Source organism: Lactuca sativa, chromosome 9, assembly GCF_002870075.4.
Source record: "Lactuca sativa cultivar Salinas chromosome 9, Lsat_Salinas_v11, whole genome shotgun sequence".
Classification (NCBI taxonomy): Eukaryota; Viridiplantae; Streptophyta; class Magnoliopsida; order Asterales; family Asteraceae; genus Lactuca; species Lactuca sativa.
In genome coordinates, this window is record NC_056631.2 from 24538669 (window position 1) to 24610757 (window position 72089).

Below are 72089 nucleotides of genomic sequence, written 5' to 3' on the forward strand. Positions count from 1 at the left end.
TAGACTCTGGATCCACACAAAATCCTTGATGCTAGCCTCTTGATCTACAAGTTTCCTTCACAAAAGTCACTTCTCAAAGCTCCAAAACACTCTCCAAGTTCTCACTCACAGAAATTAGGGTTTCTGGATCTCAACGGGTGATAGAGGATAGTGGGAGGCGCTAATGGTCCAATATATAGGGTGCAAAAACCCTGAAACTTAGGGTTTCCACTGCCAGCTCCTACTTGTTGAGTCCCCCATGTCGACTCAACGAGTCATTCATTTATTGACGTGTCTTGGCCCGCTGCTACTCGACGAGTCATAGAGTCAACTCGTCGAGTGGACCTTAAACATGAAATCTAAATGGAAAATTAGTGTCTAAGTCCATAACTATTTTGGTGTGTACTTGACCCGATGGTGCATGGTCCTTTTGGGTTGCCTTCACCAAAGCAACTTGATAGGATGAATTATGGAGAGAAAGGATTAAATATGATTTATTAATATATTATGAGAATAATATATTAAAGGAGAAATCATATTGTTTAATTAATATTAGTGAATAATTAATTGGTAATTAGTTTTGTGACTAAAAGAGATTAATTAAACTTAAGGGACTGGAATTGTAATTATAAGATAATTGCAATTTGGGCCATGGATTGCCTTGAATCAAGGGGTGGACGTATTCTATGGGGAAACCCATAAGGAAATCGTCCATGGGCTTGATTAAAGCAGTCTATGGGTTGCTTAGGGCTTAAGCAACCAAATTAGGGTTTCCTTGTTAGATAACCCTAATAGCCTCACTATATATAGAACCCTTAAGGCTCAAAAACGTGGGGAACATCTCTTCTAGGGTTAGAACACGTTTTGGGCAGCCTCCATCCTCTCTCCTCTTCATCCTCTTGCTTATGGTGTTTGTGAGCCATTAGAGGAGTGACACTTGTGACTCTAAGCCTTCCAAAGTCAATTCAAGGAGGAATTGGGATTGTTATTGCTACATAACAATCAAGGTAATATCTTAAACCTAATTATATGTTAATATTGATTTCCATATGCTAGAATTAGGGTTTATAGTCTTGGATTCAAAGCATGTACAATAGAGAAACCTAGATCCAAGCATTAGGGTTTGTATGAGCACATAGGATGTCTTATGACTAAAACCCATCAGTGGTATCAGAGCCTAGCTTGGTTTCAATTGTATTGATGCATTGTATAACTGGAAAATTCGTTTTTTGGGTTTCTGGAGGCTGGACTCGCCGAGTCCATGGCTGAACTCGCCGAGTCCATGCAGACTCGACGAGTCCAAGCCTGACTCGACGAGTCAACTCGTCAGATGGAGGGTATTTCGCGATTTCTTGCTGTTTTTGCTTATGGATAGTTACCTTATCATATTAGATCAATATAAATCCGATTTTTTGATATATATGACTATATTTTTGATCTAATTGAAGATATTTATCAATTAATAAGATAATTGTTTCCTTATGTGATAATTGATTAATTATTTTGACTAAACTGATAAATTGTTTTGCAAGAAATCATTAAGTAAATCAAATATGGATAATTATTTGATTAAATGTTAATTTGAATTATTTGTTATTTGATGCTTGTTGTTATGAAAAGTTTCATATTTTTCCCTTTAGGTTTTATAGTTTAAATTTGAACCCAAAAGTTTTGTTGTTTTGAAATTTAAATAGTTAAAACCCTAATGTTTTGAAAAAGGTTTCAAAAACTTGCCCTCAAGTTTTGGAATTTAAATTTTGATTAATAGTTTAATTTTGATGTATATTTAAATTCTAAACCCCAATGTGTTGAAATGTTTCAAAACATGCCCTCAAGTTTTGGAATTTAAAAGTTGATTAAAAGTTTAATTAGGAATGTTAAATTCTAAAACTCTAGTATAGTTTTGAAAAAGTTCAAATCTCACCTTTATGGTTTTATTAATTAATTAAGGTGTATAATTAAAAGAAGTTAATAAATCCATAAAGTTTTGGTTTACAATTTAATCGAATTAAAGGTATAATTGTTAAATTTGACCACCTAATATTTTAAAAGTATAAAATACACCCTATGGCAAGTAAACATAAAGAAGGAAAGTCGGTGTGTGCACACGTCTTAGGGATGAAGTCACACATTGATAGGTTAAGAATGTTGGGATCCGTTGTCTGTGAGGAAATGGCTGTTGATTGGGTTCTTCAGTCACTTCCTAACTCATATAGTGAGTTAGTAAGAGAGTACTATATGATGAACCGCGACGTGACCCTTATAGATCTCACCTATATGCTTATTGCTGCTGAATCAGCAATGGTTTGGCGCAATGGAAAAGCAAATTTGATTGGTGAATCTGCCTTCAAGACCTCTATGGATATAGACAATGGCAATGAAAGACATGCTATGATCGAAAAGTTTGATTATAAGAGAAAGGCAATGTCTAAAGTAGTTCCATGTCATGTTCCAAAAGAGTCAATTTGCTTTTATTGCCAAGAGAAAGGGCATTGGAGACGAAGCTGCCCCATTTAACTAAGAGATCTAAGAGATGGGAGAGTCGAAACGTATGACTCTAATATAGGTAAAATCCACTAACTAACTCTTTTAAGCTTCTGTTCTAGATTCTTAATACATAATGTGATAAGATTACAATTGATGTTTTGTAGAATCGAAGAAAAGAAAGGGAGCTTAAAGGAAGAAGTGAGCAGAATCTAACCATGAAGGAATGGATTTCGATCGCATTTCTCGAAGATTAGATTCTTAAGCTACTACTTAGAGTTAGAGTTAGATTTCTAAGAAAAATGTATTACCATAAGTTTTTCAATGAGTTGCATTGTAAGGGCAAATTTTTCCGCAATAAAATAAATTTTGATTTTAAATTTTATTTATTTATCCTTGCAATGGCGTGTATGAAAAATTGATGTTAAAATGTTTCTATTATTAGCAATAATAGATTTGGTTCTTATTATGTTATTTATGGAAGGTCGAGAGTTTACCAAATAGGGAGAGTTTCTCATCACCCAAGTTTCAATTGGACAGAAATTTGGAATCATGCAACTTGGTTGCACGATGAATGAGAAATTTCATATTTGGAAATTAGACTAATTCATTGACAAAGTGTCAAGTAAAGGACTTGGAAATCGAATACACAAAGTTGCGTGAGTAACAGAGATATTCGTCATGATTTACTAAAGGTTTAGTAAATATGATTATACTTACAAGATTAAGTGTAATTCTGAATTGATTAAAGGGTTTAAATCAATAGCAGAACGAATAAGAAGAATCAAGTAGGCAGAAAGATAAAAGTTTCTCCATTCTAAGAAGAAGGGATAGTAGCTTTTATGCTTTATGATAGGTCTTAGTGATTAAGAACCATATCTCAATTGATCCTCTAAGTGAGTCTTAGTACAATTGTATGTCTAAGAAGAGGAATCAAGGATTGAAGAAATGGTTAAATCAAGAAGTCAATCATACTTCGTCCCAATAACAAGTCTTAAAGTTAAGATTGTGACATTGAGTGAAAAGTATTAAGAAGGTTTGTAACATTCATCAAATGTGGAAAGTTGTGATGTCTTGGATAAGACAAAGACCAACTAGGACCAATTTATGAAGAGTTTTGATAAAAGCTACACTAACTCTTGAATATTTGTTTGTCAAGAAATGTTTTGACAAGAGAATTGTATATGTCAAGGAGTCAGTGGGAGTCTTAATAGTCTTTAAAGGTTTCAAGAACAAATCAAATAAACCTTATCGATCATCACTAGCACACGAGTTGAGGTTTACAAACTATCGTGTTGACATTATTTTAATTCTGTGCCAATCCAATCGAGTTAATTATGCATGTGAGTTCTATAAGTTCTCATTTTGAATGCATAAAAGGCAAAGCACCTTAATCAATGAAAGGTACATTGATAGGAAAGGGTGAGCTGCTTAACTACTTGGAAGACATGGTGGGCAGCTGTGCTACCATAAGACAAGAAATCAAGATTAAGAAAGTTCGATCCATATGAATTTGAATTTGTCGTAAACTTTGGTTTTGACAAATTCACATGGATAAGAATATATACACCGTTTAAAATCTAAGTGTCATAAGATTTCCTCCTTCATGAAATGATTGTGAGGAAATGCTTTCACTAAGAAGGATTTTAAGAAGATAGTAATTGTAAATTGCATTCTCGAATTCGATTATGGTTACGGTATCCCTTTCCATGATTTGAATTGTGAGGTTTGGCAATTAGTCTTAATTGTTTAGACACACATATGAACTATCTAAGGCAAAGGTGTATAAGTTCAAGAAGCCTTGATAAAATATTATCAAAGCATTAAGTATTAGAAACATGGACTTAAGAAATTCAATAAGCATTGTTTTTCTGAAAGTTAAGATGTTTATGAATACATGTCGAAGCTAGTGGGAGCATAAATGTTATGTTTTATAATAATCATCATGATAGTGGGAGCATAAAAGTTATGATTGTATGATTATTAAGGAAAGTATTGCAAGGTTAGCAATATTAATTATAGAAAACAAGAGTCACACTTTGCAAAGTCGCAATAGTTGAAGAGTTGTTTTGCTATAATTAAGGGAGAGAATATTATGCTTCATTTCAAATCTAAAGGTTTAGGTTGAGAAATGTTAATAAATTTAGTCTAGGGTACATAGTGTGTTCTTAAAATTTCGATTATGATTACGGCATTCCTCTTCACAATTCGAATTTTGAGAACATAGCAAATAAAACATTATGCGTCGTGTCCCATACGCTTCGGGTAAAGGATCGATTGCAAATGCTTTAATGTTTGACCATTCTAAGATTTTCCAAATGTCTAGCGTATTTAAAGGGAAAAGGGACTAGAATCAGTTTTGACTAAAATAATTAAACAACTATCAAAGGACAATCCAAAGTTCGACGAGGATTGGTTGCTTGTGAGTAGTTGGAAGCATGGTATTGAATGGACCATATCGACATTATTATGAATAGAAAAAATTCTATTAAGAATAAGTGGTCATATGGAAAATATGGAAATGTTTCCATATTGGATGGACCATATCGACATTATCATGAATAGAAAAGATTCTATTAAGAATGAGTTGTCATATGGAAAATATGGAAGTGTGTCCATGTTGGGAATTGAATACTGAAAATCTATGACTAGATTAGGAACTTTTATGCAAAAGGATGTTAAATGGAATGTACTTTGAGTGAGAGACATCATATCTAAGGAATTGTCTTGTAACAATCTCCGATAGAGGACTTTGTAACATCATTGGCAAAAGTCTTTGTGACTTTGGTGCAGTGACATTACGAAAGGATATTGCATAAAATGTTAGAATCTAGCATATTCTATAAGTGGCAAGAATTTGATATTCTTAAACTTATGAAAAAGGATTTGGAGTTGTGAAATGAGAATGATTGGAAATGTGTTCAATGTGATCTATTTCACAAAGTAAGAACCATAGGTAAACATTGTGTGCATGCTAGGAGCATGGGACAAATGTAGTAATTCAAGTAAGAAGTTGATTACCCGAAACGACAAATAATGAGTAATCGATATGGTGATAAATAAAAGATGTTTTATTTATAATCAAAGGTTTGAGGCCATATGGGATTAGTATTATTCTTGTGTTTCACATTTGCACGTTTTGACTTCCAGAATAATTGAGTTTATTAAGAATAATCGAATTATTCGAACGGGCCACAGTCGTTCATATGTTGGAAGTAGGTATGAATGAAGACTGTCATGAATTGGTGTGTGGATTGTCTAGAGGAGTATTAGACATAAGCAAATGTTTGCTGCAACGTTCATGAGTGCTTATGAATATGAATTTGAGCATTGGATTAAACCCACGCTCACTTGGATCACTCCATGGATTGTATCACGAGTGATTAGTGAGACGATAACATCTTATATTCTTGAAACCGAGATGTGTGAGTTCTATCTTGCAAATCGGTTGCACATTGATAATATGTAAACGCACTAGTAACTTGGTGTTATAAAACATATTGTTGTGTGTGATTCGGTGAGTGAGTGCAAGCAAGCATTGTATCGAAGTTTATCCGTTCCTTTTATCCAAGGTAGGATAAAAGCAATATCTTTGGGCCCTTCCATGATTTAGTGATGACAAACGTAAATGCTCGGCCGGGCTAGGGCTAATTTGATTTGTTTAATTAGTCAGTCGTCATAAATCGGAAATCGAGATATAGTACAAAGAGAATGATTTGAAATCATATCTCATACGATATTTAGAATGGAGGAATATATGATCCCTTATCTAAGGACACGCGTATCTGATATGATCAGAGTTAACAGCGGCTTTGGAAAGCTACGATTGCAGATCAGGATCTGAAGTCATATGCAAAATAGTTATTAGACTTATCCAAGTGGGAGACTGTTGGATTAGTGTCTAAGTCCATAACTATTTTGGTGTGTACTTGACCCGATGGTGCATGGTCCTTTTGGGTTGCCTTCACCAAAGCAACTTGATAGGATGAATTATGGAGAGAAAGGATTAAATATGATTTATTAATATATTATGAGAATAATATATTAAAGGAGAAATCATATTGTTTAATTAATATTAGTGAATAATTAATTGGTAATTAGTTTTGTGACTAAAAGAGATTAAGTAAACTTAAGGGACTGGAATTGTAATTATAAGATAATTGCAATTTGGGCCATGGATTGCCTTGAATCAAGGGGTGGACGAATTCTATGGGGAAACCCATAAGGAAATCGTCCATGGGCTTGATTAAAGCAGTCTATGGGTTGCTTAGGGCTTAAGCAACCAAATTAGGGTTTCCTTGTTAGATAACCCTAATAGCCTCACTATATATAGAACCCTTAAGGCTCAAAAACGTGGGGAACATCTCTTCTAGGGTTAGAACACGTTTTGGGCAGCCTCCATCCTCTCTCCTCTTCATCCTCTTGCTTATGGTGTTTGTGAGCCATTAGAGGAGTGACACTTGTGACTCTAAGCCTTCCAAAGTCAATTCAAGGAGGAATTGGGATTGTTATTGCTACATAACAATCAAGGTAATATCTTAAACCTAATTATATGTTAATATTGATTTCCATACGCTAGAATTAGGGTTTATAGTCTTGGATTCAAAGCATGTACAATAGAGAAACCTAGATCCAAGCATTAGGGTTTGTATGAGCACATAGGATGTCTTATGACCAAAACCCATCAGATATGTCTCAAGCTTTTGTGATCCATGTAATGGTACAACGGACCCCATATAGTCTCCATATCTTGAGATCGAACACCACCGCTCCCAGCTCTAAATCATGCGTAGGGTATCTCGCCTCATGGGACTTCAACTGTTGCGATGCATAAGCTATCACTCTTCCCCTCTACATGAGGACCGCTCCTAGTCCCGAGATGGACGCGTCATAGAACACCATAAAACCCTTAACTCCCTCTGGAAGAGTCAAGACTGGAGCCTCGCATAGACGATGTCTGAGGGTCTCAAACGCCCTTTGCTGCTTAGGGCCCCACCGGAAATCCACCCCCTTCCTCATCAGACGAGTGAGGGGTACTGCAATTGATGTTTAATTTTTAATGCACTAGTTTTTTATTTATAATTCCTAATTTATCGCATCTAAACCACACCTTACAAGCAGTGAACCTGATCGAGTATAATATAGCTTTGATAAGCAAGGGTGTTGAACACAAGGGGAACGGTGGTAAATTAATTCAGAATATTTGATTATAGGTTACAAAATACACGAAAGGAAATATGAAGTAGTTTAATAAATCTCAAACGAACAATTAATTGACAATTCTCGATAAACTAACAGGAGAACAAATCCCTTCAGGTACTTTGGTTTAGATAAATTACACCTTAAAAGCATAGACAATTGCATACACAAGTTCATTTATTCATGTTCACCGATTCCTAAAATGATTAGATTCGCGTTCACTATTACTAATCCTTTAGCAAACAAGTCAATTCAAATAGTGATTAGTTGATTAAACTAACATGTTTCCTAATGTTCAGTTCGTATCAAGTAAGACTTGTAATAATAGTTAATCAAATTTGGTCGTTCAATTAACCTCTTGTTGATGGTCATCACACAAGACTCACACATTAACTTACTTATTTCCAAGTTAATCCTAGTTTCACATTCGCTATTCCTAGACTTATAATATTGATGGTCATCAAAGTCATAAGATACAAGTAATCAAGCAGATGTTTATACAACATAATTTACTTGACAATTAACAGCAAATAATTATCATTAACACATAAGGATCTTTTAACAAGCTTGGCAAGATAAATTAAACATAAAAAAACAATTCAATATATCAATTAATCCAATAATCAAGGTTTCATTCAATCATAAACACAAAGTAAAAGCTTTTTACACCTAAATTAGAAACTAAACACATAATAGTATCACAATGGAAAGCTAAACATGGTCACGTTAACAACCCATATGATTACCGACATGTATCCGCTCTCCAATCCTTCTGCTCTCCGCTCCCGTTAGGTTAACGGCCTTCCGACCGCCTTCTAGACCCTCAAAACGGCTTAACAGAAGTTAATTATCGAGTAAATTAGGTTAGAAGTCGAATCCCCTCCTCTGGTTAGCTGATAATCGCTTTTTATAACCCTTGGAACCGACTTACGTACGCTGGGCATAAGTCAGATTACGCTGGGCGTACTGAGAATTATGTTGCGATGAGAGAATACGGATGCAAGCCGTTACGCTGGGCGTAACCATATACTATGCTGGGCGTAAGTCGTCTTTGGCCATTACGCTAAGCGTACTTAGCAATTACGCTGGGCGTAATTGCCTCCTCATCATTTTTCTTTCTTTTAGCTTTTAAGCCCTAATTCCGCTCCAGTCTTTTCTTTTGCGCTCTATCGACAACTAATAGCTGCAAATCATAATTCAAAGCATTGTAAGTACTTTTTAGTTCTAAAGAGAATAATAAAGGCTAAAATATTAAGATATAATGTGTGGGTATATATATATATATATATATATATATATATATATACACACACACACATATCAGCAATCTTGGAGAAATCCTATATGAATCTCCGGTAGTACCCTGCCAATCCCAGAAAGCTCCTAATGTCCGAGGGAGATTTCGGAACCTCCCACTGCATGACTGCCTCAATCTTGGCCGGGTCAACCAAAATCCCATCTTAGTTAACGAGGTGCCTAAGGAACTAGACATCTCGTAACCAAAACTTGCACTTCGAGAACTTGGCATATAGCCATTCTCATCTCAGAACTCCCAACAACTCCCTGAGATGCTCCTCGTGCTGCTCTCGAGTCTTTGAATACACCAAGATATCATCTATAAATACGATGACCGAGCGATCCAGCATCGGTCTACAAACCCGATTCATCTGGTCCATGAACACCACTGGCGCGTTGGTGAGCCCAAACGACATCACCATGAACTCGTAATGACCATAACGAGTCCGAAACGCGGTCTTCTTCACGTACTCCTCTCTGACCCAAACCTAATGATACCCCGACCTCAAATTTATCTTAGAGAACCAAGATGCCCCCTGCAACTGATCAAAGAGATCATCTATCCCCGGGAGTGGATAACGGTTCTTCACCATCAACTTGTTTAACTCCCTATAATCAATGCACATCCGGTGCGAGCTGTCCTTTTTTCTAATGAAGAGGATCGGTGCTCCCCATGGGGAACTGCTAGGTCGAATGAACTGCTTGTCTAGCAGTTCCTGCAGCTGTGACGACAACTCCTGAATCTCTGGTGGTGCCAACCGGTACGGTGCCTTGGCGATAGGAGTCGCACCTGGCACTAGGTCAATCCTGAACTCGACCTGCCTCTCTAGAGGTACTCCAGGTAACTCCTCGGGGAACACATCTGCGAATTCCCTGACCACTGGAAGATCTGACACTGAAGCCTGCTCCCTGGCCCGCGTATCCACCACGTATGCTAGATAACCTGCACATCCATGTTGAAGGTGTTGCTGAGCCCAAGCAGCCGAACAAAACTCGGATCCTAACCTAGTGCCCTCACCATAAACAATCGATTCTCCCCCACTTGGGGTTCCAACTACCACTCGATGGCCCTCACAGTCAATCATAGCACCGAACCGACTGAGCCATTCCATGCCTACAATCACACACACCTCCCCCATGGGGATCGGAATCAAATCTATCGGAAAGGACACCCCGACGATATCCAACTCACACCCTCGATAAACCGAAGAAGCAGAAACCCCGTGTTTGTTGGCGATAGAGACTCGCAATGGACACTCTAACTCGCCCACTGGCACTCTAAACTCCCTACTAAATGTATGAGAAACAAAAGACCGACTCACCCCCAAATCAAATAAAACCAAAGCAGGCAAGGAGTTCACTAGAAACGTACCGAATCACAGGTACAACAGATAAGCATAAGACAAATATAATAAATGAGATAAAGGATAGAATCATACCAGAAACCACATCTGGTGCTGCCCTGGCCTCCTCGGCTGTAAGCTGGAAAGCACGAACCTGGGCCTTCAGAGGCTCTACCCTAACTGGCCTCCCATCGGTAATCCTCAACGTAGCCGACGCTGGGGCCGGCGCCGGCCTGACTGCGAGCTGCAGACAGTTGGTCTTCACATGACCAACCTGATGACAATGATAACATATCCTCATATTCGATGCAGGGGAGGACTGGCAGCAATCCCTCACATAGTGCCCCTCTCTACCACACTTTTAACACCAACTACTCGCTCGACAGGCTCCCGAATGACCCTTGCCGCACTTTCCACAAGTGCAGCCCTGCTGGACTCCAACCCTAGAATCAACGGTCTTAGACCTTTTTGGCGTCAGCTGCGCCTGTATCGGGGCCCGACCCTGCTCCCTCAGCTGTAACTCAATCTCAAGCTCCCACCGCCTGGCGACCTCCTGTAACTCCAGAAGCGTATCACAATGCTGAGTTGCCACAAACTGTCGAATATCCGTCTTAACCATGCTCAGATTGTAACATCCCGAAATATCAAGAGTAGAGTTGAAGGGCTAAAAGAGTAAATTGGAAGGGGAACTCGGCGAGTCCATGGGTGGACTCGGCGAGTAGAGTCGAGACTTGGTTGCGTGTTAAGTGGCCGACTCGGCGAGTCAGTAGGATGGACTCGGCGAGTAGGCGCTGATTGGAGAAAACCCTAAATCCGGAGGATGAGCCCTATATAAAGAACATAACATCCTTATCCCCAGCCTCTCTACTCTCTGATAAGTCCAGAAACCCTAGTTATTGTGTGTGAGAGGATCAAAGTGCATTTGGAGGCTTGGAGAGTTGGTGGTTGAAGAATCTTGAAGGAGAAGAGGCTTTGATCAAAGGGCTTTGCAAGGATTCAGGTTAATCTCTCTTGGGAGCTTCCTTTTGAGGTATCATTTCATTGTTTGAGCTGTTATTGTCTAGATTCTTCATTTTGGGGGTGTTAGGGATCATATCTTTTGGTGTTTTGGAGTTTAGAGGTTAGATCTGAGGTTGCTACCTTAGATCTAGAATGGAGAAGGGTTGGAATGCATGAGAGTCCCTGTTTGTGAGTGATTGATGGAGCTATCTTGTCCCAAACCCAAACCCTAGAGTGAAAAAGGCCTAGATCTCTTTGGATTCACGTAAAGTTTGCCACTTTACGTGATGGATGGACTTAGGAAGGGTAGATCTATGGTTTGGACCATCTGCATGGCTTGGAAAGCCTCTGTATGGATTCAGACCCGGTGGTACTCGGCAAGTCACATGGGTGGACTCGACGAGTTGCTTGAAGATAGGCTGGAACTCGACGAGTTGGAAGAACAACTCGGTGAGTTGGATGAAGATGGCCTGGAACTCGACGAGTTGGAAGAACAACTCGGCGAGTAGGTTGAACATAGCCTTAGACTCGACGAGTCTGTTCTTGGACTCGGCGAGTCTTGTCGAAGAGTCCAAATCTTTTCTGGTTGAGCCGTGAATCGGTGGGTCAAGGGGATGACTCGGTGAGTTGTACGTGAGTGGACTCAGAGTTGTTGAACTCGGCGAGTCTCGGGGTGACTCGGCGAGTTGAGTCGCGGATTGGGGAAGTTCTGAGCTTGGGGACTCGGCGAGTCATCGGGTTGACTCGGCGAGTAGAGTCAGTCAGGGGTTGACTTTGACTTTGTCCAAGGGTTGACCAGTGGTTTCCAGGGGCATTTTGGTAATTGTTGGTTATTGTTTTGAGTTCAGTGCCTTGGTGGTTGTCCAGTGGTGGAGATCGTGTCAGTGATCGGAGCAGCTTGGGTTATCTGTTCAGTCGGCAGTTTCGAGGTGAGTTATCCTCACTATATCAACAGGGTCTAAGGCACCAAGGCCGGCCCTTTATCGGATTGAGATCCGGGTATTTGTTGTTATGTTATTGCTTTGATATGTTACATCCTGGTAGCTAGGATGGTATGTGTTAGAGACCTGATTGAGATTGGTATTCTGAGATGTAGGGTGATGCTATGCTAGTGACCGGTTAGGTCGGTATCCTGGTTAGGATGATGATATGTTATGTGATCTGTTTGATCGTCTTGTTGACTGTGAATAGTTATATGTTTGTATGTTTATGTGCACATGGTTGTTTGGACCGGATATGGGTTGAGGCGGGCCCTGCTTTGTGCTCTAGGCCAAGATACCCAGGGCGGATCGGTTGTCCCGAAGGCCCAGCGAGCGGTCCGGATAGGCTGTAGGCCCCAAGAGGGCGGACCAGACGTGCCGAGGCTCGGAGAGTGGACCGGGCCGAATGAAGGCCCGGTGCGGGCGGACCAGTCATACTGTAGACTCAGAGAGTGGACCAGGTGGATTGAAGGCCCGGTGAGGGCGAACCAATCACACTGCAGACTCGAGGTTTATGGCTAGACTCAAAGGGTGGACCAGGTGGACTGTTGGCCGGTGCGGCGGACCAGTCACACAGTAGACCCGAAGTGCATGGTTGTTCTATGATCGAATATGTTATAGCATGCTATGCGTGTATGGTATATGCGGTTGGTATTTTGGGGATATCTCACTAAGCTTTCGGGCTTACAGTTGTGGTTTATGTTTTTCAGGTTCTTCAGGAGACCGTGGCAAGGCGAAGGCGTGATCGTACCAATCCTCGTGTTTATGTTGTGATGAGATTCTGGGAATAAGTAAAATAAATTGTATTGAAGACCTTTTTGTAATAACTTTAATGGAATCGGGTTGTTTTTGAAAATTTTAAATTGGTTGAAATTTGTGGTCGTTATAAGTTGGTATCAGAGCCTTGGTTTGAGTGAATTGGAGGAACACTCGTGTGAATCCAGTCTCAAATCGAGGAGAGTTTTCAAAAGAGAATTTAAAATGGTTTTCAAAATGAGTATAGGAGGACGCGGAGGTACGATCAGCCGGAGCTAGTAAGTAACCCCAAAATACCATACATGATATTTGTTTTTGAGCTTTGATAGAACAGCATGCTAGTGTTAGGCTAGGGATCTTCAGGATTTCATGATAATGCTGCCTGATTGTGATGCCTGTAGCCTAGGGTTCCTTGTGGGAGATTTCCAGTGTTCCTCTAGTGGTGAGGGTTGAGCGCTTGTTTGTATGATTTCACTAGGGTGTTGTGGCGGTACTTCATACAAATATGGGTAGGTGTGGAAGGTAGTATGGGCCCGTACTACTGAAAGCACAGGACCCATATGCGTATCAGGGAAACCATGACCTCTAGGGTTGGGTTGAGGGAGTTGGTTCCCGGGATAGTGGGAAGTATCTGAGTCTTTGTGGTGATTTTTAGTATGGAGATTCCGAGGCATGCTGGGAGTGGATCCGGGTCAGGATCGGGAGCAGGAGAGGGAGTTCCGGGCGGGTCAGTACCGCCCGAGGTTATTGGTCAGATGAGCACGTGCGAGTTAGATGCGAGGATTCGTGAGATCCTGCGTGATGAGATTGCTGCGTTGTTCCGGGCTGAGTTGCCGGAGTTGTTTGGGTCGATCAAGACCGCCATGGTTGAGTATTTTGATGAGCGCTATGCAGTTCTCACAGAGACGGCTTCCGTGGCGGCTACAGCGGCTGTAGCAGCGGCAGGGGGAGGATCTGGTCGGGGCTTTCAGTATTGGGACTTCGATAATACGAAGCCTCCCACCTTTGATGGAGTTCAGGACCCGATTGTTGCTATGAGATGGTTATCGGACGTGGAGGGATGTTTCTTCACGTGTTCATGCCCTGCTGATCAAAGGGTGAGGTGTGCTCTGAACCTGTTGAGGCTCGAGGCGAAGGATTGGTGGAGATTGACCACGGGGTCATATTCAGATGCGCAGAGGGCTGCGGCTTCATGGGATCAGTTCAGAGAGATGTTCAGCACTCGTTATGTTCCGCAAGTTGAGAGGGAGAGATTGGCTCAGGAGTTCCTTAAGCTGAAGCAGGATTCGGAATCGGTGACTGAGATCACCAGGATATTCACTGAGAGGGCGATGTTCTGCCCAGAGTTCGCTTCGGAGCAGGCCCAGATGTCTCGATATCTGAGCATGCTCAAGAGGGACATCAGACAGTTTGTGTCTACGCAGAGGTGTGAGACCCTGTTGGAATTGCAGGAGGCCGCTAGGCGGCGTGAGTTAGAGATTGAGTTGCAGTTGCGTGAGCTGAGGCAGGCTCCGGTGCAGTCGCAGCCGGCACCGAAACGGTCCAAGACCGTTGACGCTAGAGTGGGGGATCTGAGCAGCCACACTTGTGGGAGGTGTGGTAGGGGTCACACCGGAGTTTGTAGGTCCGGTGGTGCATGCCGCAAGTGCGGAAAGGAGGGGCACTATGCGAGGGATTGTCGGCAGTCAGCGCCGGTTCGGGATTTGAGGATTTGTTATCATTGTCATCAGGCTGGACATTTGAGGGTCAACTGTCCACAGCTTGCTGCAGGACTGGTGCAGGCTCCAGCACCGGCCACTTTGAGGATCACAGGTGGAGGTCAGGGTGGAGCGGAGCCCCCAAGGGCCCAGGGTCGTGCTTTCTAGCTTTCAGCAGAGGAGGTCAGAGCAGTGCCGGATGCAGCTGCGGGTATGTTTCTTCCTTGATATCTTGTTATCTTGTGATTATTGTGGTGTATCGTTTATGTGCTGGTATCTTTGTGTGGTTTTCGATGCGGTATTCGTCATTTTTGAGGGTTGTGGTTTGGTTATGGGTTATTGTATTGGGAATTTCGTTGGTTATCATCCACGAGGGTTATTAGTGGAAACCTGGCATTGGTTTGAAGGCCGGGTAGCATCTGCTTTCTGAGGAGTGATTAGATGCAGGTTGAATTTCTTTCGAGCGGGTTAATCAGTGTTGATGTGGGATCTTGTTAAGGTTGTTTATGCTTGTGTGAATCAGTCCACGTGTAAGTGTTGGTTTTGTGCAGAGTTGTTCTGGGAGGTCGGTGATGGCGACCGGTGGTTGTTAGTCAGTGCTACAAGTGGGGGAGAATTGGAAAATTCTCCGGGAGATCGATGAGTATTTGAGGGTGCTTAGCTGTTGGGATTCAGCAGTGTTTCGTTAGTCCAGAGTGTAGGCTGGTAGGAGCAAGTGTCGGGCATGCGGGGCGGGATACAGACCTAGGGCATTTGATTATGGAGGGCCTGGGGATCGGGCCGAGATCGAGTATGTATTATGGAGATAGAGTTCAGAACCCCTAGAGGGCTAGAACAGTATGCATGGGAGGATTTTCCTATAGAGATAGCTCGGAATGATGGATGTTAGTTGAGCGGTCCGGATAGACTGAAGGCCGGTAGGCGTACCAGTCAGGCCGAAGGCTCGGAGAACGGTCCAGCCAAACGGAAGGCACTGAGAGCGGTCCAGATTGGCTGAAGATTCTGAGAGTGGTCAAGATTGGCTGAAGGCCTGGTGAGGCGATCCAGTCATGCTGAAGACTCTACATGTATTGTTGGATCGGTTCGAGGATATGGATTGTGTATGTTGCAGTGTGATTGCATTAGAAGGTCTGGCCTCGGGTAGTGATCTTGATTAGTTGAGATAGTGCATGGGCTTGAGAGTCCCTGCGATTAGAGTCAGAGTATGTGTGTTGGAGGGATAGCGGTTACGCTATAAACGGGTGGTGTTGTGTTGGGCGAGCACCATGGCACTTGTCGGAGTGACAAGGCGGCCAAGTGGATTCCTTGGTAAAGGAAAAGAGAGAGGTGTGTAACTCCGAGAGGGAGTGCAAGTTCACGGAAGTGAAAGCGGCAGAGCAGAGTTATGATTAGAGTGATCCGAGTATGGTCATTGAGCAGCGTGTTTGCGGCAGTGGAATGGAAACACATCCGGTTTGGGATGTTTGCTGAGGTCGCGGAAGGAATTCCGCGGGTGCAGAGCCAAGAGGCTCGGAAGGGATGCAGGGAGGGAGTCTTGGGCTCTCAGTGTGATTCTGATTAGGGAATTGTGTACGTAGTAGTGGTTCATCCTAGGGGATGTTTGGAGATATCATCAGTGTATCGGGTTTTCCCAACCTGAGGGTGCTAGAGCTAGTTCAGCATGTGTATGTGATTGCAAGAGGAGAACTCATGGGAGTTGCCCTGAAGAATGTGTCTTTCTGTCAGCAGAATGATTAGAGTTGGGCTCGGATCGGGAATCTGGTGGTGCAGGGTTATTTTCTAGCTCATATGGGTCGAGTGATGGTTATGATTTGGAGCAATGTTACATCGTGAGTAATACTCAGTTGTTAAGTGGAGTTATCAGAGAATAAAGCCGGTGGCCGGCTCGGGACGGTGGTTAGGACACCGTAAGGAAGGAGAAATCGAGTTTCTGGTTCTATGGTTGTGTTTTGAGGAACCTGGTTGGGTTAATGCCAGGTGGTGCATGGCAGAAGTATTTCTAGGAGTTGAGTTGTTGCAGGCTTCGAGGGCGAAGCCTAATGTAAGGGGGGAGAACTGTAACATCCCGAAATATCAAGAGTAGAGTTGAAGGGCTAAAAGAGTAAATTGGAAGGGGAACTCGGCGAGTCCATGGGTGGACTCGGCGAGTAGAGTCGCGACTTGGTCGCGTGTTAAGTGGCCGACTCGGCGAGTCAGTAGGATAGACTCGGTGAGTAGGCGCTGATTGGAGAAAACCCTAAATCCGGAGGATGAGCCCTATATAAAGAACATAACATCCTTATCCCCAGCCTCTCTACTCTCTGATAAGTCCAGAAACCCTAGTTATTGTGTGTGAGAGGATCAAAGTGCATTTGGAGGCTTGGAGAGTTGGTGGTTGAAGAATCTTGAAGGAGAAGAGGCTTTGATCAAAGGGCTTTGCAAGGATTCGGGTTAATCTCTCTTGGGAGCTTCCTTTTGAGGTATCATTTCATTGTTTGAGCTGTTATTGTCTAGATTCTTCATTTTGGGGGTGTTAGGGATCATATCTTTTGGTGTTTTGGAGTTTAGAGGTTAGATCTGAGGTTGCTACCTCAGATCTAGAATGGAGAAGGGTTGGAATGCATGAGAGTCCCTGTTTGTGAGTGATTGATGGAGCTATCTTGTCCCAAACCCAAACCCTAGAGTGAAAAAGGCCTAGATCTCTTTGGATTCACGTAAAGTTTGCCACTTTACGTGATGGATGGCCTTAGGAAGGGTAGATCTATGGTTTGGACCATCTGCATGGCTTGGAAAGCCTCTGTATGGATTCAGACCCGGTGGTACTCGGCAAGTCACATGGGTGGACTCGACGAGTTGCTTGAAGATAGGCTGGAACTCGACGAGTTGGAAGAACAACTCGGCGAGTTGGATGAAGATGGCCTGGAACTCGACGAGTTGGAAGAACAACTCGGCGAGTAGGTTGAACATAGCCTTAGACTCGACGAGTCTGTTCTTGGACTCGGCGAGTCTTGTCGAAGAGTCCAAATCTTTTCTGGTTGAGCCGTGAATCGGTGGGTCAAGGGGATGACTCGGTGAGTTGTACGTGAGTGGACTCAGAGTTGTTGAACTCGGCGAGTCTCGGGGTGACTCGGCGAGTTGAGTCGCGGATTGGGGAAGTTCTGAGCTTGGGGACTCGGCGAGTCATCGGGTTGACTCGGCGAGTAGAGTCAGTCAGGGGTTGACTTTGACTTTGTCCAAGGGTTGACCAGTGGTTTCCAGGGGCATTTTGGTAATTGTTGGTTATTGTTTTGAGTTCAGTGCCTTGGTGGTTGTCCAGTGGTGGAGATCGTGTCAGTGATCGGAGCAGCTTGGGTTATCTGTTCAGTCGGCAGTTTCGAGGTGAGTTATCCTCACTATATCAACAGGGTCTAAGGCACCAAGGCCGGCCCTTTATCGGATTGAGATCCGGGTATTTGTTGTTATGTTATTGCTTTGATATGTTACATCCTGGTAGCTAGGATGGTATGTGTTAGAGACCTGATTGAGATTGGTATTCTGAGATGTAGGGTGATGCTATGCTAGTGACCGGTTAGGTCGGTATCCTGGTTAGGATGATGATATGTTATGTGATCTGTTTGATCGTCTTGTTGACTGTGAATAGTTATATGTTTGTATGTTTATGTGCACATGGTTGTTTGGACCGGATATGGGTTGAGGCGGGCCCTGCTTTGTGCTCTAGGCCAAGATACCCAGGGCGGATCGGTTGTCCCGAAGGCCCAGCGAGCGGTCCGGATAGGCTGTAGGCCCCAAGAGGGCGGACCAGACGTGCCGAGGCTCGGAGAGTGGACCGGGCCGAATGAAGGCCCGGTGCGGGCGGACCAGTCATACTGTAGACTCAGAGAGTGGACCAGGTGGATTGAAGGCCCGGTGAGGGCGAACCAATCACACTGCAGACTCGAGGTTTATGGCTAGACTCAAAGGGTGGACCAGGTGGACTGTTGGCTGGTGCGGCGGACCAGTCACACAGTAGACCCGAAGTGCATGGTTGTTCTATGATTGAATATGTTATAGCATGCTATGCGTGTATGGTATATGCGGTTGGTATTTTGGGGATATCTCACTAAGCTTTCGGGCTTACAGTTGTGGTTTATGTTTTTCAGGTTCTTCAGGAGACCGTGGCAAGGTGAAGGCGTGATCGTACCGCTCCTCGTGTTTATGTTGTGATGAGATTCTGGGAATACTTAAAATAAATTGTATTGAAACCCTTTTTGTAATAACTTTAATGGAATCGGGTTGTTTTTGAAAATTTTAAATTGGTTGAAATTTTTGGTCGTTACAAGATAACGAGTCATATGAGCTTGCTCAGAAGCAAACTCCGGGAAGAACATCATCCTCTCAGTGAACTTACGAGTGACCTCCGTCACCAACTCCAGATCCTGTCTCAAATCCAAAAACTCCTGAGCTAATCGTTCCCGCTCGACTTGAGGAATGTAGCGAGCGTGGAACATGTCCCTGAACTACTCCTAAGTAACAGCAGCCCTCAGCTCGTCCGAATATGACCCAATCATTAACCTCCACCAGTCCTTTGCCTCGGACCTCAGCAAGTTCAGGGCACATCTGACCTTCTGGTCAGCAGGACATAAGCATGTGAAGAAACACCCTTCCACGTTAGACAGCCACCTCATGACTTTGACGGGGTCCTGAATCCCATCAAAAGTAGGGGGCTTCGTGTTGTCGAAGTCCTGATACTGAAAAGCCTGACCGGCTCCCAACCCTGCCGCTGATACCGCTGCTGAAGCTGCTGCGGCAGCCGCCTCAGTGAGGGCTTCATAACGATCATCAAAATACTCCACCATAGTGGTCTTAATAGACCCGAAAATCTCCGGAAACTCGGTCAGAAACAAAGTAGCAACCTCATCATGCAGGATCTCCCGGATCCTGTCATCCATCTCGCTTGGCCCTATCTGGCTGATGGTCTCGGGCACTGTCGGCACCCCCTGTCCGCCGGCTCCCTCTCCCGATCCTGATCCCGAACCGGATCCAGTCACCAAACGCTTGGTTATCACCATTTTGAAACATAACACCGGGTATCAGATAATCCATATGAAGGACTGGGAGCCAACTCCCAATTAGCCCTAGGGGTTGTGACTTCCTTGCTACGCGTATGTGTCATGTGCTTTCAGTAGTACGGGCCCATACTACCTTCCACACCTACCCATATTTGTCTCAAGTGTCACCACAACACCCTAACAATATACATAACATATCGAGCGCTCAATCCTCACTCCTAGAGGAATGCTAAATATCTCATAACTGACCTCCCGGCCTCACACAAACCACCCATCCATGAAACTTCCACCAACCCTGTAGCACTAGTGTATGCTAGCCATACATAACGCTAAACCCTATAGACTTTCGAATATCCAATCCTACCCTAAGCTCCTAATAAAACAAGAACAGAACATAAGGCCAAATCAAATATTCTCAGGCTATAAGATCTTGGTTATGTATAACTGTGATGCATACACTAAGCAACTACAGTAATGATGTCAATTTTGTATAATGGAAACCCTAGGTTGGCAGGCATCGTGTTATCAGGCAATTCTATCATGAAATTCCTGAGGATCCCTAGCCTAGTACTAACATGTTGTTCTAACATATCTCATAATCAAATAACTCGTATGGTATTTTGGGGTCTAATTACTAGCTCCATCTGATTGTACACCCTGCATCCTCCTTTACTTATTTTGAAAACCTTTCAAAAAAAAATCATTTTAAAAATCCTTTCCTTTATTTGACAGTGGATTTACACGCATGTTCCTCCAATTCACTCAAACCAAGGCTCTGATACCAACTTGTAACACCCAAAAATTCAAGCCAAATTTAAACTTTTCCAAAACACTTAAACCATTTAATATTACATAGTTTGTTTTCAAATTACTAATTATCAGAGTATCCCAGTATCAAATCATAAAAATCATAATAGCAGGAGGAGCGGTACGATCATGCCTTCGCCTTCCCGCGATCACCAGAGGTACCTGAAACAACAACTAAAACAGTAAGCCTGAAAGCTTAGTGAGCTACCCCAAAATACCAACCTCATAACCTTCCTGAACTCGAGAAGTCGTGAAATCCATGATTGGCTCGTCGAGTTCCATTTTAACTCGTCGAGTTCATACGTGTCCAAGAATCAGGAGAAACCCTAGCCGACTCGCCGAGTCTTCGAACGACTCATCGAGTTCAAGGCAATCTTCAAAGGACTCGCCGAGTTTGTTCATCAACTCGACGAGTTCATGACCATCTTCATATGAGTTGCCGAGTTGGCTATGCAACTCGCTGAGTCCTTGCAGACCTTTATCCATGCAGACTCTTTTTAAGCCTTGCCAAGGCTGCAGATTACAGATCCAAGCTTCTAAGGCATGTTTCTCACGTAAAGTTGCAAACTTTACACGCATGTAAGGCCCTAAAGGCTCTAAATGACCAATCTAAGCTTCTAATGGAACATTACACCTTAGGAGAGTCTCATCCTTTCAAGAGCTGGAACCTTTAAGGACTTAGGACTCAAATAAGGTTCAGATATGAAGTTTCAACTTCAGATCTAGCTCCCATACCAAAATCCCTTTATGAATAACTAAAGGAAGCCCTAGTTTTCACATATGAATGATTCTAGAAGAAAAGAGGTTAAGGTAACAACTTATTACCTTCAAGATGTTCCCCAAACTGAAGTAGACTCTGGATCCACACAAAATCCTTGATGCTAGCCTCTTGATCTACAAGTTTCCTTCACAAAAGTCACTTCTCAAAGCTCCAAAACACTCTCCAAGTTCTCACTCACAGAAATTAGGGTTTCTGGATCTCAACGGGTGATAGAGGATAGTGGGAGGCGCTAATGGTCCAATATATAGGGTGCAAAAACCCTGAAACTTAGGGTTTCCACTGCCAGCTCCTACTTGTTGAGTCCCCCATGTCGACTCAACGAGTCATTCATTTATTGACGTGTCTTGGCCCGCTGCTACTCGACGAGTCATAGCGTCAACTCGTCGAGTGGACCTTAAACATGAAATCTAAATGGAAAATTAATCATACCTGACGGTTGGGATGTTACAATATATATATATATATATATATATATATATATATATATATATATATATATATATATATATATATATATATATGGTTAAGTTATAAAAAGATCACTAAATTTTTTAGGATCAATATGATTAGTTTTTCAACGTCTATATTAGAGCTAATCTTATATCGAAAATAATAAATAAAAATACATAAATTCACCATCTTTAAACATCTTTCCGTATTGATACTCGAAACTCAAAAACTTGTAACATGTGCATCACATGCACATTATTTAGAAATCGTTTTTTTAGAGCTTATTTTATATCGAAAACAATAACTAAAAATAAATAAATTCATCATTTTTAACATCTACCTGTACATATATTCGTATTTTTATTTTTTGCATGTAAAATGTGCACAATATGCACATAAGTAGAAAACCGTTTGTCTTGATTTTTCTTTTTTCAAAAATTCACATTCTATAACAGTGTTCTAATTTATTAAAATGTTATTCATGTGTACATTAATGTGAATATATGCACATTTTAATTTTGCATATATGTGCATATGATGCACACTTTATGTATATATATTTTTTATTATCAATATGGAAAGAGGTTCATAAATGAAGAATTTACATTTTTTTAGTTATTTTTTCGATATAAGATAAGTTCTAAAAACCAAGGTTGAAAAATCATACAAATTTGAGTTTGTGTATATATGAACATATCTTAACTTTTTCGAGAATTTTCTTAAATATCATAATTGTGTAAGATGTTAATATAGATGGTGGTTCGTTGAATTATTTTTAGAAAAATGAGTTTTTTTTTTACAAAAAATGTGCATATAGTGCATATTAATAGGAGATTTATTTTCTAATATCTATTAAGAAAGAGGTTGAAAAATGATGAATTTACATATCTTTAGATATTTTTTTTCGATATAAGATAAACTTTAAAATGATGGTTGAAAAAAATAATCCTATTAATTCTAAAATAGTTAGTTATCTCATTAGAATTTAATTCTTTCTCTCTCTCTCTCTCTCTCCCTCTCTCTCTCTCTCTCTATATATATATATATATATATATATATATATATATATATATATATATATATATATATATATGTTGTAAAAATTGTTTGACGGTCGATTAGTGTTAAGAGATTAATCGGTTTTGGCAGGGATTAATCTGGAACTATAGATCATTACTAAACTAAAAAAAATAATATATTTTAACAAAAATAAGTACTTCAAAAATTAGAAAATAAGAGAATTTGTAATTTGAAATTTTGAAAATACTAAAATATGAACATTTTGGTATAATATTTGAAATTTAGAAAATTTGAAAATTTTGGAGTAGAAAAAAAATAATTTTTTGAATTTTTTTGAATTTCTTTTGAATTTTTGTTTTTACTTTTATTGACTTTTGCTGACCGATTAATTCCTTCAAGACCGATTAATTCATAATTTCTGTCAAATATTCTAATCCTAGTCGGTTGGAGAACACCAAACGATTAATCCCGAGTTCTGCAAACAATATATATATATATATATATATATATATATATATATATATATATATATATATATATATATATATATATATATATATATATATATATATATATATAGACACACGGTTATGTTCAAATGAAATAAAAAAATATAGGTGACTTGAAAATACATTCTTAGCCACTCATTTCGGTTGTCAAAGGAAAATATTCTAAAATGCAAAATAAATGGAAAGTTTTGAATTTTTTTTAATGCTATTTTGTTATTTTTTATTTCAAAAAAATATCAAAATTTAACAATATGTGTAAATATTCTAACAAAATACTACTCATACGTTTATGTATTTGTATGTATGTCTACTATTCTACTAGAATATTATATTATAATTTTTTTTAGAATCTTTCAAACTTTTATAATAGAATATTACACGTACAATTACTTATAAAAATTGCATGAGCAAAATTCTGGTAGAATATTTTTCTGTGATGCTGATATATATATATATATATATATATATATATATATATATATATATATATATATATATAGAAAAGTAATGTGGCATCGTGTTTCGAGATAACCTAAAATTGGAGGCTCGGGGTGGAAGATAGCCTTGTGAAGGTCACGGGTCTCAAGGACGAAGGTTGGACCTCGAGGATTAAGGTTCTTGGGTTTGGTGTTAAGACTTTGAGCTTTGAGGGGCATTCGACTTAAATAGAATTCTGGGGTTGTTGGCATAAAGGCAAGACGACGTGGTGGATTAGTGGCAACAGTATGGTGCATGGTTAATGAAGAATGTGTTCATTTGTCACCACGACGTGGAAAGATGAGTGTCGCGACATGATGAACACTGCATCCCAAGACCATAAAATTTTGGGTTTTGTGCATATTTAAAAGCTTAAAATCATGGATTAGGGTATCTTCTTCAGCCTCCAACCCTACAACATGAATCCCTAGCCTCCATGTATTATTGAGAGCTTGTTTTCTTGATTTTGGACTTGTTCTTTAGAATTTGGTGAAACTGGAGGAAGGAGGGAGTTCATATTGGTGCAAGGAAGCAAGAAGCAAGCTTGGATCCAACACGTTTTTCATACTTATGAGCTATTTAAGGTATAAAGTTTATACTGTAACGCCCCGATTCTCATGTATTAATATTATGGCTTTAATTCTAAAGTTTCAAGGTCTACTTGACGAGTTGAATGCCCTGATTCGTCGAGTAGCAGCGTGTTTGGGGCCACATGTTTAAGTGACCAACTCGCCGAGTCGGAAGAGTGACTCGACGAGTTGGAGCTGGAGGATGAATCCTTAATTTCGGGGTTTTGCACCCTATTTAAGGAATCATTAGCCTCCCTTAGTCCCTTACAGCCTCTAGAGAGTCCAGCAAACCCTATTTCGTGTGAGAGCTTCATTTGAGTGTGTTTTTGAACTTTGGAAGGTGGAACTTCTGAAGGGAGCTTGAAGGTCAACTAGCTAGCAGCAAGGGACTCGTGTGGATCTACAAAATCTATATCAGTTAGCTTCATTTGAGGTATCAATTCATGATCTTGGCCTCATTTCTTTCTAGATCTCTTTGGATGAAGTTTAGGGCTTTTTGGCTTGATTATGAAGCTATTGTTGAGTATGAGCTGGATCTGAAGTCGCAACATCAGATTTGAACCCTCCTTGGGATCTAGGTTCATAAAGTTTCTAGCCTTGTCATGTATGAAACTTTCCATTTGAGTTAGACCCCATTTCAAGTTTGGATTTGGCATTTTGAGTCATTAGAGCCTTGCATGCACGTAAAGTTTGCAACTTTACGTGATAAGCATGCCTTGGGAAGTTGGATCTGCAATATGGAGCCTTAGCATGAATTAAAAAGCATTTGTATGGATGAAGAACCAAAGGGAATCGACGAATGGCATGTTCGACTCGGCGAGTCCGATGAAGATTGTCGTAGACCTGTCGAGTCAGTAGAGTGATTCGGCGAGTCTGATGAAGATTGCCTTGGGCTCGGCGTGTCAAATGAGTGACTCGACGAGTTGGAAAGTTATGTAAGGAACTCGGCGAGTAGCTGAGGGTACTCGACGAGTTGAGGTCAACATGGAATGTTGACCTTGGCAGTTGACTTTGACTTTGACTTTAACCAAGGGTTGACCAGTTGACTTCTGAGGGTATTTTTGGTAAATTGGATATTATAGCAAAGGACATTGGTGAATATAGGTGTTAGAGTTGGAGTTACATTTGGAGGAGTTTGACATTATCTTCCGAGCTACTTGCGATGTGAGTTACCTCACTATACTAAGGGGTCTAAGGCACCAAGGCCGACCCATTGGATATATTATCCTAGCAGTGGTATCATGATTGAGTATGAGTTAGTTTGCATGCTAGTTGCTATGCTAGTTTGGTAGATCTGTAAGACTACCTGTGTTATTATTTGATTATCTGTATGCCAGTGGATATGATATCCTAACCGTGAGTATGATTTAGTGTTGCATACTAGTTGCTATGCCAGTTAGGTAGATATGTAGGACTACCTGTAGTATTATGTAATTATCTACATGTGCATCAGTTGTGTTATATGTCGACATATTATGTGGGATGGGTTGAGGTGATACTGCTCCTTGCGGTAACCAACAAACCCGGGAGCATTCCAGATACGAGTTAAGGGAGACTCGTACTGTAGGCTCGGTGGCAATCCAGATGTGAGTTGTGGGCCCGGAAGGCAATCCATACTCACACTGTGGGCCCAGGGGGTAATCTAGTCTGTAAAACAGTGGACCCAGTATATGTTGTTAATTGTATATGTATTATGTGCAGTGTATCAGTATTTTTGGGGGAACTCACTAAACTTTCGGGTTTACAGTTTCAGTTTATTGTTTCAGGTACATTAGTGGATCGCGGCAAGGCGAAAGCATGATCGTATAGCTCCTCATGATTTGTTTATGTTTCTGGGAAAACTCTGATATTATACATTTTGAAAACAAATCTGTAATAACTGTTTTGAAAAGTTTTAAATTGGCTTGAATTTTATGGGTGTTACATATACCTTGAAATTTCTTCTTTTAGAAACAAGTTTGAGCTCATTTTTGGGTGGTTTTGGTCCCTTCTCTGGATTCTTTTAGAGTTTGAGGAACTCCAGAGCTTGTTATGGCTCTTTAATGGTCAATATGCTTCTGATAATGGACAAAGGAGTCATGCTTGGAGTCACTTTGTGTCCATGCATAAGTTTTGGTCACATTAAGGACTTAATGGACTTAGGGTTGTAGATCTAGCATTGTGATGAACTCCTAATAGATAAAGTTGGAAACTTTATCCATTAAGTCATTGAAAAGGATCATATCTAAAGTTATGTGTTTAGAACTGTACAGATTAAGTGTTGGGTCACTCAATTGTATAGATTTGATGATGTAAAATGTACACACTATAGTTATAGTTAGCTAGTTAATCTAAAGATATGCTGATGGAAGTTCATATGTCGAAGACAGAAGAACATCCCCTGATGACTGAAAGCTGAAGACTCTATCAGCACCAAATGCATGAAGACACCATCTACTGAAGACTGATCAGTATGTCAAGATGTTGATGGTTATACACTGTTGACACACAGATCAGGTGATACGATGATGACACTCGCTGATGGTAATATTTGCTGAAGCTGAAGCTGATCAGTGTGACACCCTGACGCTAATGACTGAAGCTGAAGCTCATCTCTTTGACGCTGGCATTGATGCCTTGATCAACAAGACTCCCTCAAGCGGATGCTCGTATTAGCTTCTGATGTGTTGGTGCTGATATATGAATCTGGAGAAGATCTGATTTGATACATTCATTTTGTACCAGATTTCTTTATATGTAGATTAGATACAATCCACTGATTGAAGGATTCACTAGAATATATTAGTATATAATCAATATTAGGGTGAAACTCTAATGTAGTGAACGTCTTCATGATAACCCGATTTCTTGGTGAAAACAAACCTTTTCTTGGTGAAAGACAACTTTATGATACTTTTGTGTTCTTCATTGTTATTTCTTGTTTCTATTTGATCTATGAATCTACAAAGGGTTTGAAACTTTTAGTTGGTATCAGAGCATGCTAGAACATTCATTCTAGGATCTGTTGAAGATTCAAAAGTTCATTCTTTATTCATTAACTCGAAAATTAGAAGGAGAAGAAGAAGATATATTATACAATCATCCAAATACGAGGAATACATCAGACATTCAGAAGAGAGAGTATGGTATGTTTTCACAAATAGAACCAATCAGTGATGAGCATCCACACATATAATCAAGAAATAGGACATAAAGAACCGCCCCCTAAATCCCAAAATACAATGACGAGTGCCCTTCTTCATAAAATTATCCAAGATATGGAAGTGCATCTCGACATGACGGCTCGACAGAAAGCGGTTTTCTAGTGCTTACATGCACCACATGCTCATGATTTTCTTCTAGCCATCCCTACAGATTGGTTTGGTCAACATATGTCTCCTGTGGAGTATCGTACTATCCTCAAATATCGACTCATGATTCCAATATTCCCAACTGACGAGATATGTATGGTGTGTCGGAAGGCATGCTTGGACTCTTTTAGAGAGCATGTAGTTCACTGTAAAAAAACTCTCGAGGTTCAAATACATGCACAATATGGTTAGGGATGTTTTGTTTAACATATTTAAGCGTGCCAAGGTTTCCGCCAAGAAAGAGGCACCTGTGAATTTGTTGATTGACCTGGTAGAAGCAAAGTCAACCCTTAGACCGGCTAATGTTTTTATTTTTAGATGGGTTAGAGGGAAACATGTATGTGTAGACCTTATAAGGGAATCCCTCTTATGAGATTGAAGGCTGGGGGTTTCACGACGGGAAATCCTACTTTAAAAGCTGCCACAGGCAAAATCACCAAACATGAGAAATCATGCATGGAAAATCAACATGTGTTCATACCATTTTCATTTGATATGTTTGGTTTCCTCGCTCTGGATGCGGTGGAGCTTTTTAGTAGAGTACAACAGATCATGCATAGCAATGTTATAGTTGATGGGTTAATAGGGTTATAAATACGATGCTCTAAGCGGAAAAACATTTAGATAATTCAAATGATTAGGGCACATGCAACCTAATAGGAGTTATGTCTTTCACATATAGGCAACATACTATGAATTGTTATCCTACAAAAATTTCCTATGAAAAACTAATTCATAAGAACAAGAAACTTACCTTGAAGATTGTTATTGCAAACAATCTTGAATTCCTTTTTGAAAGAAAAACTCTTAGAAGCAAGCACCACAAGTGTTGTGTCACTGATGGGTCACATACAAACCATACCAACGAAAGAGCTTGAAGAGAGTTTAAGGAGGGGTTATGGCCCTTTATATAGCCGAGGTAACTTAGTGCCAAAGCTAGAGTTTAAGTAGGAAACTAAAATCTCTTTGCTTGGTGACCAAGCAGCCCATTCGCTTCCTTATGCAAGGGCTTGGACGAAAACTCCTTGGGCTTGCCCAAGTGCTTTTCGTCCACCTTATCTAATGGGGTCCATGGGCTCCTTTCCTTAACTTTCAATAAATAACCAAACATACCATGCACTTTTAATTAATCCAATTAATCCCAAAATTAATTCAAATTAATTTATGATTAATTATTAATTAAATAATACTATTCCCAATTAATATATTATTCTCATAATATATTAACAAATTATTTATTTTGATTTCTAATTAATTTATTAACCATATAATAAATTAATAAATCAGTCTCTCTCTCTAAAAGTTATCATGTTCAATTGTATGTTTGAGGACAACCCAAAATGACTGTGCTACCATCGATTCAAGTTTATACCAATTATAGTTATGGACTTAGATACCCAATCCAACAATATCCCCTAGATCTATGAATGTAGTTTTCAAAAGAATTAATTTTACCATACAAAAAAGTTTAATGACACAACTTGTTGTCCGTTTTCCATCTCACTCATTGTACGATAATAATTAAGTTAATAAAAAAAAGGTAAGATATTAAATAAAAAAATAACATAAACGGAAATAATATAACAAACATAATCTTTGATCTTAAAAGGCAAAGTGAATATTTGTATACCGTCAATCACAATACTTAAATGTCTCTCTAACTTCTGCAATCATGAATAACTTTGGAAAATATGATAAAATAACATGAAAATTAGGTAGAAATCGATGGCCAGAAAGCCCAAGTTTTTATTTATTTATTTTTTGAAGTACTTAAGTAAAGAAACGCGTACAGGAAGCATGATACCTATTGCAAGAACCGAAGGTGATGGTGGGGAAATCTATAAGCTTCTTGTTGGAAGTGAATAACGCTATAACTCCGGATCTATAGGTTCAAAAAGGACGATATATGTTTTCTCGGTTCTCTTCTCCAGCCGCGTCGACCTCATCTGTTTTTTTTTTGGATGAAAATTCGAGTAGATAGAAAGAAAAAGGGTGGTGATGAATCAATACACAAACACAACATATGGAGGAGACAGGAGGGTAACAACATGTATAGAGTATTGGAAAAGACTAAAATACCTTTGTTGGCAACAAAACTTATCGCAAAAAGATGTCGAAAGAAGAGATGACAAAAGTTTTTTTGAGAGAATTCCATCTCTATCCTTGTAAACTTTCATAATTACATGTATATCCCACTAAAATTTTAAATTACATATATATCCTTATAAAACTTATGAAATTACATATATATCAAATACTTAATTAATCATATTTTATAAATTAAAAAATAAAAACATAATCTTTAAATTAATTTTTTATTATTAAAAATATAATTGACTTGTAATTTTATAATATTATCTTTGTCCCACATTGTTATTTTCGACTTATTACTTTATGAAGTATTACAAAAATATTAAAACCCACAATGAATTTTTTTTGTTCTGTCATTACATGTGTAATTATAACTAAAAACAGAAGGAGAACAAAATTGTTTAAAAAAAGAATAATCGTAGGTCTCGTAAATCGATTGTATGAGATGAATTATATTGTTTAATAGTTCTAATATGCGATCCGTGATTTTTTTAATCGATTATGTGTGGACAACTGTGTTGTGAATAAGAAGATCGATTATGAAAAAGATTACAAATATATATTTTAGTAACTTAGTTATAATTTAATTTATAGACGGTGTTTATTTTTTAATATATTAAATATGATTAAATTAAATATTTAAATATGTTTATATATATATATATATATATATATATATATATATATATATATATATATATATATATATATATATATATATATATATATATATATATATATATATATATATATATATATATATATATATATATATATATATATATATATATATGATTAAAATTTTACAAAGGAAATATGAATTATGAAATTGACCCATAAGTTTTTTAAATGTTAAAAGCAAAAAATAAAACCGACTTATAGCCACAGGGCGAAAAGTGTAATTTACCATTTTCTAAAAGTGGCATGCATGATCATCAAAACATGGTAAATATGGAGTAAATATCGAGTATAATACAACGTAAACACATACAATTACAAGCTTTAAAAAATCAATATGTAAGATACACAGCGACTTGAAGTAGAGTCTCTACACCATCATTGTTCTGCTGGTTCGTGCCTTCGAATGTCTTCACCACAGCATGCCCCTTGGCATTCAAATACTTCCCGGTTCCACCCATGACAGCAAGCTGAGACTCCGCCACAGCACTCCGGTGAACCCCCATGAAGCTAAGACTGTCAATATAACTTCCATGCACAAACATAACAGTAAACGCCATTGTCTGGCTGTTGCCATCAATGGAGCTCGAGACATAGAAACCTTGTGCCTTTCCAATTAATCCAGACCCCAGCTCATGTCCCTCAGTTAGCTCATCATCTATCACCATCAAAGTCCCAAACATAAGCTGTCGCAGGGCGTTGCCTTGAGGTAACTGGCCACCATTGATGGAGGGGAACGCGTTGTTAAAGTTGTTATTGTTATTATTTCCATTGTTGCGGAAAACATTAGAAGTGGTTCCTCCTAGGCCTGTGAGGAAAGGGATGTTATTGTTGTTGATGATTCCACTGTTGCCATTGTCTTGAGGAACCCCATTGTTGACAGGAAGGTTAGCTCCATTGGGTTTTGCGAAGGGAACTTGACCATTAACAGTAGGGTTAGTTACGATACCAGTGACAGCTTTAGCTGAGGGGTTAGATCCTCCTAGAATGTCGTGCATGAAGAACATGAGAGTATGATCACCACCTTCTACACCTCCAGCTGCACCATTAGAAGCCACAGTACTAGGTGGGATGGCTCCTAAAGGTGTTGCATTAGGGTTAGGGTTTTGAACAGAATCAGGTGCCTCCGGTGAGATAGCAGAGAAGACTGGAGCTACTTCCTCAACTAGGATTCGAGAGGAGGTGATGGAAGAGAAGGTGATTGCTAGAAGAAGAAAAAGTGTCGGAAAATAAATGGAGTTTGATTTCGTCATAAGGATTTTTCTTGTTGAATAAGGAAGCTTTTCAAGAATGGTGATGCCTCAGAAAGTGTTTTGAGAACTAACCATGGAAGGAAGATATATATAACATATTGAAAACAAAAGGGTTCACAAGAGAAGTAGATCAACGCTTTTGTTGCTAAATGGAGTAGGTGCTCCTTTTCAATATCTGGTTTTGTTATGAGAGTCGGTATACTTAGACTACAAAATATTAACAATGTTTCATTTGACTATATATATATATATATATATATATATATATATATATATATATATATATATATATATATATATATATATATATATATATATATATATATATATATATATATATATATATATATATATATATATATATATGAAAAAGTGAATATACCCTCAAGGGTATATAATGTTAGGTACCCTTAACCACAAAACTACGTAGTTTTGAATAGATTTAATTTTCTGGAAAAACAAAACAATTTCCTTAAAAAGTTGTACGTAGTTTCTTGAACCGTAATGTCTTCCAAGATCAATCGCATAGGGCTAAATCAAAATCGACCTCGTACAAATCGGTATTAGAAATCGGAATTAACCTAGCTATAATCAACGATCGCATAAGGCTACAGCAAAATCTATTACACACGAAGTCTTTCCATGTTCGCCTTCTACTATGCCAGTCGTATTATAGTCATATTACGCCGAGATTCAGACCTGCCCAGCAACACGAGGTAGGCAGCCCCCGTCGCAGTCCGCAGTCTGTCGCAGCAAGGCTGCTAAGCGATGACATAGTTTACTTCCTCTCAGTTTCAGGTTATTCCTTTTCTAGTTCAAGCAAATATTTATGATGTGATGTGGATGTGTTTATTGGAATAAGGTTATTCCAATGCTAAGTATGAATTACCCTTTCGTTTTTCTAATGCACTATAGGTGTATGACAAAATGCCTAAAAGAGATTACTCAATGATACACACTGTTTTTCTCATGAAACCATAAACCAGGTTGGATAGCTTGCAAAAAAGAATAACTTAAAGCTTCATATAAATGGGGCTCATATCTTTAATACATCTGTTGTGAGTTAAAAAAAACCCTTTTCAACCTTCTTCTTCATTTTCCATTCATTAATTTTCAAGATTTTTTTTTTCAGGCTCTTAGTGTCCCTATTAAAATGCTAGTAAAAGTTGTTGATTATGTTTCGGTATGCTTGTCGAAAGGACTTGGTGCACCAGCTGGAAGTGTTAATGTCTTGAGTTATACAAACCTTTTTCAACAATTTGTATGCATATATGCTTATGTTTTACAAACATTGTGTGAATTCTTTTGCAACGCGAGTGCCTACCAAGATAGAGGGGTATCTTTGGAAAAACTTCCTTCTTGGGTAAAACTATGGTTACAACATTGAAGTTGGAACATTTGTTAAACTATGGTTACAACATTGAAGTTGGAACATTTGAAAGATGAAAGACTTGGAACATTTGTCAATAATTTTTATTTTAAAGTGTAAGGGTATTATGGTCAAACTATGGTTACAACATTGAAGTTGGGTAAAATAATAGAGGAACAGTGTGTACTTTTTGATGTCGGATAGCTCATCCAGGTGCTATTGAGATACTTTGCTGAAGAATTGGTGGGAATACTTGAAGAATTGGAAGAATTTTAAGAACTCTATAAAATTTTTGGGTTCTTGTATAGTGAATAGACCATGTATATGTTGATAGAAAATGTATAGAACAAAAGTATTATTTTTTTGGTGTAAGTCGAAATAGCAACTCATTTTTGGTCGTATTGTTTAATGTGACTTGAAATTTCGTATCCTTAAGTTCTTGAGGATTACCGTCTTTGGGACAGGGGCAAAATTGTCCAACAATGTTAAAAATATCATACTTATGTGTAGATTAACACAACACTAACCAAAATGACAACTTGCTTTCATTTTTAACCCAAAATTGCAGAAAATTTTCATTTTGAATCAAAAATGGCACCATACTTTCATTTTTAACCCAAAATTGTAAAAAAGTTTTGTTTTGAACCCAAAAATGTTAGCATACTTTCATTTTTAACTCGAAATTGTAGAAAACTTTCATTTTGAACATCAACTAGCCTCATACTTTCTTTTTTTCACAAAATAGTCTCAAATTTCAGTTTTTTCACATAATGGCCTCAAATTTTCGTTTTTTTCACATAATGGCCTCATACTTTCTTTTTTCACTAAATAGTCTCGAATTTTAATTTTTTCACATAATGGCCACAAATTTTCATTTTTTTCATATAATGGCCTCATACTTTCTTTTTTTTCACAAAATACCCTCAAATTTCATTTTTTTCACATAATGGCCTCAAATTTTCGTTTTTTCACATAATGGCCTCGTACTTCCCTTTTTCACAAAATAGTCACAAATTTTAGTTTTTTTTTTCACAAACTAGCCTAATACTTTCTTTTTTCACAAAATACCCTCATATTTCCTCTTTATACAAAATATCCTCAAATTTCTGTTTTTTCACAAAATAGCCTCAAGTTTTTGTTTTTTTTTCACAAAATACCCTCATATTTCCTCTTTATACAAAATATCCTCAAATTTTTGTTTTTTTTTTCACAAAATAGCCTCATACTTTATTTTTTTTCACAAAATAGCCTTATACTTTCTTCTTTTCAAAAAATTAGCCTCAAATTTCCTTTTTTTTTTTCAAAAAATAGCCTCATACTTTCTTTTTTCACAAAATAGCATAACACTTTTGTTTTTTTTTTTCAGAAAATATCATCGTACTTTAGTTTGAAACACATAACGGTGGCGCAATTTCAATTTTAAACACAAATCATAAAACAATCAACAATTTTCATTCAAAAACATTAAAAATTGTTAAGAAACATCAATAACTGCTAGATTATTCATACATTATTCATGTCAACAACCATCTAGATTATTCTTTTGCTCACATAAACAACACGTCTCATCATTTTTTCTCTTGCAACGATTCATCCACCTGATCCATGAAAAAAAATTGTTAATATAATTATTAGAGTTGTAAATCATGGAAATTAAATTAATATAATAAGAACCTTTTTTTTGAACAACTAGTAGCGTAATGACCCAATCCTTGATAGTAAGAGCATGTTCGTTTTTTGGGGGCTTCTGAAGAAGACTTGATTCTATTAGAAATTTTAGGACGCCCTTTTGTAGTAGTTGGACCAAGAGGATCACGAACAGATAACTGTGGAATCATATCTACTTGTGAAACTCCCATACAAGAACTTTGAGATGCATTCTCCAAAGACATAGATTTTTTTCGATTTGCTTGATCATCTAAAAGACTTATCAATAACTTATTGAGTTTTTGTATCTCCGAAGGGAGTCTCTTGCTTGTTCAATTAGTTTACTAAAATTTGAACGGACACACCATAGTGTGTAGTCACTAACTCCATTTTCATTATTCATTTCTCCAAGTCCGATACTAACACTACCCAGTTTGTACCTAGCATCAAGGGTCCATCGCGGTAAAATATAGTGACTCGGGAGTTCTTGAACATGCTTCTTCTTCATCATATATAGGCTATGCTTGCATAAAATGCCATTTGTCTCATACATAGCACACGAACATGTGACGCTGACTTGATCCAAAGAACGAAAGGTAACTATGTGCCAATATTTTTTATTAACGTCTAGTTGCCCAACTCTATATGTGCTTTCTTCAGTAGTTTTTCTTAGAGTCTCGTGAGTCAAATTGGTAATAGCTTCAGCCCATTCTTTTTTGAAAGTATCAAACATCTTTCTAGTATAACATTGACCTGCTTTTGCTTCGATTGGATGCACTGAAGAAAGAACCGGTCGCGAGTTCATAGTCTTGAAGTCTTCATCTTCTTCGGCGGCTCTTCGTGACTCGACTGTTTTGTCATATTGTACAACGAATTCATTCAACATGGTCCTCGAGTTAACAAATCCATCAAAAAAATGAATTAATACTTTCACTTCGTCCAGTTGTGGTCATACCAGCAAAGAAAATATCCTTCAAGAAGGCTTTAGCCCAATGTATACGTTGGTTATACATGTCACTAATCCAACAATTGCTTTCTAGTTCATACTTACTACACATATCTTCCCATGTTGCTTCAAATTGTTCAATGGTGTCACTATTTACCCATTGTCTGTATGTTTCTTGAAAATCACCATAACGGGAAATATACGATCGAAGGTGTTCAGTTTCGTGCTTCATGATATGCCATGAACAAAAGCGATGTTGAGTCTTTGGGAAAAAAATTTATTGCATTGCCCATAGCTTTGTCTTGATCGGTAATAATTGCCTTCGGATACTTTCCAAACATACATTTGAGGAAATGTTCAAATAACCATTCAAATGTCTCTTCTTTTTCGTTTTCAAGCAATGCCCCACCAAAAAGTATAGACTGACCATGATGATTCACCCCAGTAAAAGGAGAAAAATGCATCTTGAATTTGTTAGTCATATAAGTAACATCAAACACTACAACATCTCTGAATTTTGTATATGCATCTCTTGATCTACCATCAGCCCAAAAGATATTCCTAGGATATCCATCATCAGACAAATCCACTACAAAATACTGGTCACTATCAACTAATGATTTATCTTAAAAATGTTTTATAAGTCCATAGAACTCATTTCCTCTATATTGTTTTCGATGCTCAGATAAGACATCAACACATTGTTTTGAAGTAACATCAGCTACATTTGAGGATTTCATTGTATTAACAGCTTTTTTAATCTGAGAAGGTTTCAACCCTGCTTGACCAAATTGCACCATAAGAGATTTACCTTCTATTGAACGATGGAAATTGCTATGAGATCGATGCTTGATCACATTCGTTGGTGTCATGGTTAATTCATGATTATGTGTGTCATTAAATAAGTCCACCAACCATTTTCCATCTTCCTGCCTTATAATTCGAAGTTTTGCTTGACATCCGGTTCTAACATCTCTCCGACGTTTTTTCTCATTTCCAATTGAATCATTTTTTTCTACCCGTTTGAAACCTTCTTTGTAGCATACATAATATTTTCGATAAGGCTCATTTGTTTTTGTGCTTTTAACCGTGTTATCTTTACGTATACCAAAACCATGTAAAAATGAATAATCGTTATAAAACGTATATGCTTCGTCAGGCGTATCGAAAACCTTTCCCAGTATCTTTTCAACATTATATTCGTCTTTGTCAAATTCAATGTTCACATCAAAATCGTTAAGTTCTTCAGATTCATATGTTGCTTCCATAAAATCATTTGTGTCAACATCTTCGGCTATATATGGTTCTATAGTTTGATTAGTTGCTTCGGTTTCACTCATTATGGCCTACACAAGACATCAATGCATGTTTCCAAACAAAAAATTAACATCAAATTGTTTTATATTCAATAAAATTGAAACATTATACGGAAAAAAAAAAACACAATAACAGTTAACAATGGAAAAACTATATAACAGTAATCTCCAAAAAAAATCAAAAAAACCTGAAAAATCATCTCAGTGTTCATGGATAGTATATTTGGAGTTGCTGGAACAATTAGATTGCTTGCAGGTGATAATTGCTACGTATTATATAAGGGTTTGTTGGACGTATACATTAAATACATGCATAGAACCATTGAAGAATGTCGATTTCCTGTTGTATTCAATTTAGAATTAATTCACATGCTTGGACACGTAAGTTCAACAGCAACAGGTAATCGATTCAATAAAACTGAATTCTGAATCACAAAAAATGATTTTATTGTAGCCGTATTAGATGATTTGTAGTATTTGAAGAAGGCAGATTTCTTGTTATATTCAATTCAAAATTAACGCACCTGCTTGGACACGTAAGTGCAATCGCAACAGAAAACTGATTCAATAAAATTGATTTCCTAATGACAAAAAACGATTTTGTTGTAGCCTTATGCGATCGTCGATTATAGCTAGGTTAATTCCAATTTCTAATACCGATTTGTATGAGGTCGATTTTGATTTAGCCCTATGCGATTGATCTTGGAAGACATTATGGTTCAAGGAATCATACAGAGGAAATACGTACAACTTTTTAAGGAAATTGTTTTTTTTTCCAGAAAATTAAATCTATTCAAAACTATGTAGTTTTGTGGTTAAGGGTACCTAACATTATATACCCTTGAGGGTATATTCACTTTTCCCATATATATATATATATATATATATATATATATATATATATATATATATATATATATATATATATATATATATATATATATATATATATATATATATATATATATATATATATATATATATATATAGGGTTAGGTTCATGTAAGACGGCCTAATTTTGTGAGACCGTGAGACGCATTTTTTTATTTTTTTTTTATTTTTTTAATTTTTTTAGTTAATTCAAGTTCCGAAAATAATATTTAAAAAAAGAATTTTTTGATTTTTCCATTTATTTTGCATTTTAAAATTATTTTTAGAATATGTACAGTGTAATATTCTATTTAGAATATTTCACGTATTTTTCAAAAAAAATAGAAATTTTTTTTATTATATTTTAGTTAATTCAAGTTCCGAAAATAATATTTAAAAAAAGAATTTTTAGATTTTTCCATTTATTTTGCATTTTAAAATTATTTTTTAAAATATGTCAGTGTAATATTCTATTTAGAATATTTCACGTGTTTTCCAAAAAAAACGGAATTTTTTTTTTCATTTTTTTAGTTAACTCAAGTTCCGAAAATAATATTTTAAAAAAGAATTTTTGGATTTTTCTATTTATTTTGCATTTTAAAATTATTTTTAGATTTGGTCTCACGGTCTCACAAAATTAGAATGGTCTCAAATGAACCTGAACCTATATATATATATATATATATATATATATATATATATATATATATATATATATATATATATTGAAAACAAAAAAACCCTAAAAAAATCCTAAAAATCATAAAAATACATAAAAAAAATACTCAGAGATCACAAATATTTTTTGACATTTTTTACCTAAAAATCGCAGGTTTGTTTACAAAATTGCTGAAAAAAAATAAAAAAATCGATTTTTTTTTGTTTTTTTTTTCAAAAACAATTTCAGCGAAAATAAAGAAAAAGCTGTGAAAATTCATAATATAAAATCAAAAAAAAAAAAGATTTGTGATGTCTAAGTATTTTTTTTAATGCATTTTTATGATTTTTAGGGTTTCTTGTTTTCCATAAAACCTAAAGTGTTCATTCATATACAGTCCATAACGTCTAACCATGGGGTTGTACTCCCTAGGCTCCCCAAAGCCCAATGCACTTGTTAATAAACTTTTGTAGTTAGTAGATATTGTTAGAACCATAGAGGAATTATAGAAGACTTTTGGTTTCTAATGTCTACTTTAAACTTTTTATTGATATATGTTGTGACACTCTCGCATGAAATGTTTTCTTAACCCCTTAATGCTTGAAAATTTTATGATTCAGACTGTTATCCGCATTTGAACATTGAGAAGTATTTTAAATTAAACTTTGGGACCGTTTTCTGTAAACTTATACTTTGAAATAATTTTAAATGTTATTTCATATAGGTCCATGCGATGGGTGTTATAGTTCTTTTTGTTTCCAATATTGACGCAAATACCGGATTTAATTGTTCTCTTTCTATGGTGGAAGCCCATAGAACACACCCCACTGTTTTACCAAATTAAATTTGACCTAGTCAGTTTAAAGCATCATTTACCTATAACCCCATCAACCTTTTTTCTTCCTTAAACTAAGGATACAACCTCAGAATCACTAAGTTAAGCACGATATCTTTATGGGGTGATCCATAATTAAAATTTTCCATTATCATATATCTCTTATATTTTCCACAATCATTGGATGTTTTCATTATGGTCTTGAAGTTTTCCAAATTTAAGTGGTCGTAATGGGTTTGATTTTTCAAAAGTAAATATGTGCTTTAAAAACCTTTTTTACGAATTCCATTGTAACCTTATACTTGAGCATATTCACTTCTTAGCCATTGATGTTTTCCAATGTTTAAGTTGTATCAAGGTGCATACCGCGGTAGTTTAGAAAGATTTTCCCAAAATAGCATTCTAATTTCTAAGTTGACATAATTTCCAATTATTAGAATTTGTCTCTATGATTCTTTCTTGCCTTCGCATTCTTCCATTTTGTTTGACTTGAACTATCAAATTAGTCCTTCCATAATAGAAACCTACATGGTATAAACGTTACTTACCTTTCTTAGACGTTGTCTTTACTTAACCATTAGATCATTGTGCTTTGATAAGTTCCATCATTAACCATTTAGGTCTTTAAACCCCATTCATTTTTATGATTTATTGACCATTCCATTTGGTCACCACATTTTTTTCTCATTTTCTTAAAGTTATTACACACCCAACGACTATGAAGTTTCAAGTTCTTTTCAAATCTTCTTCAATTGTTTAAAAAATGTCATTTAACTCATCATATAAGTTCCAATTGTTGGATTAGGTGTCTAAGCCCATAACTATTATTGGTATGTACTTGACCCGAGAGTAACATGGTCCATTTGGGTTGCATAACATTGGAACAGTTTGGATAGACTTTTATGAGAAGAGGATATTTATGATTTATTATTATATTATAAGTTCTAATATATTAATATGAAATCATATTATTTAATTAGTATTGGTCAAGAATTAGTTTGGAATTAATTTTGTGATCAAAAGAGACTAATTAAATAAATGAGGATTGATTTGGTAAATCATTCATTCTTATAAAGTGGGCTTATGATCCATAGTTCTTCATGTTTGGCTAAACCCATGTGGTGACCCATGGATACTCAATGGAGGTTAACACCCGTGGATCATGAAGAATATGGAAAGTCATGAGTTACATGGTGCAACCCTAATGTCCACACTATATAAGAAACCCCATGGTTCCTAAAATCGGCACTTAAGGCATATGCAGAAGGGCTAGCTGATTTGTGAAGCAAGTGTTCTTCTCACAAGTTTTTCCAATTGTTGGTGGTGTTGTGTGATTCCATTTGAGGTGCAACAATTAGGGCACTAAGCTCTTAAAGGTCCAAGGCTTCCAACTACAAGAAAAGGCATGTCATCTAACTTGTTTCATTACCCAAGTATCAATGTTTTGTATGCTAGTTAGGGTAATACCTTGGAAAGTTCAAGTTTGCATGTATAATAGAGAAAACATAGATACAAGGTTTTTAGGGTTGCATGTACACCTTAGGAGTGTTAGAATGATCAAAACCCAACAGTGGTATCAGAGCCTAGGGCTGTTTTCAATTATACTTGATGCTACTTGCCTGGAAATGCTTTAAAAATCGATTTTCTGCTATTTTGGGCAGTGGACTCGCCGAGTCCACTGGGGGACTCACTGATTCCAAGTACAAAGTCATCCAACTTGCCGATTTTGTTCATATACTCGATGAGTTGGTGCTCCAGAATGCATTTTTTCGATGTTTTTGGCTGGAATTGGACTAGGATCATTACCCTAAACTGTTTTTGAACTTATAAACATGTTTTTGATGTGGTAATGATCATGCTTATCCAATTTATAAGATAGTTATCAAAGTTTTATGTTTTGTATTATTTTATACGGTTAGGCTAATTACATAAAATTTGTTTGATTTGAATTGTGTTGTTCTTATGAGTTTAATTTAGATCATAGACAAATTGTGTGATTTTCTTGTTAGAATTTTTGATCTAAATGATTTTGTTGAATTCCATAATTGTCCTCAAGTTATGGAAAATGAAAAATTTTCTTTTAAAGATATCATTAAAAGTCATAGGTTATGAACTTGAAGAGCGTTTTTCCATAAATGTTTTTATGAATTCCATAACTTGTCCTCAAGTTATGGAATGTCAAGAGTCTTTTCAAAGAATCTTTATTAAACTCATAAGTTATGGATTCCAAAAGGTTTTGGAAGTTACAAAACTTGCCCTCAAGTTTTGGGATTTGTAAATGTAAAAGTCTAACTTTTGAAACATTTAGTTCCAATCCCTAGAATTTTAAAAGTTTAAAATTCAATCTTTATACTATTATAATATTATAGGTTTAATATATATATATATATATATATATATATATATATATATATATATATATATATAAGACTAAAATCAGTCTTACAGTTAGTAGGCCTCATTCACGAAGTCGGTCTATAAGGTTACTGCTTATAAAATGACAGTTTAATGGGTGTCCACTCTTACCCACCACTTCCTTGACTGGTGGAGGGTTGTTAGCCAAACGGGTAGGATAGGACTGTAATTCTCCCTTCATTAAAAGTATAATGATAAATATAAAGTAACTAAACACCTATAAATTCCTAATCTTAGTTACTTAGGAAAATGTGAATATGGTGCTAACCCATGAAATTGCACTTTGCACCTTTTTAAGCCATTAATGGAGTGTGTGTGGTTAACCGGCACACTAATCTAGACTGACAGTGCATCGCAAAGGGTAGCTTGATGTTAATCATAGATCAATGGAGCGTGTGTGGTTAACCGACACATTGATTTGGTGGTTGTAACATTCGGTGTACCAACCTAATTTGCATGGTTATTCACACCTTGTTTGTGATCCTCGGCATCCCAGTCACAAACTTGAAGGCACAATCAAGGAGTTTCAATCCACTTAAGACCGAAAATTCTTTTTGGTTTTTCGTGGTGGAAATTGGTAATTCGTCATTTACCTACCTTTAAATATTTTGCAGTTTGGATTATGGCATCCCTCTTCCAAATTGTAAAATATTGTGTTGGGTCCTAACCTTAATATTTCATTTGGGTGTTATATTAAGGACTTAAATCAACTGACTTGAATTTCTCCCATTGTAGATGTCTAGTTCAGGCAACTATGGTCTTCCCAAATCTTATAGAATAAGCTTTCCTCTTGAAGATGATGTCCCGTTATTGGATCGTGGAAGTCATACTTCACTTCCTCCACTTCCTCCAATAATTCTCCCTAAGTCACAAGTTCTAGGTCACTCGAAGCCCTATTGGCAGGAAGGAAAGTCTATGTGTACTCACGTCTTGGAGATGAAGTCACATATTGACAGGCTGAGAGTATTGGGTGTCGAAGTCTCAAGGAAGTTGGTTGTTGACTGGGTTCTTCAATCACTTCCTTAGTCATATAATGAGCTCATTAAGGACTACTATGTGACAGACCACGACATGACCCTTGTTGATCTTACCTATTTGCTTGTTGCTAGTAAATCAACAATGATTTGGCGCACTGGAAAAGCAAATTTGATTGGAAGATCTACTCCCCAAAATTCCATGGACATTGACAATGGAAACATTGGAAGTCCAGAAAAGATTTCTCTTTCCAAGGGAAAGAAAAAGTCTAAGTCTAAGATTGTCCCGTGTACCATTCCCAAAGAGTCCATATGTTTTTGTTGCCAAGGGAAAGGGTATTGGTTGCGAATTTCCCCTGACTACCTGAAAGATCCGCGAGAAGGTAGAATCGAAAAGTTTGACTCTGCTTCAGGTAAGTCTACTATATAACTCTATTAAGTTCTTAAATGATGATTCTTAGTACATGATGTGAATAGGTTGCATTTTTATGTTTTGTAGGATCAGGCAAAGGGAAGGAAGCTTAAAGGAAGAGTATGATGAATCTGATCGTGAAGATGGATTTCAATAGCATGGTTCGAAGATCGGATTTTTGAGCTATTACTTAGGATTTATGATAGATTGCTAGGAAATATGTAATGACATAGTTTTCATTTGTGATTGCATTGTAAGGAAAAGTTTTTCTGCATTTTATAAATAAATAAAATTTTGTTTTATTTTATTATATCTCCTTGCAATGGCATTTGTGAAAATTGATGGTTGTATGTTTCTATGTTAGCAATATGAATTTGATTTTTTCGTTTGTGGTAATGTCGAGTATTTGCCAAATAAGGAAATATTCTCATCACCCAAGTTTCAATTGGACAAAAACTTGGAATCATGCAAGTTGTATTGTATGATGAATGAGAATTTTCATCTTTGGTAAATTAAGACTGATTCCTTGTTCACATGTATATGTGAGTCAAGTGAAGGACTAGGGGATCGGGTACACTGGATGTGCGTTGATCAAGATCCACCACAAAGATCAATAAGATTATTCGTCATGATTTACTAAAGTTTAGTAATCATGGTTATTCTTACAAGTTTAAGTCACTACAAGAAACACTACTAGAAAAAAGCACTTTAATGACGCGCAAACAATGACACGCGCTGATAGACGATACGCATTTGTGCGTGGCCTAAAAAATAATGTCAGTTTTGCAAAATATGAAGGATAGAGGGCACCGCATTTGTGCGTGCCCTAAAATTAGTGTCAGAAGAGAAAAAAAAATGCGGAGGGCACCGTTCATAAAACGTGTGTCATCTAAGAGTGTTGCTTTATAATTTTTTAATGAAACACGCGTTTTAAGTGGGATTTCACCCGCCTATATTGGATCCCAAAAATTAACCCCCCCCCCCCCCCGCCTCTTCCGATTAGCAAGAAAAAGCCCTAGGGCGTTGGTCTTCATAGCAGCATCGCACCACCACCCAACCTCCGATCTCGCACCGCCAACTGTCTCCGACCATCTTCTCCAACCATTTGGGAGAAGTTGTTTCCAAACGTTTCAACATTTCATTATGTTTTACCAGCTTCTAAACCAATTTTCCCTTCCATCTTACGAAGACATCCTATTTTTCTTCTTCGGCGATTCCCCCCTTCTCCTCTAATTACTTTCTCGGCTTCTCCCCTGACTTACAACAAGAAAACCCTAGTTCTTTCCTTTAACTCGTCTTCGCAAAATCAAGCGCATACAACCATCATGTATGAGAGTACGTCTGTTTTCTTCCTCTTACAATCGCTAAGCCCTAACATCGAAAATTGAAAGTCAATTGACCCTCCGTTCGAAGAAAAAGGTAAGAATTTTCCTTTATTTATTCCATTCCGTTACTTTGACCTCATATTCTTCTGTTCTTCGTCTTTTTTCTTCCAAATTATCAACTCTAGCCCTATACTGTGTTTTCTTTAAATGGAGAACCATTCAATTTAGGGCTTGATTGCAATTTTCTCCACGAAGCCCTTCTTCAGTAGTCAACTTTTTCATCTTTTTCTGAAGGACCAATGCCCTTCTTTAGTGATTTCAGGATCCATGTAAGTATCAATGTTGAATTCATCTTTTTCCGATTGCTTTTCCATCTCAGAATGCAAATAGGTCTGGAACTTTACATCATCTGTGATTTTAAGGGATGAACTTTCTTTTAAAGACCTTGCAAATTCCTTCTCGCTTTTTGATTTTCCACTTAGAACTAATACAACAGGTCGTTGGGACTCCATGTTTGCTATAAAAAAGCACGATCCAGTTAGTATACACATATCATAAACACTGGATTCTGCAATCTTAGATGATAGTGATACTTAAATTGTAATACTTAAATTGGTGTGTTTAAGAATTTATAGGTCCCACATGAAGGAACAATGTGTGATCTGTTAAGGTCAGATCCAGATGATAGATGCGGGTAGGGGTTCTCTCCACATGGGGCTGGTACACATTCGGACAAGACATCGCGTCTCACTTCAACTATACAAATGGGCTTACTCTCATCTCCACAGCTCACCAGCTTTTCATGGAGGGTTTCAACTGGTGTCATGTATATTTACTTAATTAGCCCTCCATCCCTCTATCCCTATTTAATGATAATTATTAGGCTTATTAATAATTTTCTTATTGATATTAGGACAAGAATGTGGTGACAGTGTTCAGTGCTTCTTACTTCAAAAACAGAGTTGGATCAGTATTGGGGGAGTCGCAAGTCATGGGGCCCCAACAACACGGTGCTTCTTACCTCAAATATGGATTTACATTATCAACAAACCAATTTTGACTCCTTCCTTTTCAAATATGGTTGTTCTTTTTAGTTATTTTAACAATATTTTGTGACCAATTATTATTTTTGAATGTTGACAGTATGACCTCATTGGCAAGTTGCGTTCTATTAAGCATTATCTTCTTACGGATCAGGTTAAATTTTGATTATTGTGTTTTTGTAGTTTAATTTTTTTGAAAACACCAGTGGTGGTAGCGATGATGGTAGTGGCACTTTCTTTTTGTTAATTTTTTTTTCAGAAAGATTACTTTAGCCATGACATGTGGAGTTCTTGTAATATAGATGTGGACCCAAATCTAGGTAAAACGTATTTTGTATAACTGGAAAGTTTTTTCTTTACAGATTAATCATCATCTAAAAATGAAAAAAAAAATGAAAATTATAAGAAAAAGAATTATATCAATATTATTTATCTTCTATCTTCTATATTCTATAAAAAATGAAAAAAAGTGTAATTCATATTTAATTTACACTTTACAGCTTTTGCTGTTGATTTTGCTATTGTTTGGGCAAAACTTGAGCATAAAGGATTTCATTCCAACCATCAAGAACACCAGCTAAACACCAATAACCAATGGAATCATGGAATGGAAAAAGGAAGGAATGAAATAAAATGAGTTTTATATATTTTATGTAAATACAATTACTTAATTATGTACATAATTTTAATTAAAATTAACGAACCATTACATTACTTTCCAGATTCCATCATATACGAGACACCACCTAAATGAGGTCTTAGGTTCAAATGTTTGTGGACATTGTGGTCTACTTTGTTGGCACTTATCAAAAACGTTTTTTTTCAAATTTTAAAGTTATTGTGAAAGCTTAACATGGGTCTTTCTTTCTGTTTTAGATACACATTGTTGCTTCATGGTTGAATGAGCAACATTTGAGCAAAAAGTCAAAGAGAAAGAGATAATGTACAAGAGCTACAGAGACGAACATAGGGGTGTGGTTGACACTGGCAATAATAAAATTTGTTTTAAAGAACTTGGTGTTGTTCGGGCCATGGGTACCAACCACTTTTCCCCTGATGTGGTTTTTATCGTCTCTAGAGGCTTTAGAACAGATTGACTTTGTTGGTTCTCAAGAGCATGCATTGATAGGTTTTGCATCTGACTAAGTTTTAGATTGCTCTTGGGATTTTACAGGTATCAGATGGTTTATGATGCTTTATTATCGGGGTTTGCTGGTTTTCGACCATATTACCCCTGCACTTACAACAGATTACTTCATCTTTGGTCACTTTTATTTGTGTATGAATTTTCTAGCTCATGAAAACAGTCGAGTATTCAAATTCAACTAAAAAATTTCTTTTGCATATCTAACCCGCAAAGCGGGATTCTTCCCTAGTTTGGTTAAAAAGAAGACATTTTAAGAGTTATGGTTTTGTTATGGTTTTGTTGTATATGTATTAGGTTATCCAAAGATCATTCACAAAGATCTTATAGTCTTAATTATATGTCAGCAACTCAGCATCCAGAGATCTATAAAAGGTAAAAATATCAAAAATGTTATTACAGTGATTTAAATTTCATCTAGTTCATAAGATGGTTTAAAAAGAAAAGGAAAGGGTACTTTGGTCCATGTATTGAATTTTGGTGTACTAGCTGCAAGTTTAAGAGGATTACATGTAATCAAAACTTGGTTATTTGGAGAAGCAAAACTTGTGAAGCGTATTCTTTGTAGAATCTTCATTTTCTTATTATGAACAAGTTGAATTTGGGGGAGGCCATGCTAATGTCTGTGTCCTTATTTTTCCATTATAATATAACATTTTCTATCTAATAAACAATTAACTTAAAATATTTCTTACCTTCTTCCTAGGCTCATGGGAACTCATTCCAGAAGAAGATTTTGCTACTGTTTGGATTTAGGGGAGGCCATGCTTCTACTTCTTCCATGGAAGTTCTATCCCCATTTTGCAAATTCAGCCATGATTTCTTAACTCTGATATAAATTATCTGTTAATTGCAGTTCTCAGTTTGCACTGCGTTCATACCTCTACATTATGTTCCATTATATGGTGGGTTGGCCAGCTTCACAGATGTATAATTGGCTCGATGAGGAAAAAGTAATACAATTCAACACTTTCTATAATCATTCCAATTCCATTTATATCCCTGTTAATTTCTACTTCCATTAACATAATCAATCTATTGATTTCTTCATCACATTCTAGGTAAGAGTATTCTATGCTGTGAGAATCTTTCTTGGCCTTCTTTCTGTCATATATGAAGCTACTTTAGTAGTAGCACTTTCTAGAAAGTATGGGAAACGCCTTGCTTGTTACACACTCGCCCTTTTATGCTTAACAAGTGATTGCTTTTTTGCTAGCACAAGTAAGTTCCCAAATGCAAGAATTATCAATCTAATTTCATTTTCATATTAAGTCTTTTTCATAACTTTTACAGGTTTTTTGCCAAGTTCTTTTTCTATGTATGCAATTTCTCTCTCTTCAGCATTGTTTCTTTTTAGGATGCATGCCATGGCTGTTGCTGTTGCAGCAACTGGAGTTATTATTGGTTGGCCATTTTCAGTCCTTGCTTTTCTTCTAGTAACAGTCTACTCTCTGCTTCGAAAATTCAAAAGGGCATTTATATCAGGGGCATTTATGTCAATTACACTTTTGGTACGTAATCTTTTATAAAAAAGTAGTTTCTAACTCTCTACTTCGAATTATTACAACTTTTCATTTTTTGCACCTAAGTTTCTCTCTTTCCTTTTTCTCATGACAAGTTTACATTTTACAAGACTTTACCTTGGGTTTCAATAATTACAAAGAGCTCTACATTTAATTGTATAAACATGTGGTAGAATACAAGTTCTAAGATTTCTAACATGACCCGAAATTACCACCAAAATATTAAATCTTTGCAACAAATAAATTCAAAATTGAAACTAACTTAGCATCTAACTATATATACACATGTGTTAAGAGTTCTTGAAAAGTGTTTGTCTTCGATCATGCACGTCATAATCCTGCCATCAGAGTTGACCTTGTAGCCTCCCATTTCATCTCTGCAGCTTTTCCACTACCACGGAAGTATGAATAAACTTGCTGCATATCCATAACAAACCACATACATTGAAATTAAAGAAAAAAAGGGGAAGATCATGATCTGATCAGAAGATGAAGATCAATATTTCAAACCTGAATAACCCAGATGCTGATTGCCGTTTCAATGAAAAATAGTCCAAATCCAATGAGGTAGATACCGTGAAAATGAAGTCGAATGATGAACATATAATGTTGAATAAGTGTTTTCTTTTAAATATTACTACGTGCCCCAAAAAAGTATAACCTTGGAATTCCTAATATGATGTAGATAACAACACATAGCCAGATGGTCATTAATTTAGTGTACCTCATTTAGTGAAACTTACCTTCTTTAAAGCAACAATCTTTCCAGTTTCAAGGTCTCGAGCTCTGTACACGCTGTTGTAAGTCCCCTGTATTTTACAATTCCTTTTATAGATTGCATGCATTCATATAAACCAACCAAAATCCCTTTATTACATTGTTTCTTATTTGCAGCTGACAGAAGCATTTGGGAAGTTCTATGGAAGCTCAAAACAGGGAACCAGCAATGATAAATCTCGTGCTGGTGTTCATGACAACCGCATCAAGTATATATCACCATTCTTACTTTTTTTTCTAATTTAATTTATTCTTCTTAATTTTAATGTAGTTGCTATCTTATTGTAGGCACACATAGGTTTTCTCTTTGGTAACTCAATTTTACCCATTTGAGGAGATAAGTTTGTTATTATTTTTTTGCTTTTTTCCTTTCTGAGTGTGGATATGGAAACTTCATGCACAATTTTATTATAATTATTTTCCAGGTCATATGAATGATTAAATGTCGACACTCTACATGCACCTGAATTCTATATTTTGTGGTGCTTGTAGAGTGTCATGTATTGATTGATTAATGGTTTGGTTGAACACAAGTCACATGATACTTCATGCATAGTTTGGATCATATTAAATTGTTAATGGTTAAGTTTAGAATTCAAGCGATGTCTAATGTTTAGTGATCAATTTCACAGGTGATGACCTTACATGTGACAATGCAAATCTTGAAGGTGAATCAGGGTCACGCACAATTCTTGGTAGACAGGTCAAAGGAATTGTCACAGAGCAGGTTGTTATAATGCTTCACCTGTTCAAAATAGCAATTTACTCTCTTTATTTTGTTTATTGTAACATTATATATTGTAAGAAGTAGAATTGTATGACATTAAATTTTATGCAATGGATTGTATTTTTTATATGGTATTTTATTTCTATTATGAGACATTAAATGCAAATTTAATTTAAAAATTAATAAATATATATATTTTTAAAACATTTAAATTTACGATATGCAAAAATGTGTGTCATCTTCATTTATGACATGGCCTTTCTTGACAGGGGTTTTAATGATACGCATTGTGTGTCATTAACACGCGCGTCGTAAGGTTACGACACGCGAATGCGTGTCGTCTTCCTTTATGACAGGGCCTTCCTTGATACACATTGCGTGTCGTAAACGCGCGTCGTAATTGCACGTCGTAAATGAGCGTCGTCTCTCTTTATGACAGGGTCTTCCTTGACGCGCATTTGCGCGTCGTCTGAGCCTTTTACGATGCGCAATGAGCATCATAAAAGGTTGTTTTTCTAGTAGTGAAAAAGACCCTTTTACGACGCGCAAAACACGACGCTCTTTGATTTATGTTACGCATTAGAGAGCGACATTAAAAAAGTGTCATCTCTTCAAAAAAATCTAAGGATTTAGGTCGCGCATTACTTAGTGCCCCTAAATTAATGTCTCATGTAAAAATATTAAAAACACGGAAGGCACTTGTGCGTCGTCTGTGAATGTCGTTTTATATTTTTTTTATAAGAAATGCGCGTCTCGGAGGGAAAATGAAATCCCCAAATTTTTTAAACCCCCACCTTCTTCTCCCTCGTCTCCACCCCTCATCCACATCCACTACCTCCAATCCTCATTTCCTCTTCTAGCCTCAAACTACGGCGATGCACATTCCTTCTCGAAGAATGCTTCATTTACCACCATCGTCCGATTATGTGAACCCAAGGAATTGACGAAGACGAAGAAGATTATGGATCAATTGCTTCACATCATGTTTAAGGTTAAGGGTTTGAGATTTCTTCCAAATCGACCCTCACACTAAATGGTTCGATCTCCTCTCTTTTTACCTTGTTCGCTCTACTGATGCCTCCACCTTCTACCATCGATGTTGATCTTTGAATTAGCAACAAGAAGCCCTAGGGCCTCCTCCTTCACCCACCTCCAGCGCCTCCAACAAGAAGCCCTAGGTCCCCCGCCTTCACCCACGTTCTCACAGTCGATCGTAAATAGGTTTTGATGTTCTTCCAAGATTCATGGCTTACACATCTCTCAATTCTCTTTCTGTTGGTGGATCTGCTCTTTTTTTCTCTCAATTGAGGGTTTTTTGGCTTCAGGTCTCGGATTTCTTTTAGGCCTTCTTCAACTGTACTCATGCATAAATTCTTTGGTAAGGCTTTTTAATCGCTCTTTAATTTCGATTCTATGTTGTTTCCTTTAGTTAGTTTGCTTATTTTCTGTTCAGTTTTCGTTATTTAGTTGTTTTATTAGGGTTTTTTGGGCTTTAGGTCTCGGATTTCTTTTGTCACCATGTCGATGTGTACTTCCCCCCCTTGCAAGTGGTCAAGAGTCAGTGCCCCATTTGTGTTCTCTGAAAAAATCTTCAAAAAGCAGCAAAGCACCATTGATTCCCTTCAAATGTTATACATATGCATTCTTGAGGAGACAGAACAGCATCCCAGAGGAGTATCTTGCATTATTACCATTATTCTCAAAAAAATTAAATACATTAGGCCAATACTGGCTCTCACTCTTGAAGGATTACAGCCATGTTTGCTTCCCCACACGCCCTAATATACATGTAAGCTTAATCTATTAATTCCTTGTATACTTTTCTACAATTCTTGTTTCTGTTAGAACTCAACTTGCTAAGAAATTGGCTTCTCCTTCTATGTCAGTTGGAGAAGAATTTCAACCAGAAGCTGCTATTGTTAATTACTTTGCTTTAGGTACTAATTCTACACAAGTCATGCTCCTTCTTTTCTTAATAATAAAAGTTGCTATTGATCTTTACAGAGAAATGATGGAAGTTGTGTTATATCTATGATTCTATATTTCCTGAAACATATTCGACAGCAGGGAGACAATACGTGGAGTCTGAAGCAAAAAATAGCAAGTTTAGTTTTCGGATTCCATAGGAAATGGAATCTCAAATTCCATCCTTTAACAGAATTTTGAAGAAATTTGATTTAGAGAAAAAGGGAATCCAACTTGTTCGGGTTCAGAGTACAAAACAAAGCCAAGAGCTAAAACAGCAATCCTTCTAACATCATCACTGACATCCGATACAACAAAGTGCAACAACTATCTAATAAGGGAGATTTGCACTACTCATAAGGGTGGTCTTTCATCTCATCTGTGGTCAAAATTTATATTAATTATTTTTCTTTTCTTATTTTTTATTTATTAAATGTTTTTTAATAATTAGCCTATAAGGGAAGGGGATTTCATAATTCAACCAAAGGTGGACTTTGACATCAGTATCAGTACAGTTTCTGGTCTTCTTAATCTTGGGTACTTAACATAATTTTATATTTTTATATTTATATGAAGCAATTATTATCTTTTATATAAATATTTTATCTATTAAAATGGTTTTTTCAGGTATCAAGCTTTAGTTTACATTGAAGCATCTGCATATATCTACCAAGATGGAAACGTAAAATATTTTTATGTGTAAAATTACAGAATTGGTCATCTAATTTTTTTTATTTTCTTGCACAAACAGTCCTCATGGTTTCTTTTGTTAAATCTAACACTTATTTTTTTTAATATGACCATTTTGCCCTTGTAGCTTTTAATGGAGGTTGATCATTTGCAAGATGTCCCGGGGCCATATTTACAGATTAAAGGGGCAAATAAGGAAATTGTTGTAGCTGCTGGTTCAATTCGGCTCTTGAGCTTGATGGTTTATACACCACAAAGGTTTTTCCTACCTTTTTTTTAATTTAAAATATTTATTTTGTTGTTATTATGATTTACTTATTTTTCTTCATTTTTTAGAGTTACCTTGAAATAGTACTGGAAAAATTACCAGCATCAGAGAGAAATTCAAGTGGGATCAATGCTCAACAAGCTGCACGGTTGCAAGAACTTGTAGAAAACATTCAATCTCAGGTTTAATTTTCAAATTGTTTTTATTAAAAATATAAATATATCAAATTTGTTATATATATATATATATATATATATATATATATTGATATATCAAAAGCAGGGTAGCAGCTCATCATCTGATTCATCACCAAGTAGGGAGGTGATTTCTCCCATTGAAGGTGCGATTGAAGATATGCAGTCAAGAATCAAGAGACTCGAACGGTGACTGGGAAAGCAACAAAATCAAATAGATGTTGGTAAGGGTATGTCCACTTATTTTGGTTTCCCCTGTTTTATTTATTGGCTTGTCCTAACTTTTTTAAGATAACAGGTTTAGTGTATTTATATAATTATTAGCTAAACTTGTTAAGAATATGAAATAAAAACTATTTTAAAGAAGTTACAGTTAAAAGTTAACTAAATTAACAGTCATAAATGATGACGCAGAGCTGCTGGGGACAGTGGCAGAACTCGATTACTAGAACTAGAGGGGCTGAAAAAATAACTCGACACTGAAAAACTTTAAACTTTAAATACTAACTTGGTTTCTTTTATACAAGACCAAGCTAATATATTTATTCCTTAATTGTCTAAAAAGATAAAATGTAGAAGTTAAAGTGTTAAAGTTGAAGTTTAAAGTGTCAAGGGTTGGAATGCTAGCAAAGAAAGTTGAAGGATTGACTAGTAAACATATACATGTGTACACCCACATTAAAGGAGGAGAAAAGATCTTCTGTGGTTTTGCAATTTAACTATTCTTGTTCATTTCTTCTATTTTGTGTTTTAATAATTTGTGTAGTTTAGAACAAAAAAAAAATTCAACTTTGTTATACAGTAAGGTGGTATTGTAAAGGAGATCCATAAGTTGTGATAAGACTTTGATTCATATTTAAGTGATTGGTATTGGATGTTTTCATTATAATAGGCTTTTTGGCACTATTAAGAAGAAAATGCAGTTTTCATCATTCCGAAGGATGATTTTTCGGCTATTTTAACTTCTGATTGATGCAATAAATGTTTGTTTTTGTTTTCTATTAGTGACTCTATATTCTATTTTTATTTTTGAGAAAACATCTAGTTAATGTTGATGCACAGTTAATAGTTTCTGAATGAAATAATGACTTGAGAAGATGTTTTAACATGAAAAAAGGGGGTCATAGCCTCCCTGGACCTTTTAGAGTTCCGCCACTAGCTATGGGTTTGCAAAACAAGGAAAGTGGGCTCTACAAACTTCTTCAGAATGAAACCAAAACCATTGCAAGAGCAGTTGTAGCTAAAGTCTATGTAGTCAGGTACTACATCCATTTGTGTTGCAAAAAATGAGTTTTTTGCCCTTTGGTTCATATCTTGTTAAAATTTGTAAATCTAGGCACTGCAAGTTATGGAAGAAAAATAATTGAATGCGTTCGATCTTGCCTCCAAAAGGCTTCACATGTCAACACTATGTTTTACGGTACATGTCTTTCCATTTTTTCAATCACAAGAATGTTCATTATAAGAATCTGCATATTGTGAATGTTGATACTCTGCAATCACTCACAAACAACATGTGTTACACGTATGTCAATATTTGTGTCATTTTGATCAGTCTCTTTCTTTTGTTTTGTTTTATCTTTTTGAATTAAGTAAGATTTGTTTTAATTATTTAAAATTATGTTTAGACAGGTATTCAAGGTGCACTCATTTTGTGTCTATTGGTAAATACCACACACATACTATGATCATCTGGCTACCTTTCAGGTACAGGTCTACATGGTTCTGTTGATGTTGCTAGTGCTGGTGGTGGGACAAGGAGCACCATGTGCCAAGGCCAAATGCTACTGTGGTTAGACCCCTGCCTACTCTCAAGGAGAATGTCAAGTGGGTTATTTTCTAATGCTAGAAAAACCCAACCAACCCTTTCATTTCATGTGTGTGAGTGTATTTTTTCTATTACTACTACTTTTGTGCTGGAAAATTACTACTATGATCCAATTTTTGATACATACTATGTGTTGTTGTTTGTGTTTCTTCCCAACCTGAAACTTGGAAAACCTGTGCATGATATTTACCAACACATAATGTAGGTAAGTTTTGTGTTGTAGGTTAAATGCAAGAAAAGAAACATAATTTTATTTATTTATGAAAGTACGTTGTTATTCTCTGCACGACATGTTCACTTATTTGATGACATTTATGTTTGTACAGACTCCAAACAAGTAATGGTTTTGAGCTTTTGCAGTCGTGTTGGAGCTTAAACTGCACAAACAAGTAATGGTTTGTACAGACTCCAAACAAGTAATGGTTTTGAGCTTTTAAAAGTAGCATGTCTTAATAAGAATTAATTTTAAAAGTAGAATGAAAATGACAAGTGATTTTGTGTTATGTTTACAGGGTTGATGAAAGCGAATAGCTTTGGAGTTAGAAGTGGAAAAGAAAGCTCAAGCTAAAAGAGATAAGATGCTGAAAAAGCAAGTGTTGCATTCTTCATTTCAATTGTTAGTATGAAACATAGAGTAGATTAGATGAATGCAAATTTATATATTGTAAGAAATAGAATTGTATGACTTTAAATTTTATGCAATGGATTGTATTTTTTGTATATGGTATTTTATTTCTATTATGACACATTAAATGCAAATTTAATTTCAAAATTAATAAATATATAAATATCTTTTTTTAAATATTTAAATTTACGATACGCAAAAATGTGTGTCATCTTCATTTATGACATGGCCTTTCTTGACAGGGGCTTTCTTGATACACATTGTGTGTCATTAACACGCGCGTCGTAAGGTTACGACACGCGAATGTGTGTCGTCTTCCTTTATGACAGGGCCTTCCTTGATACACATTGCGTGTCACAAACGCGCGTTGTAATTGCGTGTCGTAAACGCGCGTCGTAATTGGGCGTCGTAAATGAGCATCGTAAATGCGCGTCGTCTCTCTTAATGACAGGGCCTTCCTTGACGCGCATTTGCGCGTCGTCTGAGCCTTTTACGACGCACAATGAGCGTCGTAAAAGGCTGTTTTTCTAGTAGTGAGTATAATTCTAAAACATTGGAAAAGGTTCAATGTATGGCAGAACGAATGAGAAGAATCAAATTAGGCAGAAAGATAAAGGTTTCTTCAATCTGAAAAGATGGGAGAGTACTTTAGTATCGTGTTTTATGATCATCTTAATGAAAAAAAACCATATAGCAATTGATCCTCTAAAGACATCATAGTGCATTTGTATGGCTGAGAAGAGGAATCGTGAATTGTTGAAATAGTTTAAATCAAGAAGATGAGTCATACTTCGTACCCAAAACAAGTCTTAGAGTCATACTCTAAGATTGTAACCTTGAGTGACATAATCTTAAGAAAGGTTTAAAACACTTATCAAATGTAGAGTAAAAGTTTTTCTACTCTTGTACATTTGAATTAAATTGGTAAGTTATGATGTTTTGGATAAAATAAAGACCAACTAAGGCCAATTGTGTGAAGTGTTTGTCTTGATAAGGATCCGCACTAAATCTTGAATATTTGTTTTATCAAGGAATGATTCATGACAAAAAAATCTTATATGTCAAAAGGTCAGTGGGAGTCTTAAAGATCTTGACAAGTTTCAAGAGCTAATCAAGAATAAACCTAATGTTAAACACAAGCACACGACTTGAGGTTTGTAACCTATCGTGTTGACATGTTCTTATTTCTGTGCCCATTCCAGTTAAGGTTGAATATGCATGTGAGTTCTATGAGTTCTCAGTTATTTGGATAACTACTTGGAAGCAATGGTAGGCCCTTGTGCTGCCAGGTGGCAAGAAATTAAGATTGAACAAGTTCAATCCATATGAGTTTGGATTTGTCACTAACCTTGTCGTTTAATTATGGTTTGACAAATTCGCATGGATAGGAACACATATACCATAAAATCTAAGTGTCATAAGGTTTCTCTACGATTCATGAAAATGATGGTGAGGAAACGCTTTCACCAAGTAGATTTTAAGGAGATAGCAATTGTGATATTTTCATTCTTAAATTTAATTATGATTATGGCATCCTTTTTCATAATTTGAATTGTGAGAAATAGCAAATGGTCTAAACATTTGAGACATATTGCTGTAAGTTTTTTGTAACGCCCGTAGATCCGGGCTAGTCAATTTAGAGATAATAGGGGTCGAAAACAACTTTTCAGCAAAAGATTATTTAGAGTAAATAATCTTAACCAAGTTGTAGTATATGTTACAAGGTTTCTGTACATATAAAGAGCGTTGAAATCCGAGTTATAACGAAGAAGTTATGACCCGTCGAAGTTTCGCCACGGAACCGGCACGACACCGGGAAGTGTAAATAGTGAATTTACGATAGAGCAAATTTTAGCCTTAGAGATCTAAACAAAATTCGTAGAAAATGTTAAACCGAGAGTGTCCATAAAAAGAACGCCCAAATCTAACTTCGTATGACAAAGTTATGATTTTTCTAAGATTTGGCATAACAGTGCACGACTCGAAACTCGAATTTTAGTTCGAGTAGTTTTTGGCTTGCGCGAACTAAATGAGAGTTGAAGATCTCATTAATAGGAACTCAACGTGTAGGGTTTCAAAGCACTCCATGGATGATGGCAATGGGCCCCTTTGATGAATTCTAGGTTAAAAGCCCAAGACTTGTCTTTTCCCTATAAATAGTCATGTATTATTCATTATTAGGGTTAAGAGTGTGAGGCAAAATGTAGCCGCCACGTGAGGTTTCTTGTAGAGTTAGATTCTTATTTCTTAAGTGTAATTTGTTCCTCACAATTTAATAAATCGAGTGATCATTCGACATAATCTTCATTATTGTGTTTGTTCTTATTTTCCGCATCTTGTTCATCAAATCACAATTAGGGTTTTAATCCCAACAAGTGGTATCAGAGCGGGTCTTTGAAAATCTGTTGATTTTTGAAGTATCGGTTCTTGATTTGGTGATTTTCTACACATATTGAAGATTATTGGTGTTTTGGTGGTATGGAATCATGATTTTTTCAATCAACTGTTCATGGAGAATTATGTTACTGCACTGTTCATCTGGGTATTTTTTTTTCTCGACCTGATTCGTATTTTTTCTGATCTAATAAATTGTTTTGTCCGAAATTAATACATTGCTTTGTGGATCAATCACTTTCGATTTAGCCCAAAGAGTTATTCTTTACTGTTCATCCAATTTCTTCAAAGCCCAATTGTTTCAACTGTTGTTTATTGTTCATCTATCGTTCATCGGTGTTTGAAATCACAAAATTCTGAATCTCGAATGTCAATATTCTTATTCGATTCATGGGTTTAACTTCATGACGATTAAGCATTCTTTTTGGATTTCACAATTCTCGATTTTTATTTAATTCACTAATAGTTCTGTCCTGAGTTGCGATTTCTGAAAAATATCATTATCAAAATCGATTTTGATTTTGTTCATCTATCATGTTCCAAAATCAATCTGTTTAGCGCGGAGATTATGTTGAGAAACATTGATTGTGGTGTTTGGCGTTAATTGATTTTGGTTGTAAAAGCAGAAAAGTCAAAATCGGTATTCTTGGATTTCTGATTCTGATCGTGATCTCATAATATTAGCCAAATCTGATTACAAAAGTAAATGGGAGAGTGATTTCGGAATTGATTTTGGAAGGGACCTGACATCGGAATGAAGGTTGTTGTAATTGCAAATTATGTTACGCATTTTTTACTCGCAATCGAACAAATGGTTGAGGAATCATAACTAATATCATAGTTGAACTGGAACTTGCCTTCGGATTTATGCTAGGGAATCTGGACGCATTCTGAATGGAAATTGCATTCGGAATCGGTACACATCAAAACAAAATCGGAATTGGAACTTATCGGAATGATTGAGCATTTGTTCTTGCAGGTCAAACGAAAAGTCAAAATTGCCTTAAAAGCCTTACCTGTGAATGCTCGTTTACTGTTCTTCTCTTTGGGGTATAATCGTCAAAATTGAAGCAAATCTGTGATTGGATTCGGTTTGGCTAAAAGTTTCGATTTTGTTCTGTGATCTATTGATTTGGAGCGAAAGGGTGAGAAATCGGGAACGGAAATATAGGATTGCGCTCGTTCTTCTCCCACGATTGATCGACTGAGAACTTGTGATTGGATGTGGTTTTGATTCGCGTCGTGTTTGTGATGGATTGATTAGGAACGAAAGAAGGGATGACAGTAAGCGAACCTGGGAATGGACTCGCCTTGGGGTATAATCAACGGAATTGGAACGAACCTCGATCTTGGATCCGCGTGTTTAAGCTGGGTTCGGTTGTCGATTTGGAATAAGAAACGAACCGAACGTTCGGTTCGCGTGATTAAAAGGCGACCTTGAAACGAACCTTGGTTCGGTTGGTTGTGCTTGAAACGAAAGTCTACAAGGTGTTGATTGGAATCGTTTGTGAACGCTCGTATGATCCCCCTTCCAGTCGTTGTGTTCATTCATCTGAATGTAAATGGGAAGATGACTTAATGTTTCGTACTTGGTCCCTGCAACTTCTGCGAATTGACTCTTCTGGTCCCTATTGTTTTCACTTCTTGGCAATTATGGACGATTTCCAGATTTTGTCAGAAATAATGGGGAGTATTGATGCAGAATTACTATTCCAGCCCCTGTCTTTCAGAAAGTGACAGTTTCAGCCCATTTTTCGAAAAATTTGCAATTTTAAGGGCTGGTGAACAGTTTTGGATTCTTTAACGCTCATATTTTTTTTTCGTGAACAGAAAAATTATGGATTCCATCAAGTCTTGGCGGTTCGGAAAGTCGTTTTTTTTAACGTCAAGTTTTCACGATTTTTCCGGATTTTTTTTTTATATATCTTTTTGTCGCGGGGGAGTATAGTAAATTTTTATCCATTCAAGATCATTCTCATGACCATTTGAAGGCTTTATAATCATGTTTTTGATTATAAATCGGGGGAGAATTTGGTATGGCCATTCGAAATTGGATTTGTGACTTTTCAAAGTCGAAGATTTTTGATAAAGCTTGTGGGAGAATTATGAAGGTAGCTTTTTGAATGAAGTTCTTTATCGAGCTCTACTAAGGTTTTTTACAGAGAAGTATCCTTTACAGCAAGAGTTCTTCATCGAGCTCAGCTAAGGAATTGTTATATCTCCGACTTCTTGTATTTTCTCGATCAAGTGGCGTTACGAATCTTAAAGTTTGGATTGTTACATGATATTTTTTGATGGCTTATATCATTAGCTTATTTGAAGATCGTTGTGACTTGGAGGGGGAGCTCTTCAAAGACAAGAAGTGATTCAGTTTCTTTGTTCTGAGATGGGTTTTATGGCGGGTTTGGTTTTCATGAAGATTCTTTGGGATTACATTCGAAAATGAAGTTTAAAGACATTACTTCAGTGCTTGATTTATATATCCTAGAGCCCGTGTTTGAAGACTATTGAAGAATCAAGATTCGTGGATTGCTTCATATATTCCTCGTTGCAGATCTTTTTATTTGCTAGATGCTTGTTTTGGAAGTTAAAGCATTGTCATCCATTCCATACTTTGAGGGGGAGATTGTAGGGTTTCAAAGCACTCCATGGATGATGGCAATGGGCCCCTTTGATGAATTCTAGGTTAAAAGCCCAAGACTTGTCTTTTCCCTATAAATAGTCATGTATTATTCATTATTAGGGTTAAGAGTGTGAGGCAAAATGTAGCCGCCACGTGAGGTTTCTTGTAGAGTTAGATTCTTATTTCTTAAGTGTAATTTGTTCCTCACAATTTAATAAATCGAGTGATCATTCGACATAATCTTCATTATTGTGTTTGTTCTTATTTTCCGCATCTTGTTCATCAAATCACAATTAGGGTTTTAATCCCAACACAACGGTAAAAAGACAGACGAAAACGGAGTCCGTATGAAGGAGTTACGAATTCTTCGCGGTCATTTAACAGTCTAATCTCTTCCTACTGTTAAATTTAAGATCGGTCGAGAACTAGCCGACGGAGTAAAAAGGAAAGTTGTAGATTTTACTTTTACCTATGTGTTGATATAAATAACGTCAAAAACGAGGCTCGTATGCGAAAGTTATGGATGAAGCTTAGTCTCTACTTTTCGAGCGCGGCAAATTCGATATAGTTTTGTAAATCCGAGATAGATTAAGAATTAGCCAACGAGGTCTAAATGAAAATTGTAGTGCTTGTAAATACCAACGCGTGGATATAAATATCGACAAAAATGGAGATCATATGCGAAAGTTATGGACGAAGCTTAGTCTATACTTTTCGAGCGCGGTGAATTCGATACAGTTTTTGTAAATATGAGATAGAAGGAGAATAAGCCGACAGGGTCTAAATGAAAGTTGTAGTACTCGTAAATACCAATGTGTGGATATAAATAACGTAGACAATGGAGCTCGTACATGGAAGATACGGACGAAGCTTAGAGACTAGTTTACTATAAAACTCCTATAAATAAAGGGTGAACTCCTCATATTTTCTTCACACCATAAGCCTTTATTTCTCTCTCTAACTTCTCTCTAGCCTCCCTAAACCCCTCCCAAGTCTAGGGAACCTCCCTAGCACGAGAAGGAAGCCCCATAGCGCCCAACGGTTCCGAGAAGAAAAGTTGTCGGCTCGGAAATGCTGCTCCAGCGAAGCCCGGTTTTCCATAAAACCCGCTGTAAGTGAGCTACGCCTACGCTATGTTTTTTAAATAGCTTTTATTTAATTATAGAAACGTTATTAGGAACTTATAATAAGTACTTTGGCTATTATTATGGGTTATATAAGTATTGATTAACTCTTATATAATAGTAATAATAGCTAGACTATTAATTAGTCATGGTTAACGTTAAAAGCTAAACCCTAGTGGTATTGATACTAGGTTTTGTCGAGAAAAATTGTTTTGAGATAACGAAGTGTTGTCTGAGTTCGGAATCACCACCTAATCAAGTGAGTGCATGGTCCCTTTCATCTTACACATAGATATGAAGTATTTTATATAAACTACGTGCTATGTGTGAATAATCTATATAATTGCTATCTATGCAGGATGAACGATTTTATACATGTTTTAAATGATTTAAACTATATATGTATTTTATATCTATGATAATGTTGGGGTAAAACATGGGTAGATGTAATAGATTGAGTATGAGTTGGATGATGAGTTGAGAGGTGAAATAGACCGTGAGGTGAGGGTGAGAGGTGGACGGTGTGAGAAGCCTTTTTCCCAAATGATGGCCCTGTCATTCAGCAGAGTATGGATGACAACCACAGACTATTCTAGACAGTCCAGTGGAACACTAGCAAGCTCGCAACCTGTAGGTGTTGTGAACGATGTGTTCACCGGTGTACTCTAAAAACCCATTGACATGTATTGCGAGTGGATACTATCGATAAACGAAATAGCCCTGGCAGCTATGGATTTAGTGCCTGTTGAGAAAACCCTGGCAGCTATGGATTTAGTGCCCGTTGAGTAAACCCTAGCAACGATGGATTTCATGCCGATTCCTTAGGATGATCCTTAGGAATGAATTAATGAGGAGTAGCTGATTCTTAGGGTAGACCCTTAAGAGTAAAGAAGATAATGGGGATGGGTAATTGGGTTAACTGTTTGACGATTAAACATAATAATTATATTATTGTGGGTTGAAAACCCTATGTACTAACCAGGTTTCCCAACCTGACCCACTCAGTTTATTTATATCATAGGTGTTGATATGAAGTCACATTACACTGAGAGATTAAGGAGATATAGATCAGTAGTGATAATGAATGTAAGTTCTGTTTATGCTTATGTGTCTGTATTGACGATGACATCCCAAATGTTTTAAAATGAAAACCCTATGTACTCACCAGGTTTCCCAACCTGACCCACTCAGTTTATTTATATCACAGGTGTTGATATGAAGTCACATTACACTGAGAGATTAAGGAGATATAGATCACTAGTGATAATGAATGTAAGTTCTGTTTATGCTTATGTGTCTGTATTGACGATGACATCCCAAATGTTTTAAAATGAATAAAAATACATTTCTTCAAAAATGCTTTGATAACATATTTATCAAGTTTTACTGGGAACAAATTCCGCAACATTTTTATTAAAAGAAGTACTCTGATTTTTATAAAGCATAAACAAAATTAGTCTTTTATGGCCGTGAAAATGGGGATGTCACATTCTTAAATTGTTTAGACACACATGTGAGCTATCTAGGGAAAGGTGTATGAGTTTGAGAAGCCTAGATAAAGTCTTATCAAAGCATCTCGTGTCAGAAATCTGAACTTTGGTATTGAAAGTCAATGAAGTATTGATTTCTAGAAGTCCAGTTGTTTTCTGAGTATATGTCAAAGCTAGTGGGAGCATAAGTGTTATTCTAATAAGGATGTAATTATTATGCTAGTGGGAGCATAATCAATTATGGTGAATGTTGCAAGTTTGCAATGTTAATTAAAGAAAACAAAAGTTTCAATTTGCAAATTGCAGGGTTTGAAAAGTTGGTTTGCTATAATTAAGAGAAGAAATTATACCTCATTTCAATTCTAAAAGCTTAGATTGAGATTTTAATCACGTTTAGTCAATATATATATATATATATATATATATATATATATATATATATATATATATATATATATATGAATGTTGGAATGGTTCAACAAAAGGAAATTCTATATATGGAAATGTTAATTGCGTTCTCAAAATTTGATTATGATTACGACATCCCTTTTCATAATCAAAATAATGAGAACATGGCAAATAGAAATATTATAGCAAAAGACTGATCAAGTGTCATGTCTTTATGTTAGACATTATAAATCGAGTCTCATATGCTTCGGGTATAGGATCGATTTCATATTTTATAATATTCTCGTGTTCTAAATTTTTCCAAATGCCTAGGGCATTAAGAGTGAAAAAGAACTAGAACCGGTCATGAATAAAGTGGTTGAACAATTGTTAAGGACAATCTAAGGTTTTCCAAGGATTGGTCGCTTAAGGATCGTTGGAAGTATAGTAATGGTAGTACCATATTGGCATTATTATAAATAGACAGGAGTCTATTAATAATGAAATGTCGTTTGGCAAATATGAAATGTTTCCATATTGGGAGTTGAAGAATATATGAGAAAGTTAGAAACTTTTATGCAAGAAGGATGTTTAAAGGAATGTACTTTGAATCTGAGACTTCATTTCCATGGAATTGTCTTGTTACAATCTCCAAAGAAATATTTTGTAGTATCATTGGTCAAGTCTCTGTGAATTTTGGCACCTGCACATTACAAAAGAAAATCATTGCATGATAGTTTAGAATCTAACACTTTCTAGCAGTGACAAGAATTTGGAATTCTTACACTTGCGATAAGGATTTGAAAATTTGAAAGGAGCATCATTGAAATGTTTTTCGGTTGATCTATTTCACAAATTAAGGACCATAGACAAACATAGTGTGCATGATTGGTTCATGACATAACTATTTTTTAGACAAACATAGTGTGCATGCTTGGAGCATGGCATAACTATTGTATTAATTCAAGTATTAAGTTGATTATTCGAAACATTATACAATGAATGATGAGTAATCAATATGGCTCAAAAGTTTTGGGGCCATATAAGATTTGTATCATTCTTGTCTTTCACTTTGTATGTTTTGACTTCCCAAATAACTGGGTTATTCAAACCATCCATTGTCGATCATACTTTGGAAGTAGGTATTGAGGCAAGACTGTCATGAATGGGTCTGTAGAGGTGTTTTGGTCATAGCACAAGTTTGCTACAGTGTTCATGAGTGCTCCTGGAATAAGATTCAAGTATTGGATTCAACCCATGCTCATTTGAATCACTTCATGGATTTTATCACGAGTGATCATGAGACGGTAATATCTTATATTCTTCAAACGGAGACGTGTGAGTTGTAGTTGTGAGTCTGTTACACATTGACATATGTAAACGCACCAGTAACTTGGATGTTATAAAACATATCATTGTGTGTAATTTTATGAGTAAGTACAAGTGAGCATTTGGGTCAAAGTTTATCCGTTCCTTTTACCCCATGTGGATAAAAGTGATATATGTGGGCCCCTCGATGATTTAGTGATGACATCAGACATGGACTGATTTGATTTGTTCAATTAGTCGGTCGTCATAAATCCGAAATTAGGAAACAACATATGGACAGAGAGAATGATTATAATCCATGTCTCAGTCCATATGATATCTAGAATGGAGGAATATATGATCCCTTATCTAATGGACACGTCATTGACTAGATCAGAGTTCGACAATGGCTTTTAAGAGCTACGATTGCTAGTCGGGTTGGAGTCATACTTTCAATAATAGTTATTAGACTTATCCAAGTGGGAGACTGTTGGATTAGGTGTCTAAGCCCATAACTATTATTGGTATGTACTTGACCCGAGAGTAGCATGGTCCATTTGGGTTTCATGGCATTGGAATAGTTTGGATAGACTTTTTTAAGAAGAGGATATTTATGATTTATTAATATATTATAAGTTCTAATATATTAATATGAAATCATATTATTTAATTACTATTTATCGATAATTAGTTTGGAATTAATTTTGTGATCCAAAGAGACTAATTAAATAAATGGGGATTGACTTGGTAAATCATTCATTCTTATAAATTGGGCTTATGATCCATAGTTCTTCATGTTGGGCTAAACCCATGTGGCGACCCATGGATACTCCGTGGAGGTTAAAACACATGGATCATGAGGAATATGGAAAGTCATGAGTTACATGGTGTAACCCTAATGTCCACAGTATATAAGAAACCCCGTGGTTCCTAAAATCGGCACTTAAGGCATATGCATGAGGGCTAGCCGATTTGTGAAGCAAGTGTTCTTCTCTCAAGTTATTCCAATTTTTGGTGGTGTTGTGTGAATCCATTTGCGTTGCAACACTTAGGGCACTAATCTCTCAAAGCTCCAAGGCCTCCAACTACAAGAAAAGGTATGTCATCTAACTTGTTTCATTACCCAAGTATCAATGTTTTGTATGCTAGTTAGGTTAATACCTTGGAAAGTTCAAGTTTGCATGTATAATAGAGAAAACATAGATCCAATGTATTTAGGGTTGCATGCACACCTTAGGAGTGTTAGAATGCTCAAAACCCAACACCAATTTCTTCGGTTATAAGCAATGACCTTCCAAGCATATTATTTCATTTGATTACTATTTACTCTATGTCAATAGCTATTATGTAGTGCGAGTACACAATAAAGATAATCATAACTTCAGTTTCCCATTATTCCATAGTTTATTCCTTGTAGACAACATTCGTATAATCCTTGTATGTGAGGTGTACATAAGCTTTATTATCAAGTCTTGGTATTTATCATTAAGAACCCAATCCAATTCATATTGAGTAGTATATATCTACCAAACGGTTTCTAGCCCAACAGTATCATGTGTTGCCCTTCGCCTTGAACTTGAGGGAACAATGTCTCGTTGCAGACATAGGTGGAATCAAGGAGTAGTTTACGAGTAAATTAGATTTTCCATTAAAAAAGGAGTATATCTATCTACATAAGAACTTCCAACATTATTTCATTATTATGTATCCCTAAGCATTATTGTTAATTACTTAGTCCTTTTTGATACAATATTGCACAATTTCAACTCTACAAATATCATCATACTTCACTTCTTATCATTTCTCGTGATAAACATAACTTTTGCTATAGATTATAAATGAGTACGGGTTCATCTATTTATTACTTATTACCAATGTATAAGTATTTTAATCTTAATTCATGACTTTTGCAACAATGTTTCTTCTTGAATACATATCCAATTTCTTTTTTTAGTCATAATTAAATAACTTAAAATATCCACAATCATGATTCCATTTGCTAGATGTATTAGGGATGAACAAAAATACAGCTAGAGTTTTTAGTTAAGAAAATTCAATGATAGTCCATTCTTGAACAAAAGTCAATTACATATTGGCAATTATACTCGGACAAAGTACCAAATGTTCATGAGCTTGTGTTGTCCATACAATCAAGCCGCACAACTTTGGAATCCTAAATTTTTAATCTTTGATTCATTTATAATATATGTGGTTTAAAGTACCATAAAATATTCTTAAACAATCTTCAAAACGTGTATAGATCTCAAATCACCATGTTTTGACACAAATAATTATACTATCATATCAGTATAATCATTCATTTGATTAAGCCTTACAAATCTTTGGAACACCCCATATATTTCAAACAAAATTTAATGTTATGGTTTAACCCAAAAACAAGGTTTAACAAAAGAAAAACCACTTAACAAAACATCAGAGTTTAAACATAGTTTCAAAACAATCTCTTGGGTGTTACTAACATTGTATCAAATAAACCACAACAAGAAAACCAAGATTTACAATATCAAGTCAAATGTAACTTATGCTACACTAAGCCTTTTATGGACTTCATTACTTCTAGATCACTTCACAACTTTAGCTATCACCTGATACATGGCATTAAGAAGAGATGAATAAGAAAAAATGTCTCGTGACTTACACGGGTTTTAGACCATAAAAAATTTCAAGTCTTTTCAAAGAAATTGTAACATTCCGTCAAAAATCAATAAACAACAAGCCCTAAGACCCCGAGATGTATTTTATATTTTATTTTAATTTAGCCCTAAACCCATAATAATTTATCAGTGTTATCCATAAGGAGTTGAATGATATAATTTCCAGTTTTGGGGTCTATATTGTAACATTAGGACTTAAAATGTAACGAAATTCATGAGCAAGGGCTGTTTAGTAATTATTGGATTTAAATTAAAAAGGGTTTGTGGTGGCAGGGACCAATCTTGTACAATTGCACTTAAGTTTGGAGTTGGAGACGGGGGGCTTAAACCCATCACCCCTGCATTCCCATCATCTCGCTAACACCTGAAAAATACCCTAACTCTAATCTTATTCTTTTGCCATTACATATTGCCCTCCAGCCACCACCACCCCTCCCTTTAGTTTTTCCGATCAGCCAAGACCCGACGAACCTTGTTGCCGATGATATCGAAGACCGACGACCAATGAGACGACATCGTGTCCATCAGAGACAGGAGGAGCGAATCTTCGGACCGTCGTTGTAACACCCTGTTCTGGAAATGTTTGCTTATGGACTTCAGAGGCCCGGGCTAGGGGCATTTTGGCATTTTGTGGCAGGGGTGTGTTGCTAGAAGTGTAGGGCTTCTCGCCACCTTTCGTGGATATAAAGTTCATCGGAAACGGACTTAGAACGAAGGAGTTATAACACTTTTAAGCTATTGGCAATATTGGTCCTTAATGGAGAAAGATGGCAAGAAAGGACCATGCATGCAAGGTGGCCAACGCAAGAGTACACCCAGCGTAAGGCTGGGTTACGCCCAACGTATAAGGTCATAAGGTCGCGGGTGTTTTTGGCGGACACCCAGCGTACGTCCAGTGTCCAGAAACCCTTACTTTTAAGGTGAGCCACTATATAAAGAACATAATAGCTCAAACCCTAGCCTCCTTATCTGTCCCCCAACCTCAGAGAAACCCTAGAACGCCTCATCTCCTCATCCTTGGGTGATTTTGACTCCAAGAAGCTCATTTTGGTGGTGTAAGCTTGGAAGAAGAAAAGAGGAAGTTGGCAAGGAAGAACTTGGGAAGTTGGAGCTTATAGATCTGGAATAGCATCATCATTTGGAACTCTTTGGAGGTATAAAGTTCATAACTTTAATTAAGAATGATTAGATTTAGTTTAGTGTAGTTTTGGAGTTATTTTGGTCCCAAGAATGGACCTTTGTGATGAAATCTCGTTTGTGAGCTTAGGGTTTCCACCCTTAGAGCTAAAAGGGTCCCTTAAGGAGTAAAGTCTCCATCTTGAATGACTTAATGGGTTCATGCAAGAGATCTAGCCCTCTTTTGATGGGATTATCCAAACAATCCTAAGTGTGCATGCAACCCTAGTTTGGATCTATGTTTTTCACTATTAGATACACAACATTATGAACACAAGAATAAAACCCTAATGTGCATTGCTATTTTCGAAATCAACATACAAGATTGGATTACATACCTCTTGTTGATATATTGCAATAACAACTTAAATCTTCAAATCCCAAGTCTTGAAAGCAAGCACCACAAGTGTAGTGCCTCTAATGGCTCACAAACACCACAAGCAATTGGAGAGGCTTTAGAGAGAGAAGGGAGGAGATGGAATTCGTCCTTGGGACCTCTTAGGAGCATGTACACGAATTTTAAAGGCCTAGGGGTCTTTATATAGGGTTTAGATTAGGGTTTCAGTCCTTATCCTTATCGAGTTGCTTGCCCACCAAGCAACCACAAGATAAGCCTTGAAAAACCCTTATCTACTTATCCTTGGACGATTTTAAGGATATCCTTATCCTTGAATTCGTCCATCCTTTAACAACGATAAATATTGCCCTATCTTGCAACTATCTTATAATTACAATTCAGCCCCTCTAGTTTAATTAATTACACTTGATCACAAAATTAATTCCTAATTAATTATTGACCAATATTAATTAAACAAATATGATTTTTTCCTTTAATATATTATTCTTATAACATATTAATAAATCACAATAACCTCTCTCTCTATTTAATTTCTCCAGTCAAGTTGCTTTGGTGAAGGCCACCCAAAAGGACCATGCACAACCGGGTCAAGTACTTACCAAATATGGTTACGGGCTTAGACACTAATCCAACATCTTTAAGGAAGAGGAATATCATTTTTGGGAGTTTGGGCTTGTTTGGGCCAAGTTAAGTCACCAAGTCAGTGACTTTATGGATTAAGACATGCAAAAGGACTTGGATATGTGTTTGTAGCTCCCGGAGTAGAGTATTAAGCACTTAATGGGAAATTGACTTAATAGGGGGAGTACGCAGAGCGTACATGCAGGTACACCCAACGTACACACCATTGGCTAGTACGCTTAGCGTACATGAATGTACGCCCCGTGTACTCTGTCAGTTTGGGCTTCGTGATTTTGGGCCTCGGATTGGGCCATGCTTTGGACTTTGGACCTTAATGGGCCAATGGAAGTTAGATGAGGTGGGCCAAGAAGATGTTTGGGCTTAGGGTAAGGCCCATTAGTGGGATTGGGCCCAATTTAGCAAATTGCGCCCAATTTAGCAAATTTGGGCCATTAGTGGGCTTGGGAAGCTCACCTAGTGTTGGGCCTTTTCATTATGGTTCGGGCCTTATTTATGGACCAAGTTAGCCTAGGGGTAAAATGGTCATTCAACCCTATGAAGGGTTATTGATTTGGACTAAGTGTTATTTTGGTATTGATATCTCGGGGAGCCGAAGGATCGACAGTTCGGGAAGTTCCAGTTAGCAGCCAGAGGAGTTTTTAGCAGGACTTCAGTAGTGCAAGGTGAGTCTCCTCATTGTGTGCATGGGTCTACGGCCATAATGCCAGCCCATTATGTTGGTGTATAGTAGGAAGACCCGGGGGTTAGCCCTAGGCATTATTATGATATATGCTTCGGATTATGATCCGATGTCGTGCGAGGCCTGAGGTATGTTAGTATGCTAGAGGTCTTTGTGATACTTGCATGTGTTGGTAGTATGTTTCTGGACCAAGGTCCGATGTTGGGGTAAGCCCGAGGAATGTTAGTATGCTCGTTATACTTTTTGTCTGTGTGATACTTGTATGTGCCTGGTAGGGAAGTGAGTGTGGGCGAGGTCCCGCATCTCATCACTAGCTGAGTATGGACGGGGTTCCATATATCATTAGTAGCGGAGCAGGGGCGGGGCCCAAGATAGGGGTGAAGTGAGTGTGGGCGGGGGCCCGTATCTCACTATCAGCAAAAGGTCAGGGGCGAGGCCTTAGGAAAGTAATACAGTAGGGTATGTTTGCTTATGTGTTATCATGTTTATATGATTGAATGTGTATGGCGGGCGAGGCCTAGAGACAGGCGGGGCCTAAGAGAAACATATATGTATACCGAGCGGGGCTCGATGCCAGGCGGGGCCCGATGCCAGAACGTGTCCGGTGTCAGGCAAGTCCCGATGTAGCGGGTGGGGCCCATTATGTGGTTATATGTGTAGTATGGGGAACTCACTAAGCTTCGTGCTTACGGTTTTCAGTTTGGTTTCAGGTACTTCCAGTAGCGGAGGGAAGAGCTCGGGATGACTGCATCGCACACACCGTGATGTTTTAGCCTGGGATAATTTTCTCTGATATGATATATTTAGACATGATACTCTAATTAAATATGTTTGAATGAATGGTTTGATAACTATGGTTTTTATTAAAGTTTTAAAATGAAATTTTTGGATATGATTTTTGGGACATTACAAGTTGGTATCAGAGCCTTGGTTTGAGGGATTCGGGCACACTCTCGGGTGTGTTTGAACTCAAATTGAGGACTTGGTATGAAAATTTTCAAAAAGAAATCAATTTTTAGAAAAGAACCTTGTAAAGAGAAAAGAATTTGAAAGGAGAAAAGGATTTGAAAAGAGAAAACAGTGTGGTGCATGCAATCAGCCGAGCTCAAGTAAGTTCTCCCAAATTACCCATACAAGTTTATGATATGATATGTGCTTTAGAACTGCATGCTAGATTAGGACTAAGGATCTAGGAGGATGCCTTATGTGCCTGTTATGTGTAGGAGCTTTATGAGTTGCATGCCAGTACGGATTCCTGATATGTGGATAAAATTGCTTGATTATGTTCTGGTTAGATTTTCCTTTTTGTCTAAATGTTGCTTGCTTTGTGCTTTGTGGGGCTTTGAGTGATGGGTGTTAGCCATTATGTGAATACGTCAAGTCACATGTGACCAGGGTTGAATAATATCAGAGTGTTGGATTTGGCCCTATTGCGCAACTATCGTTTGAGTCTAACCGTTGTAGGGATGAGTGCTTTACTCAAAGGATTATCTAAGCCTCGTCACATGTGATGGTATTCAGGTAGTGGCTAATTGGCATTACGAAGATACCTTCAGTAGCTGAGGATTGGGTTTGGGTTGGAGGTTACCCTAGGGCAAGCCTAGGATGAGATTAGGCTGGTAGTAGTGTTAGTAGTAGTGAAAGGGACTTGGTTGAGTCAAGGTAATTCTTGAGTAAAGTATGGATGGATGTGGATGGTTGTATGGGCTCGTACTACTGAAACCAGAGGATTTGTACTCAATTCAAGAATGGCTAAGATAAGACCAGGGAACTTACAGTGAGTGTGTGAGATCCCTCGGTAGTGAGGAGTATTATGATGGTTATGGTATGCTTGCAGCATGGTGACGCTACGGGGTAGGCCAGTGGGAAGTTCTAGTGCAAGTGAGGGATTAGGCTCGGGTGCAGGAGCCGAGTAGCTTGTGGAGCAGATGCGAGAG

General features: G+C 36.9%; 2 protein-coding genes and 3 long non-coding RNA genes across 13 annotated transcripts; 2 read left to right on the top strand and 3 right to left on the bottom strand.

Annotated features, from left to right (window-relative positions):
* Positions 1-20558: 20558 nt before the first annotated feature.
* Positions 20559-29858, bottom strand: LOC128129300 (uncharacterized). Its single transcript, XR_008227124.1, has 2 exons — positions 29528-29858; positions 20559-20729 (listed from the first exon to the last, which is right to left on the bottom strand). It is a non-coding gene; the product is annotated as an uncharacterized LOC128129300 (long non-coding RNA).
* Positions 29859-30764: 906 nt separating this feature from the next.
* Positions 30765-31798, bottom strand: LOC111881159 (dirigent protein 25). Its single transcript, XM_023877556.3, has one exon. The coding sequence runs from the start codon at positions 31743-31745 to the stop codon at positions 30825-30827; it is 921 nt and encodes a 306-aa protein (XP_023733324.1). The 5' UTR covers positions 31746-31798; the 3' UTR covers positions 30765-30824.
* Positions 31799-32196: 398 nt separating this feature from the next.
* Positions 32197-33542, top strand: LOC111881155 (uncharacterized). Its single transcript, XR_002846685.2, has 2 exons — positions 32197-32803; positions 32878-33542. It is a non-coding gene; the product is annotated as an uncharacterized LOC111881155 (long non-coding RNA).
* Positions 33543-34633: 1091 nt separating this feature from the next.
* On the bottom strand, positions 34634-37047 carry LOC111881143 (protein FAR1-RELATED SEQUENCE 5-like). Its single transcript, XM_023877537.1, has 6 exons — positions 36408-37047; positions 36028-36320; positions 35717-35933; positions 35515-35610; positions 34789-35032; positions 34634-34712 (listed from the first exon to the last, which is right to left on the bottom strand). Exons 1-6 carry the CDS (start codon positions 37045-37047, stop codon positions 34634-34636), a joined length of 1569 nt encoding a protein of 522 aa, XP_023733305.1.
* A 7139-nt stretch (positions 37048-44186) lies between these two features.
* Positions 44187-49853, top strand: LOC111881166 (uncharacterized). 9 transcript variants are annotated; one of them, XR_008226357.1, is made up of 13 exons: positions 44187-44606; positions 45148-45338; positions 45426-45522; positions 45656-45709; positions 45815-45875; positions 46432-47074; positions 47406-47652; positions 47761-47920; positions 48057-48210; positions 48606-48789; positions 48908-49022; positions 49117-49208; positions 49288-49853. It is a non-coding gene; the product is annotated as an uncharacterized LOC111881166 (long non-coding RNA). The 9 variants fall into 9 exon arrangements; XR_008226350.1 differs by lacking the exon at positions 45815-45875 and having other exon boundaries at positions 49288-49309; positions 49632-49853; XR_008226352.1 differs by lacking the exon at positions 45815-45875 and having other exon boundaries at positions 46432-46729; positions 46997-47074.
* The last annotated feature ends 22236 nt before the right edge of the window (positions 49854-72089 follow it).

Excerpts from the sequence above, each read along its gene's own strand:
- LOC111881159 (XM_023877556.3), bottom strand. The coding sequence starts at position 31,745 with ATGACGAAATCAAACTCCATTTATTTTCCGACACTTTTTCTTCTTCTA.
- LOC111881143 (XM_023877537.1), bottom strand. The coding sequence starts at position 37,047 with ATGAGTGAAACCGAAGCAACTAATCAAACTATAGAACCATATATAGCC. Across the intron at positions 36,321-36,407 it reads TGATGTTACTTCAAAACAAT|TTGATAGTGACCAGTATTTT; the intron begins GTGTTGATGTCT and ends ATAAATCATTAG. Across the intron at positions 35,934-36,027 it reads TGTTTGGAAAGTATCCGAAG|CACGAAACTGAACACCTTCG; the intron begins GCAATTATTACC and ends CATATCATGAAG.